The sequence below is a fragment of the Tenrec ecaudatus genome, chromosome 9, assembly GCF_050624435.1.
Source record: "Tenrec ecaudatus isolate mTenEca1 chromosome 9, mTenEca1.hap1, whole genome shotgun sequence".
NCBI classification, from domain to species: domain Eukaryota; kingdom Metazoa; phylum Chordata; class Mammalia; order Afrosoricida; family Tenrecidae; genus Tenrec; species Tenrec ecaudatus.
This window is the reverse complement of record NC_134538.1, coordinates 66,138,705-66,210,793: the sequence shown is the minus strand read 5'-3', so window position 1 is coordinate 66,210,793 and position 72,089 is coordinate 66,138,705. Positions and strand designations below refer to the sequence as shown.

The window sequence follows — 72,089 nt, the reverse complement described above, 5'->3', positions numbered from 1 at the left end:
TTACCCTGCACCCTGACTGGCTCATCTCCCCACAATCTTTCAGTAAGGGGTGTCCAGTTGGCTACAAATGGGCTTTGAGTCTCTACTCTGTACTTGCCTACATTTTCAATGATATGATTTTTGTTCCTTGATGCCTGATATCTGATCCCTTTAATAGCACATGGTCACACAGGCTGGGGTATTTCTTCTATGTGGGCTTTGTTGCTTCTGAACTAGATGGCCACTTGTTTATCTTCAAGCCTTTAAGATCCCAGATGCTGTATCTTTTGATAGCTGGGCACCATCAGCTTTCTTCACCACATTTGCTTATGCACATGTTTGTCTTCCTTCATTGATCATGTCAGGGAGGTGCCCACCCACTGATATGATTTTTAGTTTTTTGATGTCTGATAACTGGTCTCTTCTGCACCTTGTGGTCAGACAGGCTGGTGTACTTCTTCCATGTGGACTTTTATGCTTCTCAGCTAGATGGCCGCTTGTTTATCTTCAAGCCTTTAAGAACCCAGACACTATATCTTTTGATAGCCAGCCACCATTCGCTTTCTTCACCACATTTGCTTATGCAGACGTTTGTCTTCAGTGATCGTATCAGGAAGGTGGGCACCCACTGATATTATTTTTAGTTTTTTGATGTCTGATAACTGGTCCCTTCTATACCTCATGGTCAGCCAAGCTGGTGTGCTTCTTCCATGTGGGCTTTGATGTTTCTCAGCTAGATGGCTACTTGTTTATCTTCAAGCCTTTAACACCCAGACACTATATCTTTTGATAGCCACGCCCCATCAGCTTTCTTCACAACATTTGCTTATGCACACATGCTTTTTCATCAATCATTTCAGGAAGGTGTGCATCCTAGAATGCCAATTTAATAGAACAAAGTGTTCTTGCATTAAGTAAGTGCTTGAGTGGAGGCCGCATGTCCATCTGCTGCCTTAGTACTAAACCTATAAATATATGCACATAGATATGTTTCCCTACACTCATATAAATATATTTACATATGTACATTCCAGCCTTGGACCTCTATAAATACTCTTTGTCACCTAGTTCTTTCCTCTATTTCCTTTTACTTTCCTCTTGTCCCACTATCATGCATAGCCTTCATTTGGGTTTCAGTAATTTCTCTAAGTTACCTTGCCTTTGCTGAATCCCTACCAGGCCATTCACACCCTCCTTGCTACTGATTTTGGATCACTTATTGCTCCTCTGTCCCTGGGTTGGTCAGCACCACCTTCTTGTCCCCTCTTTCCAACCTCTCCCATGTCCCCCCAGAACCATTGGTCCCTTTGCCCCCCCCCCCTGACTATTCATCCAGTATATCTTATCTAGATAGATCTGTAGAGATAATAATATGTACCAAAAATCAAGTCATAGCAAGATAGGCAATGAGTGAGAGCACAGCTATGACAACAAAAAAGGAAACCAATTACCCATAGAAGAATTAAGTAATTAAAGAAAAATTTTAAAAAAGAAACAAAAACCTGTAAATATATCAAGGCAAGGTCTGATTTTTAATTTCTAGGCACGTCCTTCAGTCAGGTCCAATGGGGTACCATGCTTTGGCCCCAGAGTCTGTCCTTTGTACTCCCTCTGTGGCTCCCTGCTCTGCTCCCACGGTTGCTCTGTCGCACGCTTTTAGTGGTTTGCCTCAGTGTCACAGGGTCAGTCTGGGCCAGGCCCGGCCCTGAGTCACCAGTGTTGTCTCCCTTAGGGCCCTGGGCCATCAAGGGATGGTCTGTCTCGTAGTGGGATCAACCATATTGTCCACTCTTTCCAGTGACTGTTCAGAGCAGGGATATTGTCCTCCAGGCCTGATGGGCCAGAATGTACTCCACTCTCTCTTCCTCCCCCTTCTTTGCTCCCATTTGCTCTGATCGAACATGCCTCTCTGCCCTAGCTGCAGCTTCAGTGCCCTCCTCTCAAGTAAATTCTTCTGGAGGAAGGAGTGGTTGTCCATGTAGCTGGTCTGGGGGTCGAGCCCTAAGGCCCCTCCACTGGCTCCCCACTCCTTGCTGGCACATTGCATTCGTCTGGCACTGGCTTTATATCTGGTTCCTCTTTTCCTGTGGAGACATAAACAATACCCTCCCCTTGGGTGGGTCAGTGCCCTATTCCCCCATCACACACCTTTTTTTTCTTTCCCCTTTCCTCCCTCCACGCCTATTTTAGTTGGCTACTATATGTACCACTGAATTTGTTCTGGTCCCTGTCATACTACCTGGACCTCACCCCTGGAGTGTTTGTATACAGTAACTTTTTCCCTGTGCCCCTTTTTCACTTACCTTTCTGTTCTCTCTTTTATATACCTCAGCAGACTCATGTTATACTTGTCCTTTTGTGCTTGGCTTACTTCACCTAGCATAATTTCCTCCAGTTCTTCCCATTCAGTGATATGCTTCATGTGTTCATCACTGCTTTTTAGCAATGCATAGTACTCCATTGTATGTATGTACCACAGTTTTTTAATCCATTCATCTGTTGATCCAATATGGGTTGTTTCCAACTCCTTGCGTATGTGAATTGTGCCAATGAACATTGGAGCATGAATGTCTGACCATGGTTTTCTTCTTGCCTCTTCTGGGTATATGCCCAGTAAGGGGATTGCTGGGTCGTATGGTAACTCCATTTCCATCTGTTTGAGAAATCGCTAAATCAATTTCCATGGTGGCTGTACATACCTACACGTAGATGAGAGTTCCTATCAGTGGATGAGAGTTCCTATCTCACCACAGCCCCTCCAACATTTGTTGCTTTCAGGTTTTTTGAATTGGGCTATCTTTGAGGGTGTTAGGTAGTATCTCATAGTTGTTTTAAATTGCATTTTTCTTATGGCTAATGATTAGGAACATTTTCTCATATGTTTATTGACCTTTCAGATTTCAGACTCTGTGAAACTTCTGTTCAGGTCCTTTGCCCACCTCCTCAGTGGGCAATTAGTTTTTTTCTCTTATTGAAAGCTTGCAAAGTACTGTAGATTTTAGTAATAAGGTCTTTGTCTGATGTGTCATTGCTAAAGACGTTTTCCCAGTCTGTGGACTCTCTTATTACTCTCTTGGGGAATGCTTTCGATGTACACAAGTGTCTTATCTTTAGTATAGCCCACTTGTCTATTTGTGTCTCCACTGTGTTTGTATCCTTCCCTATTTCTGATAGCCTATGTAATCCCTGTGCCAAGGTTCTCAGATTTGTCCCAATTCCCTCATTGATTGGGGTTTTGTTTGGGGTTTTATCTCAAGGTCTGTGATCCACCTTGAGTTTATTCTTGTGCATGGAGTGAGGTAAGGGTCTTGTTTCATTTTTCTGCAGGTAGATAACCATTTTTTCCAGCACCATTTATTGAAGATTGCATCTGCTTCCCATTTAATATATTTTGGGCCCTTATCAAATATCAGTTGCCTGTATGCTGATATTTTTATTTCTGAGTCTTCATCTCTTTTCCATTGATCTGAGCATCTGTCATTATGCCAGTACCACACTGTTTTGACTACTGTGGTTGTAAAGTACGTGCTAAAATCAGGTAGAGCAAACCCTCCCACTTTGTCTTTCTTCTTAAGAAGTTCTCTGCTAATTCTGGGCTTCTTCCCTCTCCATATGAAGTTGGTAATCTGTTTTTTCAATTCTTATAACAAGGATGGTGGTATTTATATTTGGATAGCATTGAACTTATATAGTGCTTTGGGCAGAACTGACATCTTTACTATATTAAGTCTGCCAATCCACGAGCATGGGATATTCTTCCATTTGTTGAGGTCACTCTTGATTTCTTGAAGTAGTGTTTTATAATTTTCCTCATACAAATCTTTCATTATTTTAGTCAGTTATATCCCTAGGTATTTCAGTTTGTGCTTGGCAATTGCAAAGAGTACTACCTTTTAATTGACTCTTCTGTGGTCTTGTCTGATGTATAGAGCAGTCCAATAGACTTCTGTTTGTTGATTTTGTATCCTGCCACTCTGCCATTTTCTTCTATTGCTTCCAACACTCCGCTTGTGGAGTTTAAGGGATCTTCAATCTATAGAATCATATTATCTGTGAATAATGATCATTTCACCTCTTCCTTCCCCAGCTGAATAACTTTAATATCTTTCCTTTGTCTTATGTTGTTAGCTAGGACCTCCAGTACGATGTTTCATATGAGTGGGGACAAGGGGCATCCTTGTCTGGTCCCCTTTTTCAGTGGAATTGTTTTTGTCTTTTCTCTGTGAACTACCACATTATCTGTTGATTTTTCATATATGGCTTGAATAATATTGCGGAATTTTCCTTCTATTCCTATCTTCTTAAGTGTCTTAAACAGGAATGCACGTTGGATGTTGTTGAATGCTTTTTCCGTGTCTACTGATATTATCATGAGGTTTTTTAAAATCATTTTTCCTGGCAATGTGTTGAATAATGCTGGTGGTCTTTCATATCTTGAACCATCCCTGCATTCCTGGTATGAATCCCACTTGGTCATGGTGAATTATTTTTTTGTTATGCCATGGTGAATTATTTTAATATGCTTTTGTATTCTATTGGCCAGTATTTTGTTAAGGATTTTTTGCATCGATGTTCATTATGGATATTGTTCTATAGTCCTCAATTCTTGTGGCATCTTTGCCCACTTTAGGTATCAAAGTTATACTAGCTTCATAGAAAGATTTTGGGAATTTTCCGTCTTTTTCTATGTTCTGGAAGAGTTTGTATAGGATTCGTGTCAGTTCTTCCCTGAATGCTTGGTAGAATGCTTCTGTGAAGCCATCTGGCCCAGGGGATTTTTTTGTTGGAAATCCCTTGATTACCTTGTCTATTTCTTCCTTTGCTATGGGTCTGTTGAGGTTGTTGAAATCCATCTGGGATAGTTTAGGGAGCGATTGTGTTTCCAAATTTTTTTCCAAGTCTTCCACATTGTTGAATTCATTAGAATATACACCTTCATACTACTGTGTATTTCTCCTTTTGATTTCATTAGGTTCCATTGTAATGTCCCCTGTTTCATCCCACATCCTTGCAAATGTCGTTTGTTTCTTCCTTTCTTTGGTTAGGTTTGCCAGAGGTCTATCAATTCTGTTAATTCTTTCAAAGAACCAACTTTTAGTGGTATTAATTTTTTTCAGTTTTCTTGTTTTCCCTCTCCTGTATCTCTGCTCTGATTTTTATTATATCTATCATCTTGCTATTAGTAGGGTTGTTTTGTTGACTCTGCTCTAATTGATGTAAGTTTTGTGTCAGCATATCATCCACGAGTCGCTCTTCTTTTTTAATGTGTGCATTTATTGCGATCAGCCTTCCTCTGAGAAATGCCTTTGCTGTATCCCATAGGTTTGGGTACGTTGTATTTTCATTTTCATTGGTTTCTAGAAACTTCTTGATATGATCTCTGATCTGGGTCAATACCCACTCCTTTTGCAACAGGAAATTATTCATCCTTCAATTGTTTGCCCTTGTTTCCTTCACTGTCCTTCTGTTAAGTTCCAGCTTTATGGCACAGTTATTGGAGGGAGGTGTCTATATAATCTCTATGTGCTTGAATGTACTCAAGTTTGACTTGTGTCCCAGCACGTGATCTATTTTCGATTATGTGCCATGTGATCTTGAAAAGAATGTGAATCTTTTTAATGTGGGTGGAAAGCTCTGAAAATATCTATCAAGTCAAGTTATCCAATTGTGCTATTTAGATGTATAGCCTCCTTGTTGAGTTTCTTTCCCAATGATCTGTCTTTATCAGAGTGGTGTATTGAAATCACCAACTATAATTGTTGAGCCTGTGATTGCTTTTTTCATCTTTTGGAGTGTTTGATTTACGAATTTCAGAGGTCTCTTGTTAAGTGCACATATGTTTATTATGCTCACTGGTTCTTGGTCTATTATTCCCTTGAGTGCCCCTTCTTGTCTCTTGTTATGGCCAGTATCTTGAGGTCAATTTGGTCATATATTAAGATCGCTACCCCTGCTTGTTTTGCATTACCATTTTCTTGGCATGTTTTTCTCCAGCCTTTCATTCTCAACCTGTTTTTGTCTGTAAGCTTGAGATGAGTCTCCTGGAGGTAGCAGATTGATGGGTTATGTTTCCTGAGCCAGTCTGTTAGCTTCTGGCTTTTAATGCCAGAGTGCAGGCCATTGATATTCTGTGTTATTATATCTATCTTTGGACTCTGTGATGTCATATTTTACCATATGTGATGGATATTTTCCCATCTAACTATCTTATCCGCTTGTTTTGTGTGAGTGCTTTACGTTTGCCTTCTTTCCACTATTGAGCTGATGCTATCCTGGGGGCTGTTTCCTCTTTGCCGCCCTATGGGTGGAGTTGTTGTATGTGATGTTCTCTTATTTGTCCTCCATGAGTGTTGATCTTCTGCCCATCCTGGAATGACAAGGATCTTTAGTAAGGCTGGTTTTCTTTTTATGTGTTCTTTGAGGTTGTCCCTGTCTGGGGAAGACACTTACTTATCCATTTATGGTATCTTAATAGATAATTTGGCTGGGTAAAGTATTCTTGGGTTTGTGTTGTTTTCTCTTCAATTTTTGGAATATGTTACTCCATTCCCTCCTCTTCTTCACTGTTACCACTGATAGATCTGAACAGACTCTTATTTTGGGGTACCTTTATACTTGACTGTTTGCTTTTCTCTAGCTACTTTTATGATCTCCTTTTGGTCATAGTTGGATAGTTTGACAATTATGAGTATTGGTGACTTCTTGGGATTCAGTCTGGCTGGTGTTCTTTCAGCCTCTTGTATGGTTGTTTGATTTTCATTTTTGAAGCTCGGGAAGTTTTTCTCTAAGAATTCCCTTTCGGATCTGGAAACACAGGGAATCTAGGACAGATAAACCCCTCAGGATCAGCGGTGAGGGTGGCGACACCGGGAGGGAAGGGGGTGTAGAAAGGGGGAACTGATCATGGAGGTCTACATGTAACCTCCTCTCTGGGGGATTGGCAGCAGGAAGGTGGGTGAGGGGAGATGCTGGGCAGTGTAAGATAAGATTAAATAATAATTTATAAATTATTAAGGGTTCATGACGGAGGGGGAGCGGGGAGGAAGGGAAAGGGAATGAAGGAAAATGAGCTGATTCCAAGAACCCAAGTGGAAGGTGAATTTTGAGAATGATGAGGGCAATGAATGTATAAGGGTGCTTTACTCAATTGATGTATGTATGGACTATGTTAAGAGTTGTATGAGCCGCAATAAAATGATTTATTTTTTTAAAAAAGAATTCCTTTCTATTTTTGCTGTTGTCTTCTTCGTTGTGTCTTGTTCCGGTAATCTATTTATTCTACTATTGTTTCTTTTCATAGAATCTGACATGGCTCTTAAGTTTTCTTCAGCTTTTGTGATTGTCTTATTTGACTGTTTTTCCCATTTGCTGAGGTCTGATTTGTTGTCCTCTAGGTCACTGGTGTGATTCTCTGCCCCCTCAAGGCTTTTTTCAAGGTTTGTCAATTTGTCACTGGATTCTGTTATTTCATCCCTTAACTCTTGTATTTCCCTTTGGTGTGTTTCCTTTATCTCCTCTATCATTTCATCCTTTTTTTCTGTATTGCTTCCCTCATATCCTTTATGAGTTTTAGCAACATTTTTAAAATTTCTTTTTGTGGCAAGTCAATAACTGCTTCTTCTATGCATATTGTTAGTTTCATTGAAGCTGTTAGAACTGGTTGCTGTTTACATGTTGTTTTAGAGGAACCTGGAGCCATCTTCCTGAGTCAAAGATCCCTGGGCTCTCTCTTGGGGGATTTGTATGAGTGCTTCTATGAACTAACTGCCGGTAGCTATTCTGAGGGGTCAGGCTATCGCTATATCTGTCTGTGGCTTCACTCTTATCCTAGCCATCCAGAATTCCATTACTTGGAATGTGTGTTGGATAGTTCTCTCATGTGACACTCATCGGGTTGTTGTGAGCCCACGATGGCATCACTTCCCTGGCCTATCTCTAAGTAGGCTTCAAAGTTATTGGAGCACCTCAGCTGTCCTGTGGTGTTTTTCTCTGCAACTGTAGTGCTTAGGAGGGCGTGTGTGTATACCCTCCTTGTTGTAGAGTTCTGTAGCTGGCAGGGGAATTACCGTAGACAGGGAGATTGCTTTGGAGGTTGGGTGGAAGTTCCAGCAGTAGCGTGGAGCCCCACAAGTGGTGGTCAGGTGTTTCCCCCAGTCACTTGTAGGGCCTCAGAATTTAGGCTGGGATGGCCCACTTTTTGTAGGGGAGAACCCCCTGCTGCTTGGTGTATGGGAAAGGACTGTCAAGAATTCCCAGCTGCTTGCCAAGCCAATAATTGTGGGTGGAAGCTCCTCAAGTTGGGCCTTCAGAGTTTCTCTAGGCAGAGGGGAGTGGCTTGGAGACCACTAGTGTCTTTTAACAGGAAAGAGAGTGAAAGGAGAGGAAAAAGGGACAAAAAGGAAGACACAGACTAAAGAAATAATGCCAAGCAAATTGACTCCCACTCACCCACACACAAATAAAATGCACAGAGTAAGCAAAGGTGAAAAAAGTAAAAAAAAAAAAAAAAAAGAAAGAAAGAAAGAAAAGAAAACAACTGAAAAGGATAACTAAATTTGTTGAGGCTGTGGTAGGAAATAGAGAAGAGCTTGAAGGAGAGGATAAAAGAAGAAAACCTGTAAGAAGAGTACAATTAAAGAAAAAAGAAGAGAAAAGGAAGGAGGAGGAGAGAGAATTTTAAAGATAGTTAAAGAAATAGCTGACCCAGTGCTGTGCTGTGTGTAGCACTGACTCGTCCGGTGTGCAGCACTGTCTTAGGGGTCAGGCTGCCCACTGGGAGGACAGGGTTGCCCTAGGCAGAGTGTAGGGGTCTGGGAACCAGCAGTGGCATGTGAAAGGGATGAAAGGGACCAGCAATAATCATACAAGCAGAGAGAGAGGCGAAGAGAGCAAAGACAGAAAGAGAAAAGAAAGAAAAACAGAATAAAGAGAGAGAAGGAAATAAACCCAACTGAGTTCACTAAGATTGGCTGTGATAGTAAAGAGGGAGGAGAGAGAGAAGGAGGAAGTAAAGAATAAAGAGATAGCTGATCCCTGATTGCTTGAATGTGGAGCCAGAGGGGTTTAGACCCTGCCTCAAAATGCCAGGTTGGTGTGCCCTTTTAATGCCAGGACCCAGTGGTGCTGGGCAGAATTGCCCTAGTTGATGAAATCTCCTTAGAGGCCTGATGGAGGTTTTCTCAGCAGCACGGCACAGTGTAGGTGTTTGTCCCAGCTGCCTTGTGTGGTACGCAGCACTCCCACGGAGGGCAGGCTGGAGTTCCTCCTGCTATTTGGGTTGATTTGCCCTAAGTGGAGGGTAGTGACCTGGAAGCCACTAGTGGCATATGATAGGAGAGAGTATGAGAGAAGACAAGAAAGAGGGGGAATAAAGGGGAAAAAGAGGGATAAAGAAGAAAGAGAGAAAATAAAACCCCAACACAAACCAGAGCTCGTTAAGACTGAGCGCGTTGGGGAAGGTAGACGGGCTAGTGAATAAAGAGAGAAGAAATAGAGGAGTAGGTAAGGAGATAACTGAGACTTGATCACCTGTCTGTGAGGCTGGATGAGTTCCAACTCTTCCTCAAGGTAACGAGGTGGTGTACCCATTTGATGTAGGGTTCCACAGATGCTCTGCGGGATTACTTCAAAGGCAAGATCGCGCCCCTGGCCAGGGGTCACTTGGGTGCTGGAGTTCGCTGGTGTACCTGCCTTGTGTTGTATATAGCATTGCAGCAGGGCCTGGGGGTGGGGACTGGGGTGTTTCCTCAGCCCCATCTAGGGCCCCAGGATAGGCAGGGCCTCCCCAGCTATGTGTAGAATCACTGAGCGGGAAGCTGGGCTTATTTGTCCTATCTAGTCTGCTGGTGCTTATTAGATCAGAGGATTTGGGTTTTTTATCCCCCCTGGCCAGCTAGAATAAAATCAAATGAAATTGTCTCTCCCAGTCACTGGGCTGCAGCTCCTTGCTGTCTAAAGCTGACACTTGCTACAGTGGGTCTTTGTTATGCCAAAAGCTGCCAGGGCCTGTAACTGAGTTCTGGCATTCCCTAGCTAGGTTTCTTCTTATGCTGATTTATGTTAAGGGCCTCTGCCTAAGTACTCCTTGGAGCTGAGCAACCAGACTTGGGTTTGAGTTTTAAGCCAATAAAATATATTTCACCTTTTTAAAATTATGCTTACAATGTGCTCCGATTTGGGGGCTGTCATGCTGACCCCCGGAGGGGGAGATCCAGCTTATCAGGGGGATTGTTTCCTTCTTGGACAATTGGAACTAATTTGCCCTCTGGACTCCCGACTTTCTATTTTCTCCCACACCGCGATTTTCCTAAGGTAATAATATATTTTTTCTTCTACTCTAAATTATGGCCAGCCCGCTGGCCATGGGCTCAAGGCAGCCAACCGCACGGAGAGCTCCGGAGTGGGGTTCCCCTCGTGTATGGGATTCTGTCCCCTCTCGGGTATCTGCCTGAAGAAATCACTGCTCCTGGCAAGGGCACAGCTGGCGCCTGCAGGCTTGCCAAAACTAGAGAGCTGTAAAGCGTTCTTGGTTTGCTTTGTGAGTGGAAATCCCACTCTAACAGGGGTTCAGGAGAAACCCCGATGTCCTAGTTCTAATTTCAGGATTCCACGCTCCGTTTCCTTTGCCTTACCTCCCAATTTTCTGGTCTGGCACAGGAGCTCCGGATGGATGAGTCCTCTCTGGTCGCCATTTTCTCCCTTCCTTGATCTTTTCATTCTTAAAGAAATAACTTCTCCTTACCAATTAGTTTACTAACCCCAAACCATTATTAATAATTTCTTCAATAGGGGTGCTACATCAAAGTGTGGTGAAGAAAGTACATGGTGCCAGGCAACCAATCATTAGAGTGACTGCTGTCTTAAAGTAACATGCCCAGATTTTAACATTGGTAAAACGGGACCCCATTGACGGGGGGTTGGGGGGTGGGGTTCTTGAGTAAAAATTTGGTCTATATGGAGCAACAAAATTTTTCATAGAACGCAAAAATAGTATTGTAATATATATTTTTAAATTTCAACATAAGTACAATTTACAAATATAATACATTAAAAATTATGTATAGTATTTGATTCTTTGGCATATTTCTCATTTGAGTAAATTTTTTAGTAGATTGCTGACGTGGTTTCAAAGGTCATGAAATTTTTTACAAGAATTTGCTAAATTATATTTCACACATAAAATAGCTTTCAAAGTCTCAACACTTAATAGTGATTTTTCGGATGCCCTCACTTTATTTGCCATACAAAAAAACGCATTCAGTCACAGCATTAGTTCCTGGTAATGGCAGCACGTACTCCACAATTTTTAGTGCATTACTGTATGGAACATGGTTTGTTTCAAGATGATGAAATATTTCTAACCATTTGTTCTCTATTGTGAATTTTGCTGATGCCCAAGAGTCAACCTTTTCCTCATCCATATATATATTTTAAATGATACCACATTAAAGAGATCATTTTCAGAAATATTACTATAGGAGAAATTTTGAGTAATATGATCAAATGATTTTTGCACATCATTCCAATTAAGTTCTTGTTTCAATGTAACCCAATGAAAATGTTCAATAGTATTGTAAGGTACTGCCCACTCTTCTAAATAATCTATGCCGTTACAATAGAATTTTTTAATGTGATTCATGATATCTGCATGATTTATTTCACCTTCTTCTTCTACCTGGCTTATTCTACTATGGGTAGTTACATGAAGAAAATTATTTTCTAACCGTTCTTGACACTGAAACTTTTAAATTATTAACTCCATTTGCTACTTTGATTACCAAAATTTTGTCACCTTCAATAAGTTTTATAGCATTTTGAAAAAAGAGCTCCTTGATTGTGTACAAACTCTAGCCAAATTTTTGAAGATTCTTTTTCAAAAAACTCTTTTAAAATTCTAGGACATTTATCCTGTTGATAGAAAATAGGATTTCAAAGGATCGTATATTTTCAAAATTCTTTCAACAGCTGGCAAAAGAGCTAACCAGCACATTTTACTGTATCCAAGTATTTTCTGATATTCGACTTCCGTAGTTTCACAAAATTCTTTAAGCATTTCAACGTGCACCGTGTATATATAGAAATAAGAATATATTTTAATAAAAATATTTTCCACATCTACAGGAAACAAATCAGCAACTATTTGAATGACATTATATATTATGTGGACTGCAAAACCAATACTAATAATGTTTTGATTAAGGTTTTTGTTTAATTTATAAAAAATATTATTTGTATCTCTTCTCACTTTTCCTCCAAAATTTGCATTCATGTTGTCTGTACAATATGCAATCATTTTATGTTTTAAATTGTTGGTTTATTTCCAAAATATTAATAATGGAAGTGCCGGGCACAGAAACGAAATCTAAAATTCTAATTTTTATTCCAGTTACCGAATCAAAAAATCTAATAATGGTTGGAAACAACTTTTATCCTTAAGATTAGAAGAGTCAGAATATATGGATAAAAAATTAATTTTTTCTAGATTTTTGTTTAATTCCGAAAATGCATATGGGGAAAGCACATTACACACAATTGCCTCGGATTTTGTTCTAGCACAGGCAAATTTTTTGTTGATTAACTTTTTGACAACTTGTGATGTAGATCTGAAGGAATTATTGTGATTAATAGCATGAAAAGACATAAGTCCTTCTGCTAATGCTAATTTCTTTTCTTCATCTCCATAAGTTGTTTTCCAAAAAAAAATTCCTGTATTTTGAGGAAGATGCAGCAGTATTTAAATATCTTTTATGTTTCTGTGTCTCCAAGTGCTTTGAAATATCATTCTTCCCACCGTGCAAAATAGAAAATTCACCATTACATTTCTCACATTTTACCATGTAATCGCTTTTGGTTTTTTTAATAAAAGGAAATTCACTTCTTAGATCATTGTTGAATTTGCATACTCTTTTCTTACTTGTTATGTTAAAAATCTTAAAAATTAAAAAAATTATATTATAAATTATTGTATACATATTGCTTAAAAACACAGCAAGTAGGTACATAATTACATGAACATATTTTATTGTTAGTTTATAAATTAAATTAATTTGATTGTTATAAAGTAACTATATTTTAAACATTTTAATTTTAATCCTATATTTCTTTCTGAATAATAACAATACTAACTTGTATTAATTCTTCTCTGAATTTGCCGTAATGTAAGTTGTAAGTGTCACTTTCAAGGCCGGCGCTAAACTTCCTGGCACAACTATAAAATATAAATAATACAAGTACTGTCTGCTAAATTCAAGAAAATTTATGTATTTATGAATTAAATAAATTACTTACCTAAATTATCTGAATAGCTGATTTGTTGACATCACTTGTTTAACTAGCACAAGCACGCAGTATGATGTGTATGGTCTGAGAGACAGTTACAAAAATGTTTTCATCTTTCTCAATGCCAAAAAATGCCTTTTGTTCATTAAGTCCAAACAATGGTGGTTGAATTCTAACAACTGATCAACAATGCGAACTTCGATAAGCTGTTCTCAATAATCAGTTCTCAACAATTATTTTTTATTACTAAAGTTTAACATAAAATTAATAAAAATAATATAAACCTTATATCCTGGCAAAATAGCCCCATAGCAGCTGAAAACTATATATTTCTTTCCTGTTCTCCTGCTGCTCCCTAGCTTGTCGTGCATTCTTTCCAAAAATCGGGACTTTTAAAAAATGCCATAGGAGGCGGGACAAATTGTTAAAAATCGGGACTGTCCCGCCAGAAGTGGGACGTCTGGTCACCTTACAAAGGCTTGTTTACAATAAAAGCATCCATCTAAGCAAGGGATCAACTAAGCCCACACAACAGAAGCACAGCAGCTTGCGTGATCCAAAGGTGACAATTATAAAATTTGAATATGGTGAAGAGAAAGGTAGCAAAGCTAAAATTATGAACACCCAATTTGGAGAAGGCTATGCAGGACAGTGGAAGCCCAAAACCCATCTGCAGAGTATCCAGCCAGACAGAGCCACTGGCAGATCCTTTTTAGCCAAAGGCAAGAGTCCCAAACAGCCTTATTTTCAGGCAGAGACCACTGTAACTTTGATTATGCTGCATCTAACTTGATACATTACCAGTTGTCTTTCCTAGACACAACCTAAATTTGTTCTGGGTGAAAGTATCTCTTAGGTGTTCCATCACAGAATTATTTTCCCTCTTGCCTTTTGAATGTTGATGGGGGTTTTCTCCTTCTTATGCATTTGCATTTTCATCTTTATAATAATATGATCTCATCCTTACCACCTTAAAATAATTATTTCCTCAAACCCCTCGGGACTAATAATGAGAGTAGCAATACCACGAGGGTTACGATGAGAGTAGCAATACCATGAGGGTAAGGTGAAGGTGGGGGAGAAATGGGGAACTGATCACAAAGATTTACATATAACCCCCCTCCCTGGGGGACAGATAACAGAAAAGTGGGTGAAGAGAGACATCGGTCAGTGTAAAACATGAAAAAAAAAAGATAAATGATCAACAGTTCATGAGGGAGAAAGGGGGAGGAAATGAGGAACTGATACCAAGGGCTCAAGTAGAAAGAAAATGTTTTGAAAAGGATGATGGCAACAAATGTACAAGTGTGCTTGACACAGTGGATGGATGTGTGATGATAGCTGTATGAGTCCCCAATAAAATGAATTAAAAAAATACTCAGAGTGAGGGTACACATTTAGCTACTATTCAAGGCTGCTAATTGTATCCATCTGATTGGTCAGTTTCTTGTAAAGCAGTCTCAACATTTTTTGATATTTAATGAAGTTTAGCTAAGATATGATTATTCTCTTAATCTGAACCTCATGAATCAGCCTAGAAAAACCATTAAGAGGTTACATTTTTACTACCACAATTAACTTTGTTAACAAGAGGAAACGGTATTTATTAAATGGGAATGATTCTTTGTATCCCTCAGTTTGAGTGTAAGCACAATCGTGTAATCCAGCCACTCCCTACATTGAACTCTTAAGAAATGCTCAAAATTATGGAGGTTTATTTGGGAAGCTCACAGGTTACCAAATGGTAATTCTGTCTACAACACCATGGTGGTAGGCGCGTCTCTCTGGTTTGCAGCCTCTCAGGCACACTGACCCTTGGCCTCAGCCCATCCTATCTCATGTCTCAGTGTGACTTCTCTGTTCTGCCTTATAGTCTGGGTATGGCTCTTCTGCCCTCTGTCATGGTCTCCGTGTAGCTCCTCTGCTCAGTCTCATGGTTTTGGAGTTGCAACCTCTGCTGCCTCCACCACTTAGGCAGAGGTCTGGCATGCTCATCTGGTAGCACTTCTTTCTTGGTAGTCATGGAACTCTCTCACTTCTACAACATCTAAGAAGGCTCACTTCTACCCAGAAGAATGGCAAACTGGACAAATCCCTTATATTAAAGTTTCACACACATGACTTGCATAGTCCCACTCAACCATGTGGTAAGAATTACAAAGGTTATGAGTGGAAAAGCTACTTAATGCAGATCATTTCCTGGCTCTTATTGTCTCTGTTGTAGGTGAAGAATGATCTTTCCCCTTCTTTCAGTTACGTCTTCTAAAATGACCATGTTTACAATCACAATTAACTCAGGGAACAATCGCTCACCCCTGAATCATTTCATCCTGTCGAGATCTCCCCCCACTACCTTGCCCAGACCCATCAGTAAAGATCATCTCTTCCCACACTCATTTTGAGACTGATCACACCCAGGAAAGAACTGAGGCAGCCACTTCTTTAAGTCAACCACTTCATTGCCTTCTCACTCCCTGTTTTAGTTACCCGATTTCTAAATTTTCTGAGCCCTCGTGCCATAGTGGTTATGTGTTGAGCTGTGATCCAAAAGACTGGCAGCTCAAAACCAGCACCACTCAATGGAAGAAGGACGGGGCTATCTAGCCTCGTAAACAGTTACTGTTGCAGAAATTCAACAGTTCTACCCTGTCCCATAGGGCCACTGTGAGTTGGCATCAACTTGAAGATGGTGAGTTTGTTTGTTTGCTTTTGTTTTATCAACCCAGTACTCTCAGGAGCAAGTATGTTCTTTGATGAGGACAATCGTCATTCCAGTTGGACTTTAAGCATCTACATTCATAATAGTAGTACAGTCCAGGGAAAGCCAGGAGAATTGTAGCACAGTAAACCAGCTCAAACCAGCAGATACCTTTCTGCCCACCTGATCTGTTTCTAGAAAGCTCGTTTTTTGCCATCCAAGCTAGGTTAAATGAATACCAGCAGAAATCTTTGGCACACGTATGCATATCTTTCTATACATTAGACCATCTGGCTACTTCCCCTACTCTCATCAACCTTAGCCTTTGTGGGCTAGGTCATGCTTATAGGCTCAGGAACCACATAATTAAAAAAGAAATTCAGACCAACTAGCCTTTCTTCTCTCTCGTCACTAGGCTCTGTGGAGCATGCCAATTGGGTGCTGAGAGAACATGTCCACACTTAGCACACGTGTTTTTCCCCACTTCTACTCAACAAGTGGAGCCGGGTAGTCCCACAGAAAACCGACCAGACTGCTTGCTGTCTCTCTGAAACGCTCGTTCCCAGAAGGAGGCTTGCTCAGATAGGCAGACTTTTTCCTTCCAAAGTGCATCCAAATGCAAACTGCTTTCTCAAAATGTAAAAAAAAATCCCTTTTTATTTCTTCAAGATTTTCCTTCAAAGATAAATTGTCTGTTCATTCAGCAGTTCTGGGTGGTTCTTCATGTCTTTTAAAATGGTTCTGAAGGCTCTACAGCAATGGTTCTCAACCTTGCTAATGCCAAGACCCTTTCATACAGTTCCTCATGTTGTGATGAACCCCAACCATAAAATTATTTTCGTTGCTACTTCATAACTGTAATCTTGCTACTGTTATGAATCATCATGTAAATATCTGATATGCAGGATGTACTTTCATTGTTACGAATTGAACATAATTAATGCATAGTGATTAATCACAAAACAATATGTAATAAATATTGTGCAATATTTATTTCTAATGACAAATAAATGAAATTTTTTCTTGAAGCATGGTGCAGCATGGGTAAAAGACTTCATGCCGGGTACTTGTAAATGGAGGTATCTGCATATGGGTGGACCCGTGTGCAGACGGATAGAGGAGCGGTGTCTCCGTTCCTAAGACCATGGTCTTAGGTGACTCCTGTGAAAGGGTTGCTCGACACCCCCAAAGGGGTTGTGATCCACAGGTTGAGAACCACTGTTCTACAGAAAGTTCCATACTCTACTTTGGCTTCAAATCTTTCTTTTTTTAAAAAAACATTTTATTAGGGGCTCATACAACACTTATCACAATCCATACATCAATTGTATAAAGCACATCTGTACATTCTTTGCCCTAATCATTTTCTTTTTTTTTTTCCTTTTTTACATTTTATTAGGGGCTCATACAACTCTTATCACAATCCATACATATACATACATCAATTGTATAAAGCACATCCGCACATTCCCTGCCCCAATCATTCTCAAAGCATTTGCTCTCCACTTAAGCCCTTTGCATCAGGTCCTCTTTTTTTTTCCCCTCCCTCCCCGCTCCCCCCTCCCTCATGTGCCCTGGGTAATCTATACATTGTTATTTTGTCATATCTTGCCCTATCCAGAGTCTCCCTCCTCCCCCCCCCCTTCTCTGCCGTCCATCTCCCAGGGAGGAGGTCACATGTGAATCCTTGTAATCAGTTCCCCATTTCCAACCCACTCACCCTCCACTCTCCCAGCATCGCTCCTCACACCCTTGGTCCTGAAGGTATCATCCACCCTGGATTCCCTGTGCCTCCAGCTCCCATGTGTACAACCTCTGCCCTATGCAGTCCTGCAAGGTAGAATTCGGATCATGGTAGTTGGGGGGAGGAAGCATCCAGGATCTGGGGGAAAGCTGTGTTCTTCATCGGAACTACCTCGCACCCTGACTGACCCATCTCCTCTCCTAAAGTCCTCTATGAGGGGATCTCCAGTGGCCGACACTTGAGCCTTGGGTCTCCACTCTGCTCTTCCCCCTTCATTCAATATGGTATACATACATACATATATACACACACACATACACATATACATATATCTTTTTTTTTTTTTGCATGATGCCTTATACCTGGTCCCTTTGCCACCTCATGATCGCACTGGCTGGTGTGCTTCTTCCATGTGGGCGTTTTTGCTTCTGAGCTAGATGGCCGCTTGTTCACCTTCAAGCCTTTAAGACCCCAGACACTATCTCTTTTGATAGCTGGGCACCATCAGCTTTCTTCACCACATAACTCTCTTTGCTGCAAATTTAACTAAGGCTGAAAAAGCCCATATAGGGTCTCTCTAATCATACTACCAAATATAAATTTATATCATACACTGTGAGGGATGCCAGTCCCCCGCAAATAATCACTGGTTTAGTAAGCGCAATTCTATGGTTATTATATATAAAGATTATAATAAAGTCGTAGAGTATAGGAGAGATAGGAGAGAGAGTAAAATGAAGGAGTCAGACACATTACATAGTAGCATGCTCACTTCCTGAGTGGTCATGATCTCACCATCCAGGTCCGAGCACAGCGCAGGCATAGAGGCCAAGACCATATACACTCAGGGGGCATGATTACAGGTAACCACCCACATCACAGGAAGGGAATATACAAGAGGCATAAGCGTGACCGGAAGGGGATGAGCTAGAGGTGAACAAGTAATAGGAAGGGAAGGGATTAGGGGTAAACGTGTGACAAGATGGGTGGACCTAGATTCATGATGGCAGCCTTACCTTGGTCACCCTTGATTGGGCTTGACCTCCCTGGGCTCTCCTTCAAGGAAACAATCTACTACTATCCTTATCAGAAGGGAGTGGACCCTAATTAGGGTGGGGCAGACTATAAAGTCTGATTGCTCTAGATGACTGAAAACCTCAGGGGGAATAACCTCTGACCAACTTTCCTTGACCTAGTGTACAGTCATTTACCATGTGTATAGCAAGCAGCAAGGTTTGGCATATAATTGGGGAAGACCACTTGGGAGAAATCTTTCTGTATCCCACAATACATTCATGTTTGTTTTGTACTATGTAGAAAAACCATAATATCCATAGTAGAATTAGCTAAACACCTGACCCCTTTTAATACATGCAAGTTCAATTTTTAATACTCCATCCAGTATTCTCCCATTTATATGTATACAGCCTGGCACTTCTGGTAAGGCTCATGCAGCCTGCCCTGGTCTTCTATCACTCATCATGTTTAATCAGCCTGATTTCCCCCCAGTCTACTCTGGGAGCAGCCAGTACTCCCTCAGATGCAGTCTAACATCTCATATTCCTTTCAGCCATTTCAGTTAGAGTAACCATGTACAAATCAAAAGTTTCATTTCCCGCTCACCTTCTTTCTTTTGCTTACAAAACCCCATGATTTCATGAATCTGAAGTCATTGCAATGAATTCCATTTGACACCAACTGAGGAAATGGCCTGGGGGCCACATCTGACTTCCACTTAGAGAAGGAGAATCCAGCTCCACACCAATGCAAAACTTATTGCACGATGTAGGGTCAGATACGCTTTCTGCTGCAATTCTCCATCCCATTTGACAGCAACCATCTCTCCTGTGTTACTGTACTGCTCTGCTCAGCTCCATAATTTATTGCAACAATCATGCAGAATTTACGGACAACACTCACCATTTTGGGGCCTTAGTAGGAAAACTAGCAAAGTACAAAAGGGTAAGGGCACAGTTTACCCACAAAGCCTCTTCTCAGCAGTCACATTTTTCTTTGGTTCATGGCCTCTGACCCTTGGGGTCTGCCCACTCTCTCATGGTCTTGGCACTTCTCTTCTGTTGTGTTGGATGGTCTCAGTGTTACAATCTCTGCCACCTCTGTTGCCTCCACCACTAGGCAGGGATCTTCCTGCTTGCTTACACTCTGAGGAATGGCAACATTTACTAATGCCCATCCTAGATTTTCACATGCCCTATTTGCATAGCCCCACCCAATCATTTGGTAGAAATTACAGTAATAGATCGAAGAGCCATACCAAATAATTTCACTTCACTGTGCCTCCTGACAATCATCTTGGTTAACCAGTCTGGCTTTTGTCCTAGCATTCTTCGGAGGTAAATTGTTTTCTCCCCTTAACGACAGCATAATATCTCTTACTTTCCTTTCCATTACAACAGATAGCAGCAGCCAAACTAACTAAGAATAAAAAGTTTTACTTCCAAAACCCTTTCCTTTTTTAAAAATTTCCCTTACAATATGTCAGTGTTCTTGATCCAGAAGCCATGGCAATGGATCCTGTTCCGGAGAGAAGCTTTCAAAATGCTGTGATGGACCATTTGTCACTTCTAATGTCATGAGGGGCGAGAGAGGCACCAATAACAACCCATTGCTCTGCCAGCGAGAGCAGATCTACTTCTCCTTCAATGGCATTCTCTACTTGTTTGCAGGGCCCAATAATATGTTGCCACACAGAACTCACCGGTAATACTCACAAAGATGGGGTTCCTTAGGAAATAGGTTACAATTTGGGTTCCGGAAATGCACAGGATACAATCAGGACAGAATCTTTTTATCCACGCGCTTTGCCTGTCCTCTCTCTGTCCCTTGGCTTCTTGGCTCCTTAGGCCAGTCTCTATCCCACTGGACCAGGGTTAAAAAATTCTTTAGCTTCACTAAGAAATTCCCAAAGTTTTACTACCAGTAAGCCTGAAGGTTCAATGGTTTTCAACTCTATCAATGAGGGTTGCCATGCCTAGGTATGTGGACACATAGCCATCGACACACCACAGTGACAGCAAGCATCCTGACCTAAGGTCCTCAGCTTGTTTGCTCCATAGACTGGAAAATCCATTGCACCATCTGCTGCCAGTTTACTGTTTCTGCTGCCTCTGGTGCTTCTGCTGATCTGCTGATGCTTTTGCTATCCCTTGCCATCTTTAATGTTACAGCTTGGTCCCCTGGGGCTAGGAGGTTCTCAGCAAAGGGACTTTAGGTCTGAAGAATGCAGTCCTCCCATGTTTGCCTTTTGGTCCTCACTTCTTCTCTGACATGACTCATCTGAAGCCTATCAAAATAGCAAAATTGATCAAATGGCTCATTAGGGTTTTATTCACCACATTTTTCATAGTCCCACCCTGATAAAAATTCCATACTCATTATTTCATAAGCAGCAAGTTGTTCAACCCCCTTGGTGAAATCAGCTCTTCCTCAATCACAATTTGGGTGCCCTCGGATCTTTCATTTTCTTACACCCACCAACTAAGCTACTCTCTTCGTATACTTTATTCCACCTATACTTTAGCTATCACAGTTTTCTTGCTATTAAAGGACCAATTAACTTTAAAATAAATTTCAATGAAATAAAACAGGCTTTTATATTTTGCTGACAAATTTATAATGTTCAGTGTCTTCATTTTTTGTGTGTATATCCAGACTTCTGTTTGGTATTGTTTCTCCTCTATCTGAAAGATTTTCTTTCATATTTATAAATATATGTCAGGTCTTTAGGTGATGTGCTTTTTAACTTTCATCTATTCTTTAAACGTCTCTATGTTGCATTCACTTCAGAAAAAAAATACGTTTTTATTTGTTATCAGATTTCTTTTAATATTTAAAAGATTTGCTCCCTTCTATTTTAGCTTGCATTTTTGCAACCAAACATCTACTGGTAATGTTTGCTCTTTTGTATGTTACTTATTGGTCTGATTTGGGTTTTTTTTTTACTGTAGTTTTTAAGTAAATTGATAATTCTGTGCATTTGGTATGGTTTTCTTAATGCTTCTGTTTTTATAAATGTGAAAAACATTGGTAATTATTTTATCAAACTTTTTCAGTCTTCCTATTTTTCTTTTTCAGGGACAATTACATGTATTTTTCACCCTTGATGTTTTTGTACAGAACATTGATATCTTTCAGGTTTTTTTTTTTACCTTCTGTGTTCTATTTTTTATGGTTTATATTGGTATGCCTTCAAGTTCTCTTGTTATTTTTTTAAAATGCATTGTCTAATTTGCTGTTAATCTTATCCAGTATACTATCACCCCAGATGGGATAGTTTTTAATTTCCAGAAATTCCATTTTATTAACTCTTCTCTCCATACAGCTACTTAACATGTGAAATCTTGTCTTTAACTTGTTGAATATATGGAGTACTGTTGGAATTGATATTATGTATTTATTTACTAATTCTATCTTGTGTAAAACTTCTTTATAAGTCATCTTTTTATTTTTAAATAATGGTCATTTTTTAATTTCATGCGTGATGTGTTGAATTGTATCTTTTTAGTTCCTGGATAATTATATATTCCTATAAACATCTATCTGCTTTTGCTTTTTTTCTGGGAAACAGTAAAATTACTTGGAAGCAAAGTAGTCCTCTTAAGAGTTCTTTGTAAGATTTAGGGGTCAGGTGGCAGATTAACTTTTAGCCTAGTGCTAATTTTTTCTACATCGCTGAGGCCACACACCCTAAGTATTCCTTATGAATTTCCCTACTCTGGGTTGTAAGAACATGGCGCTCATGGCAAAGTCCCCAGGTGGCACAAATGGACAAATGGATAGTCCTTGACTCCTGACTAATATGTTGACAGTGTGAAGTCACCTAGGGGTTATTGGGAATGAAAATTTTGCACTCTGCTTGTGAAAGCTCACAATCCTGAGTCTCCCACGAGACAGTTTCACTCGGCAATGCATATGGTCCCCAGGAGCTAGAATTGACCTAATGACAACTCGTTTAGTTTTGTTTTGATAACCTCCAGGGATTCCTCTTTCTGTTTATTTCAATTACCTAAAAACTTGTTTTCCAATGTTCTTCATGTGAAAGATTTGTTTTAATTTTTCAGGTCTTACGTAAACTAGTACCTCTTCAGAGAATCTTCCATGCACATCCTATTCTTCTGGCACATATTAAAATCTTACATTCATCTTCTTACTGATGCTTCTTACTGATCTCACAACCTACAATGTAACCTCCCTGACTATGCACTTCAGGAACTTGGGTTTTTCTGACCCATGGATCTTGAGCTAAATGCCTCCTGGCAGTGGCTTAAAGCAAAGCAGTACCTTCTTTAGGTGTTTGTTTATCAGCATATCTCAATGAACTGAGTAGCCTGTCCTGACCCCACTCGACCCTGAGCACTTCTCACTGAAATCACAACTTGTTAACTTTCTTTAATAAACTCTGTAATCATGAATTCTATCTAGGAGTTTCTCTGTAGTCATTGCAATGTACATTAGAAACAAGAAAGGTAGAACAGTGGACATTAAGACATTACACAGGAAGAAGAGACAAAATGACATAATTTTGAGATATATTTTGAAGTGAGAAATTTTAAGTTGGGTTGATGGATTGAATGTAGTTAAAGTAAATAGAAGAATCAAGAAAGATTCCAAGTTTAGCTAGGAATTTGGCAGTATGTTTATTGAAAAGTAGAAAAGGGAAGAAACAGGTTGGGAAATGGATAGAAGAGAAATAAAGAAATACATTTTTAAAATACTGAATTTGATATGCACATTAGACTCACAAATGGCAAGTTATGCATAAAACTATATATATAACTGAAGCTCAAGGAACCAATCTAGATATCGACTTAAAAGAAATCAGTATATAAATTGTACTTAAAGTAATGGAACTAGATAAAATCATTAAGAGAAAAATATGACTAGACAATAGGGCCCAGCTTTAAGTCCAAAAGACTCAAATTAGGTAGATAAGAAACTAACAATAGACTGAGAAAGAGAAGTTGGCCAAGTAAAACCAATGGGCAGACAAGGTGCTAAAGAAGCCAAGAGTGGTGTTGAATGCTATTGATAGGTTAGAGAAGGATGAAAATAGGAGGTGGCAGGGATTAAATGAATTCAAAAAAAAAAAAAAACGATCAAGAGAGAGATGTTCCTTTGACCCAAATCAGAAATACCTGCGAAGCAAGAATTGATTATTGGAAAATGAGCAAAATACAATATGCAAGGGAAGGAGACATGAAGATTTTGATGGGTTTTCTAAGAATGGCATCCCCTTTAGAGCTTCGTTTACACTGTGTTTTTGGAATCCTGATGTGAGGTGGAGCGCAGGAGCCAAGGTGGTGTAGTGGACACGTGTTGGGCCGCTAACCACGGGTCAACCATTAGAAACCACCATCTGCACGGTGGGAGAAAGACAAGACGTTCTATGTCTGGAATGCGTTGCAATTTTGGAAACTCGCGGGAGCAGTTCCACGCTGTCCTGCAGGGTCCCTCCGAGTCAGCATCGGCGTAATGGTAGTGAGTCTCTTGAGTGAGCAAAAGCGGAAACATTTAGAGAAGGATCTTTACATTGCATATGATGCTATATATGGGACATGTTGTTGCCTTTGGAGAAGGTAAATTTTCGGTCAACTTCTTCTAAATATAAATATGGAAGGCAAATTCTAGGAGGAATAAGAACATTTTAAAATGGGGTTTCTCCTAATGCTTTGACCTAACTAAAGTTATTTGTAGTAAGGTGATGAGTGTAGAGAATTAGGTCCCCACAGAGAAGAGCAGTAATAGAATCAAGGATAATGTGAAAATACCAATGGAAACATACCCTGATAGCTGACTGAGGAAATTCCACAAGAAGAAATGTCAAATAGTGAAAACAATTTGTTTTCATAGTTACTGAAGAAAAGGGACTATATAAAGCCTAGAGGCTTTATATATTAGAACGTTCTGACAGACAGGAAAAGTAAATTCCCAACTCTCTGGAGAAGATTGAGAATAAACATCTTAAAGAAAAAAAAATTAAAAAGCTGGGAACCCAAAAGAGAGTCAGAATGAATGGAAATAAAAGGAAATTGTCACAGATTTTTTTTTCTTTTTTTTTTATTTTTGTCACAGATTTTTATAATCTTTTTTTTTTGCCTTTTTAAATCATTTTATTGGGGGCTCATACAACTCTTATCACAATCCATACGTACTGAGACTATATGTAAACTGTGGTTAGGAATTCTTGTCACATTATAATAAAAATTATGTAGATATGAAAAAGGATGAAAAAAGAACCTGAAGAATGATGTACAAGTGTACTCCAGATTCGGGAGGAGTTCTGTTTCAACACCTGTCTTCTAAATGCAATTTATACGTAAATCAGATCAGTGGGGCTTGTGCCGACTGCCATTAATCAAATGCCATGTTTTATAATATTTAATGTACATATTTATGCATAAGAATATTAAAGAAGCACTCTAGGTCTACTAAGATATCTTTAACATAATAATGCAGTAATGATACCATTTTGAATCTTTTCTCCAAATAGCACCTATTTGTATGTGCCTTGAAGTTTTCAGCTAATAGGCTCCAGATGGTGTGGTAGTTGCATACTTTCATGTCAACCTGAAGCTGTATAAAAGTGTAGGGATGGTATTCTAGATGTTCTTCCTGTCAATCAGTTCACAGCCTGATGGTGCCCTTTTTTGGGTGTGGTCGCCTCATAAGGAGGGTCCTGCAACTCCCCCCCTCTCTCTGCCTTCACCTTCCTGCCGGCTGACCCTGGTTGCTGCCAGAGCCCTGCGATGCTTCTACCGCCATTGGAGACACAAGACTCTTCACCTACAGATCTGGGATTTTCATGCATGCTGCATCACTGCATGTGGCTGTGTGTTTGAAAATGGAATTATTTACTAATATCGGAGTTATGGATTTGAGTTGGGCTGGGATGTTTTCTTGGTATATAATTACTTCTTGATATAAAGGCAGTTTGTTACACAGATAGAAGGGTCACTGGATTTGTTTCTCTAGACAACCCATCAACACAGATGGCTCATAATTTGGCATTGCACACAAGTTGGACACTTCATAACCCACGAACTGCCTGTGTTCAGGTGTGCCAGCTACAGCACTGCATCCTCATGACCAGGTGGGTGAGGTTTCCTAGTGGTGGACCTCCTGGGATGCAGTGAGCGCTGGCAAATGGTGATGCCACCCATTGTTAAGGGAAACAAAGTTCTAAATTGAGAGGAGGAAGGGATTCACTAAGTATAAGGCCAGGTGTTTAGTTTAAATAGTAACTGCTTGTCCATTTAAGAATGTTTGTGGCACTTGTTATCCTCCTTATCACCCCACCCAATTTGAGAATTTAGCATGGAGCATCTCACTTCATTACTCTGCTGCCCATGCTGTATTTGCCCATCTCTACATTAAATTCCCTGAAGACTGGAGGTTTGCTATTAGTCATCTTGGTCTCCATGAAAGTTAGGCATCAGGATCTAAAACACAGAAGAAAATTAGCAGAACGTTTAAGCTTATTCTTCACCAAAATGTGTGTGACTTCTCATGGGCGAGGCTTTCCATGGTCTATAAGAAGTTATTTGAGGTTTGGGATGTGCTGAGTAAACATTTTTTATACACCATAAAAAGTACAAGGTCAGTCTATTTTAGTTGCTACTTAAGATGTAGTCATTATTATGAGATGTGTGTTTAAAAAGTTTTTTTTTTAAGTTTCTCTTGACTGTCCAGAGGTATGTGTCATCATGGCTAACCATCATTAGTATGACTGATGACACTGTTCTTCTGGTTATGTGTGTCCTTATATGGCTGTGCAGAGGAGACCGTGGACTGGTTAATTAATACATTGAAAAAGAAACTTCTCTAAAAACAATGAGTTGCTTAAGTTAAAAAGAAATAATTTTCAAATACAGATATCAGCATTTCTTTTTCTTCTTTTTAAAAAACCATTTCACTGGGGGCTCATACAACTCTTCCCACAATCCGTACATCCATCCATTATGTCAAGCACATTTGTACACTTGTTGCCATTATCATTCTCCAAACAATTTCTTTCTACTTGAGCCCTTGCTATCAGCTTCTCATTTCCCCGCCTCCCTCTTACCCTTTCTCCCTCAAAAACCCTTGATAATTTATAAATTATTGTTATTTTTTCATGTCTTACACTGATTGATGTCTTCCTTCACCCACTTTTCTGTTGTCCATCTCCCACGGAGGGGGTTACATGTAGATCCTTGTGATCGGTTCTTTTTCAAGTCCACTTTGAAAGTGCGATTATCGCACTGAGCCTTGTAGAGTGTCACTCACTGTACTTTCTAGCGTCAGTTACCTGAGTGACTGTTACTTATTTTATCCCTTTTAAACCTCAAAGACTCTCAAGTCATAATCCCTGTTCGACAAATGAAGGGGATGAAGGCTCAAAGATGCTAAGTATCTTTCTTGGAATAGTTCTGTGAGTCAGGTGAGGATCTGGTATTACATACCCTTGCTCGTGCTCCGAACTATATACATTTCCCTTGTAGTAAAAGTGGTTGCTCACTGAATTGAACTCAGCAATTCAAACCCAAAATTAGCACTTGAAAAGTCACAGTCATCAATGTAACCAAAATATACTCCAAATGCAACATTGTTGCTTTGTGTCTCCCAGCTCCTTTCATAAAGTGTGCAGTGGAAAGGTCAGGGTATTTTCTTTCTTGACCACAAAGAATTTCCAAACAAGTGGCTCCAAAACAGGAACATCCGCAACAACAAACTGCCACTGGGTCAACTCTGATTCAGGCTGACCTCTGGTTGTTAGACCAGAACGATGGTCTACGGGGTTTTCAATGATCGAATTTCGCTAGTTTACAAGATCACATTTCCAAAGTACCACCGATGTTTCTGTTGGTTGACCAGTTCCTCTTTACATCATACAAAGGCTCCTCTTAGTTCACACCCAAAATAATACAAAACTAAACCAAAAATTGCTTTCATTTAGTTGAGTCAGAGGCACAACAGGGCAGAGATCTTTAAGGGAGCAGACAACTTCTTCCTTCCCTTGTGGAGCAGCTGGCGGCTTCAAACCATCACCTTGTGCTCAGCAGCCTAACTTGTCACTCCCTACACCGCCAGAGCTCCTGCCTCATAAGCCATGGAAAGCACTAACATCACTTGGAATCTCACTCGCAATCAGGGTTCAGAATTCGGAAGCCCAGATTAAAATAATAATAATAATAATAATGCTCTCAGTTTCCATTCCTAGGTTAGACTCCCCCATATTGTCTTCAGGCTAAGGCTTATATTTGGAAATCACCTAACAGCTAGGAAGAGGTCAGGCTGAAAGGTCAGGAGCTGCCGCGTCTCTTTCTCCCAATGCTTTGCATCAGCGACTGCAGTCAGCAGTCACTCAGCTCCTGGTTCTCAGATCCTTCTTCTGACTCGCATCCTCCCAGGGAGTATTTACAAGAGCTCCAGACCCTCTCCATCTTCAATGTGGTTCATGGTAAAAAACCACACACGTTTTACCTTACCAACAATGAAAGATTAATTATTTCCCAAATGCAGCGCTCTCTTCTCTCAGTGCCCTGCCACAGACTACTTTAAACCTCTTAGGAAAGAGTTATGCTGACAACCAAGAAATAAGTGGAGATGAAGGGCAAATGTCACCATTTTTCTAGCATTGCACAGCACTGGGATTAGTGTAAAACATGGATAAAATATAATTAAATCTCTATATAATCAAATATTTCATGTTACAATTTTATATCATTTCATAAATCTGATTTTCTGTGCAGCTAGAGTTAGACAAATCTTTGCTTTTTTGTACATCAGAAGACGAGAGAAATCCAGTTGTCAATGCAATTTTATATTTCCATATTCCCTCCCTGACAGAAGAGTGGCAAGCTCCTTATTGTCCGTATTGTAAAATCAGCACTTGTATTTTACGTTAACATTTCTTTGTGAATATAATAGCTCAAGAAACAAACCAAACTCACTGCCATCAGTCAGTGCTGACTCACAGTGAGCCCCTGTGGGTTTCTGAGACTGTTTACTGCAGCAGGAAGTCCGGTTTTTCTTCCACCGAGAAGCTGGTGCTTTCGAACTGCTGACCATGTGGATTGCAGACCAACTCATGACTACACCATCAGGGGTCTTAACACAATAGTTAGTGAACGCATAATAGCCTGCTGAAATTGTCTGTATTTTCTTCTACACGAATTGACCATCTCAAATACCATTTATTGCCAGCTTTCCCATGCAATTTTACTGTAATGAATGTCCTCAATAGTCAAGTTTTGGTCTACACTTCCTATTCTCCCAAAAGATTTATTTTCAAAATGATAGAGAAAAAGGCTGACTCAACATACCAAAGTAGTAATGAGTTGAGACAATCTGGTAGAAGGGAGTAGCAGATGAAAGAAGGAGGGCTGGTAGCAAGCTGTGGTTGAGAAGCCCAGGGCTTCCTAAGGGACCACCTTTCCCACCAAATATCTAGGGATGCTCTTCTCCCACCTCAGCAGATAATGAGAGATTTCATCTGGGGAGACTGTAAAACAGGGGTTTGGACCTAAGGTCTCAGCTGGCACCATTGACTGCATACAGTTTGATGAATTGACAAATTACACATTGAACAGTAAATCTCTGTGGACTTTCCACGTGCTAACTTAATACCCAGAATTCTGACCTTTAGAACTTTATCCTTATGTGTCAGTCTACATGGTTATTCTTTGATGAAATATATTCTCTGGATTATCTGACTAACCCTTCCTCTCCTAAAAAGATTGTAGAGAGATGAACAATTATTTTGATAAATCATAATTAATTGATAATGGGTTTGTTGGGTTTTCTCCACAAAGTGATGCTTCAAGTGGACCTATCTTCATACACTTTGATCATATAATCATTTTTTAAATGTCCATTTTAATCATAACCAAAATGGCAAACAGTCAAATAGCTGTCTCAAAGCACTTAGTATCACAGAAATAAAAGCAACTCTGAAGAAACAAAATATGCAGAGAGAAAATTATGCACACAAGCAAATACAGAGTTGAGGAATGTTTGAAGAGCACAAAATGAGAACGGTATTAGAGGGAGTCCTGACTTCTGATGTAGTTCCATTCTAAAAGTCTGCTGTAAGTCAGTGCTGACTTAAGGTTTTTGTTCTGTTTTCAGTTTTCCTTAAAATTTCCTGTTATTATAAACATCTTTATAAATAAGGCAGTGTATGGAACAGTAAATCATAAAATTGAGTATCTTCAAGTAAATACATGAGTGTAAGAAGATCAGTAAATTGTGTGCTACAGCATATCAGTAATAATAAGATTTAAAAAATGGATGCTCCCAGGTGCACTCTATGGTGAGTAAATCAAAGGTGATGTAAGTGAGAACCGCACACACACCCAAACACACAAACAAGGATGTCTAGAGAATCATCCTTCTTGGAAATTATATTATAAATGATAGAAACAGAACTCGATATTGAATCAGAAGGTAGTTGAGTAAATCTTTCAGAAAAAAAAGAAATAGAGATAAAATCAGAGAAAAAACATTAAGAAAGCGAAAGACAAGATCTGCAGAAAGATTATGATCTGTATAATTTTTCCACTCCAGGAAGAACACCAAAAAAAAAACCAAAACCATGGATTAAAGAAAAATCATCAATTTTTTTTCAAATGAGAAAAAGCTACAGTGTTTGGCACAATTCCTATCAAGAGATATCTTCTAGGATTTCAGAATTCTGGAGAAAAAATAAAATAAAAAATAAACCCTCTGGAAACAAAGAAAAGAGCGCTTGAAAAGGTGGAAAATAATGGAATATGACCCAAAGCAAGGAAGGTGATGCCTTTTAAGTTTTGAAGGAAGACTTACTTTCTGCTCTATGGAGATAGACTGTCACTTCACTGTGTGGCTAAAAATAAATCATTTTCAATCATGCCATGTCTCAGATATTTTGCCTGGCCTATGTCTTTTCAAAGGAAGCTACTAGAAAGTGCTCTCCACCACAGGACGTTGTAACCAAGAAAATGAAATCACAGTGTTCAGAAAATATGAGCCAATACAGAAGAGAAACAAGGAAATATTCAGGAGGGTAAAAACGGGAGATTCCTGGATGACAATAGTGACCCAGGGGTTGAGGGAAATTAGCCTAGATTGTAATAGTATGATTCAAAAGACAAACATGTTGAGGAATTTTATCACCAAGCCCTCTGTTCTCATGGTATATTTTTAAACTGATAGAATGGATAAAGGAATTTCTTTTCCAAAACAACGGCATTATGTCATTGAAGAAGAAGTCGCGACAAACAGGGAACCCATAAAAGGAGAATGGTAAAGGAATTCCAAGGGTGATAGGCAGGGGGAAGTGTGGGATGAAAGCTATGTAATAGTCTAGCATTGTCTCAAAAACAGAGAGAGAGAGAGAGAGAGAGAGAGAGAGAGAGAGAGAGAGAGAGAGAGAGAGAAGACATGAACATCAAAGAAACAGGGTAACCATGTTTAATGAGATGTTACTTATTTTGTGAAAAATTAGCCCAACACGATTTGGGAAGGTTTTCAAACAATTAACAAATACACAAATACAAAGCAAAAACACAATAAAATGTTTTAAAAAGCAAAACAAGCAAACAACAACACCCAGAGGGACTATTAACTTTAGAAAAACAAAAGGAATAATGGTCGATGTGCTAGTCTGGGTCGACTAGAGAAACAAATTCACAGACACTCTTATGTATATAACAAACAGGTTTCTATAGAGGAGCAATTAAATATCGAGGAAACGTCCCAACCCAGTCCAGATCAAGTCCATAAGTCCAATATTAGTCCATATGTTCAATACTAATCTATAAAGTTTTCTTCAGACTCACAAAATACATGCAATGATGCCAAATGTAGGAGGATCACAGAAGTCTGGATCCAGTGGCGTTGTAAACATCTCAGTGTTGGCAGGGTCTCTACATGGCTTCTCTGGCTCCAAAGGTCTGGTTGCATCAGGGTCGGTCCACGTGGCTTCTCCAGCTCCCAGGTCATAGTACCATGTGTCTTGTCAGTAGAGCATCCCTCAGGGAGGGAGCAGAGAGAGAGTCTGTCTTCTGCCTCCAAGGAGGAAATACAAGAGTTCCCAGAATTCTCAGGAGAAGGCTATGCCCACACTGAGGCTTCATTGGCTATGACCCAATTGACAGACTAGACTCCACCCCTTCACTCTTAATCCTCTCAGGTCCCAAATTGACACCAGATTTCGTAACTACCACAGTCAACTATGAGCAAAAGGTTTATAGGTATACAAATACTAATTATTGATTCTACCCACAAACAATGCAACTCTGTTATGAGTTTGCGCAAATGTGGGGATAGCAATACAGGGAGACAACAGAGAATGTCTAAAGAAGATAGACATTTGATATTAGTTTAAAAACATGAGAAGAACAAGTGCCCCAAGTAATAGCTGAAAGAGTCAAGGGTGGTTGCTGTAGGCTTCCCTCCTACAGCAAGTGACGTGGAGGGCCAAGGACCGCGATCTGTTTTAATTAGACTCAAGATGATTTGGCATTAAATCTAGAATGCTTACTTAGTATTAGACAAACTTAACACTTGACTTAAAATATTACACCAATTCACACTCATGCAAGCAAAGAAATCATTAAAATGGACTCTCCATAAAAGTGTCATGGAGGCCTGGCTTGCCACAATCATCCCATCCTGCAATTTTGACCAAATGGGTTGCTTATTCTCGATACTTCAGTGTGTTTGTACGAAGAGCATGAAAGGAGGGCTTTCTGGAGCTGGCCTCAGCCACCCAGCCCTCCCTGTATTCTGGCTAGGGATGCTTTCCATTTCACAAAGAATCATGTCCAGGATTGGGCTGCAATCAGGTGACCTTCCATTTAATTCAATTCCTTATGTGAAATTGGTACTAAAATCTATTTATGGGTTTCTCCTTACTTTACTTTCTTCCAGGAACATTATCTGGCATTCTAAACTTCTCAAAGGAACCTCTCACTCTTGGCAGGAAATATAAGTTTTTAGGACTCTCATAAGTAAGACCGAAGCGTGGGATGTGTCAGGATTGACCTTCTAGAACATCTTTTCCAAACCCTTATTTTACATGTCATAAGAAACTCCAGCCCCAAAGTGCTAAGTGATTTATTCAAGGTTGTACAACTTGTTAATGGCACAGAAAAAACTTAGAACCTAGGTTTCCTGACTTCCAGTCAATAGTTTTTCACTCAGCAGCGCACTTTATTAAACCTTACTATACCCAGCTTCACAGGATAAAGGTCAGACTTCTCCTGTAAAGAGTTACAATCTTCAAATCCACAGGGGCAGTTCTACCCTGTTGTATAAGACCATGGGGAGTTGGGATCAACTTGATAGCAGTGCATTTGGTCATTAAATGACACACTATACTACATTATACTACTCTATACCACACTACACTACTCTTCACTAGACAACACTGTTCTGCACCCGGTATCATAACACAGAAACACACAGCGGCTATCAGATGCTGTACGAGGAGCCCTGATGACACGGTGGGTCAGTACTCTGCTGGCAAAGGTCAAGGGTTTGAATGCACCAGCAGTTTTGCGCGAGAAAACACCCGGCGATCTGCTCTAGAAACATTTGCAGCCTAGAAAACCCACAGCGGGCAGGTCAACACTGTCCTCTGGGGGCGTTAGGAGTTGGAATTGACTTAACAGCACGTGACAATAGGACACCAAACTCTCCTGGAATATATTACTCTTTACTATAAACCCTGTGCCACACTATGCTGTCCCACACAATGCTACACTACGCTGTACTCTAGTATCTCACACGCCAGTACAATACGCTACGACAATCTGCTATCCTACACCACATCATACTAAACAATTCAACACTGTCAACGTAATAACTTAGAATGGATTTTAACCTTTGTGTTCTGGATTTAAGCCACACGATGTTTGAATCATTTAAATAACCTAATGCAATCAGTTCAAATTTTGATGTTTTAGACTGTTATGCAGTTTAAGACTGCAGTTGACTGATTTTGCACAAATAGACAATTTCCAAACAATTAAGTAATATTATCTAAGAATAAAACCTTAGAAAAAGCATTTTATTTTTTAATCGTTTTATTAGGGGCTCATACAACTCTTATCACAACCCATACATACATCAATTGTGTAAAGCTCATTTGTAAATTCATTGCCCTCATCATTCTCAAAACATTTGCTCTCCATGTAAGCCCCTGGCATCAGCTCCTCATTTTTCTCCTCCCTTCCTGCTCCCCCCTCATGAACCCTTGATGATTTATATACTATTATTTTGTCATATCTTTCCCTGTCCAACGTCTCCCTTCACCCCCTTTTCTGCTGTCTGTCCGCCCGAGAGGAGGTCACATGTAGATCCTTGTAATTGGTTCACCGTTTCCAATCCTCCCTCCACCTTCGCTACTCACACCACTGGTCTGAAGGGATCATCCACCCTGGATTCCCTGTGTTTCCAGTTGCTATCTGTACCAGTGCACATGCTCTGGTCTAGCCGGATTTGTAAGGTAGAAATGGGATCATGATGGGGGGGGAGGAGGAAGCATTAAGGAACCAAAGGAAAGTTGTATGACACAAAGCTGCTTTTCCAAGTTAATCATTCTACTGCTAGTTCCATCATCTTGTACCTCATTTTTAGACACACTGTCTCACTAGAGCTCCCCAGAAGTCTGTTAATATTCCTAATCCATAAATTTAGTCTGGTCCCATTTTTGTACGGTGCTTTGTCTTCATTCTCAATGACTTCCATGCAGTAGGCTACCAGTCTTTCTTGAACAGTTTGTATTCTACTGTCTTGGAAACTCATCCAGGGCAGCTGCCGCAGGACTGACCACTGGACTTCTCTATTACTATCTACCCACCTGCACAATAGTCTATTCTGAGTCTAGGGGTTGGGGATAAACCATTACAGTGGCCTTCCATGAGAAAGGCAATTTTAGTGCCCTTTAAGCAAACTAACAGGTCCCCCAACTCTCCTGTTGCACCAAGAATACCATACCTTTGCCCTCAGGATTGGGACCATCTACTACAGTATTTGTCTAGCAGAATCCTCTGAAACCTCAATTTCAGTAGCAGACTTCTACTCTCAGGGAAAAGCCAAGTTTCTGGCAGAGTTTGCATTTGGGTAAAACCTTGGCCCTTGGAATAAAACCGGATGCACTACTACTTAGTGTTTGTGTCCTAAACACTAGTTTCTTCATATATGAAACAGAGACAATCATGACCCCATCTCACAAAACAGTTGTTAGGATTAAATGTAATGATGCTAAGCAGTATTTTAGCACAAAATTTAGCATGTAACAAGTTGCCCTTGACTCAGGTCCAAGACAGCACAATCCCATGTGTGTCAGACTAGAATTGTGCTCCATAGGGTTCTAGTGCCCAGTTTTTCAGAAGCAGGGCTTTCTTCTGGAACTTCTGAGTGGACTTGAACATCCAGTACTTTAGTTAACAGTTGGAGACATTAATTTTTTATTCCACCCAAAGAATATCCAGCATATTTTAAGTACCGAGTAAGTGTTAGACATTGTAATTCTATTTAATCCTTAACAATAAAAAAACCACATACACACACACACACACACACACACACAAAACCCTAAATGACAATTTAGTAACACAACCTAAAATTGAGGCTCAGAGAGGTCTAGTAAATTGCCCACAATTACACAGGACCATTTTCTAACACTTTCCATATTCTTTTTCTTTGATAATTAAGTCCCGGGCCAATCTAAAGTTCTGAGCAATGCTCTGCCCACCTGTTGGGCAGCTCAAGCTTGGATCCTCCCCTGGTGCCAGGCGTCTGCCTGAATCGTGACAAGAACATGTTGATCCCTGTTGGACCCATGCCTAGCCCACCCAGCAGAAACTTCCCCACCAGCCTCTGCAGCAAATAAAGCTCTCTCTGCTCTGTGTCCAACCTACAGAGCAGAACTGCTGCCAGCTCTGCTCCTGCCCTGCGTCTGTCTGGCTGGAGGGAGGCTGTACTGACTCACCAAAGTGTCCTGAGCTCTGACGAATGCTCAGTCTAATGTCTTTTCCAGGGTCAATGCTATCGCCACACAAAGCAAGGGAGCAGAGAAGGAAGGAGAGAGAGAAAAAAGAATGTTTGTGAATTAAACAGGAAATGGCTCAGAGTGGATCAACCAGCTTACTATCGGGAGTAAAAAGGAATGAGCAGCTCTTCCTGAGTGACTAAAGGGTTAATCACGACCTGGTCAAGAATCTATCACCCAGAGCTCCGCACTTGAATTTCAGACACATCCTTTTGCTTTATTTCAGCACATTCACTCCAGAGCTCGTGCCTCTTGTAACGGCCTGTAATGCAATTCCCTGTACTTATTATTCTCTTTCACTGTGGGATTTTTCGACCCTCAGGGCGAATTTATGCTTCTAGCTGAATGATTACGCCGTGAGTCTCCGCCAAGGGATGCTGTGTTCCAAGAATGACACATCTCTTTGGGGATGACTCTCTACTTAACAGGATGGGTGGGAAGTCAGGGGAAGCCCCTACCCAGCAGAAAATACGTTCTTTGTGTGCCTGAAGAAAAACACTCAGCTGATGAACAGCCTGATTTGGGGGCTGTGAGTGGGTGCACCACTCCAGTGAAGCCGTGCTCACCACTCCCTCATAAGGAGAGTTTATGAATTTAATGAGCAGCAGAATTCTGACAACCTTAAAGCCAGAGACAATTAGCAAAGGGCAAATGACTTAAGTTCTTTATCATTATGAAATCATTTCATCCTATGGAAATATCCATGTGCATCTCTTTATACTACCTTTCATGTGGATACCTCCGTCACAGAAAGGACTCGGTTGTATTCTTTTATTTGCACATATCACTATGTCCCAACAGGGGCTCACCAATACCCTCGTCCAAGGTCCTACGTGGGAGAAACAGCCCTGGTCTAATCTAATTGCCAAAGGTGTGGGCTAGATGCCGCACCACCCCATTACTACATACAAAAGACATGGCATAGCAAAAGGTGTGAGAAATCCTACAGAACCTTGTTTCATTTTACTGAGCCCAGCAGTAGCAATCTGGATATGTTCAAACATGAAATCCATTTCTCCATTTTGATCCATCTTGGAGGAGTCTACGCTTCCAGCCGTCCATTTTGAGAAATGTTGAACTATGACGGCTAAACTTCTTTGATGATGCAATATTCCAGACATCCCTGCTACTCATGTTTTACAACTGTTTTAAGATAGGATCGGGTGCTCGTTAGAACATTTTAAACGCTGATGACACGGTTCTTTGAGGCGGTTTGATTTGTTTACAAAGTACCGTCACTCGGGCCTATGCCACTTAACAATGAGGTTGGTGACGGTTTAACTCAGGCATTGTAAGTCAACATCAGAAAATATTTTGGGGTAGCTGAAAAACTACCCTTTCAGACATGGATCACTTCACAGCATGACGCGCTCTACTGACGCAGTGGCTGCATTCGTCCTCTCTGTCCCCTCTTGACTTTACTCCAGATCAGACGTTTCCGATTGAATGAGAAGCTGTCACTATTTGGTCAGATTTCCGTGGTCCCCATGTCAAGGGCCTTCTGTATTGTCTGGCTTTAAAGATCTTCTAGAATACCCAACCAAATAACCCAATTTTCGCCATTCCCCTACTACCTGACATGGCAAATAGTACCCTTACTATCCCAGATGTCTCTGAACTCTCCCGGTATTATCTCAGTTGCCCATATTCTTCAGCTTTCTCTTGTGCTCATTTCAGAAATCCTTAAGATCAACATTGTCTTTCATTTATATTCATTATTGAAAGTGTTCACTAGCTGTCTTTCAGATTTCTAGGTGATATCAATGATGATTATGTTTTCTAAGATAAAAATTAGTATGGTAGAGATGATCAATGGGGGTCCTTTATTTATCAAAACCATTTTATTGGGAATTAATGTAGAGACCATACCATTCCATAGTTCAATCCTATCAAGCAGTGCTGGACAATTGCTACCACAATCAGTGTCAGAATATTCTTTTCCTGGTCAGCTCCCTTTCACACACCCTTCTCCCCCCCCTCCCCCCACTGCACACCCCTCATATGAGTATATAGAGAGGAGCCCTGGTGTCATCGTGGATTACATGGTGTGCTGCTAACTACAAGGTCAGCAGTTCTAGTCCACTAAGTATTCCACGGGAGAAAGATGAGACTTTCTGCTCTCAAATGGACTCTGTGGATGTGAGTGAGTATAATGCATCATTGATGCTCAAAAGCATCAGTAGATGCCAAAGGGTCATGGTTTGTTTTTTAATCTTTCTGACACTTGGCACATGTGCAAATTTCTCCATATAAGTAAGAGAATAAATAAATTTTAAGCACTTTGTAAACATATATTGATTATTTTATATTTCAGAGCTGCAGTGGGAACAATAGAGCTAAGCAGTTTCTGCGTGGGTTACTGTTTTGTAAATTTCCCAATTTCCACATTCTATCTTACAACAGAACCTCCTGCACCCACCATCCCATTTATAGATGCTATCAATTAAGGAAAGACACAGAGTGTCTTGTGCAATTCAGGAATCCACCTAAATGCTACTTAAAAAAAAAAAAAGATAAATCAGGATGACCTAAAGACATAAGAATGTGTAGCCCCAATCTCTGTCTGTTTCCATTCCGGCTCTCTCCTCTCTATACATCCAGCATATAGTTCTGAGGGAATGAGCCATGAGTCCTCTCTGGAAAACTCAGGATTATGTAATACATGATTGAGCCCCTGGGAAACACCAAGAGTTAATGTAAAATGTGTAACATCAGTGGTTTACTAGAAATTACAACATGATGCATATTGCGTTCTGTCTGTATTTCCATTGTTACCTTGTTCACAGTAATTATTAGAGAACTCTGGTGGATTGACATAACAGAAACCCTCAGGTTCTGCTTACTTGACTTACACATTCAGAAACCTTTCAAAATTGGGATACTTGTCTGATAATTTCTTTTTGTAAATTCCCACATTTCCCATCCCAGTCCAAAAGTTAAAGAATTTGCTTAGCTTTGGCAGGACAAACGGAAGCCTGGGGTATCTGACGGACCCAAACATAGGAAGGTGCTAAGATAAGATATTAATTACACATTTATTTAAGGAATGAGCACTTTAGACTCACTGATTACAGCTTCAAGCTGAGTAATGTTTATTATTATCATGATTATTATTAGGATGTCCTACAGTCTCATAATGGTCTGTGAGTGACCAATACAATTTTTCATACTGGAAAATGCCTTCTTCCACATGTCCACTTGGCTTTAGAGATGCCCATATAATTTAAAGTGTCATCTGTTTTTAATCCATATGTATATCACCAATTTCATTACTAAAGAAAATATGAAGCCACAAGGAAAATAAAATGCTATGTATGTGTCTTCTCGACAGAGGATCTTTATACTTAAGGTCTTTTTATTTTCAACTGGAAGACATTTCAAGAGGAAAGGGAACATTGTTAATATTTATGTTGGAATAATGGACAATAATCAGGATGCTTCATCATAAATCATGATTTAAAATGTATTCTGAAGAATGCAAGGGATGCCTAAAAGAAAGTGCAACATGTAAGAGAAGATGGAAACCAATGAAAACGACTAGATCACCAAAGAGTGCATGTTGGTCTCCAAGGTTTAGCCCTTATCCCTTCTCTTTGAACTCCACACTCAGGATTTAAGAAACACTTGTGATCTTATGAAGGGCTGACTCAAGAGAAATGCAGGGTGTGCAGTTTCAGCTACAGAAGTTCTCACAAGTGGTGGAGAGGAAGACCTTGACTTTGATTCCCCCGGGGCCTGCTTTTCCTACTCATTGGTGATTACTCACACCGTGTTTAAAACTGAAACATTCATTTTAAATACTACAAAAATGTGGCACAGAGCGCAGGCAAGGCATCTGTTCCCACAAAATGTGATGTTTTGATCATTTTCAAAAATGATTTTTCTGTTTTTAAAGAAAGTGTGTGGACATGGAGATGAGTCAGTCACTCCGAGGGGTACTGTATGCTGGGTTATTTTGAAAGCTGTAAAATTTAAAAATACATGGAAAGAAAATAATTTTCCTTAAATATTATTTCAATTTTATTCTTTGACTTAGTAGTTTTCTTCTTTTTTAATCTTTCCATATCATCAGATTCATTGCCAGAGGAAAATACTGCCCTGACAGCATCTATGGAATCGTCACCGTGGGGAATTCTAGATAGAAGTTGACAAAAATGGTTTTACTTATAGCTACACATCAAGTCCATTTTTGGGGGAAAGATTGGTAGATCATATGCAAAGGTCGGTTAATTGGCAGATGTCAGAGTTGTACATTTTCTAATTAGTTACATGTACCCCCAAACAATCTAGTCCATGACCAGAGGTTAAACCACTCTAGTATTATGTCTACTCATCAAGTCCAATTGCACAAAAAGCATGTTTTTATGAGTCTCTATATTTTCTATATATTATCTAGATTTAGATTTGTTTAATGAACTGGAACACATTGAGATTATCAACATTGACTTGTAGCCTAAACCATTCGGAGCAATTGTCTGGAATTAGAATATTTGGACATTTTTATATGGTATACAATAAACCAACATTTCAAAAATGTGCCTCTTTCTTTCTTTCCTATATTAATATTTCAGGATTGTTTTTCCCATAGATCTCATGGACAGGCTGGAATGCTCTTGGGGCATACTGCCGTGCCATTTGGTCTCATTTGCCAGCTTCATATCTCACTGAAGGAGGAGCCCAGCTTCTAAAAGAGAATGAACACTCTGTTTTCCAAAACAAGCATGCTACTTCCAGTGCCTGTTTCTGTATTGGGAGAAAGGGAGAAAACAGAACGATAATCTTCTAGCTGCTGAATGATTGCTAAATCCTGAGATGTCAAAAATCATTTGCAATTGTAAAACACTAGACTTGAAAATACCACCATATTGGTTGAAGGAAATCAGAACAGCTAACCTCACCTACTATTTTTATCTTTATTTCTTCGTTTTGACCATCTAAAAGAACCCAATCAATTGGATCAACCATTCCGAGATACAAATTGGCTGGTAAGGAAAGCCAAAAACACCAGATTGGCTGCTTTTTTTAATTGATGTTTTTCACGATATGAAAATATTGGGGGAAATGGAAAAACTGAGTCAAAGATCCAGATGTTGAATCTTCACGTTGCCAAATAGCCACGCATTTTGAGTATTCAGATTTGCAATTGAATTTCTCAGTTTTCACCAGAAAGCCTGTCATCATATAGATATAGCTTCAGAGATGCTGTAAACATGGAACTGAAACGGTCCCAAGAAAAGCCTCTCTTCCACCCAGGTTAGCAGTGGCTTGTGCTTTTGCGGTTTTCTTCTCACGAGGCAGCTTCCTGGACAGAAAGAAGGCAGGGTTCATTGTTCAAAACCCTAGACTGTATCTCCGCCCTGGCCTAAGGGGCATGGTGACTCAGGGGTAGAAGTCTCACTTCTCACACAGGAGAGAGTTTCCATTCTTGGCCAATACACCAACACACCGATTCTTAGCAACCACCACTATCTGTCAGGAGAGGCTTGCATCTACTTGCTGACCAGGTTTTAGGAGACCTTCCAGACTAGGACAGACTAGGAAGAAATGTTTGGTGAACTACTTCTGAAAGTCAGCCAATAAAAATCCAGTCTGCATAACTGAAGCTTAATGTGCAACAAATCATGTACCGGCACAGGCCCAGACAGCCTTTCATTCTGTTGTGCACTGGGTTGCCGTGAACTGGGAACAGACCCAACAGCAGTTCTTCACACCAATGGCTGCTTAGAAAGAAGATCTTGATAAGCGGATTAACTACTGTGACCTGGGAAGTTTTTCTCCTGAATTGGTCTACTTAGGCATTCAGATTGAGATGTAAGATCTGTAAGATCTGTAAGATCTGGTCTCTCTTCAGAGTATGTCAAAAGGACACGCGGTGAAGTTGGACAGCACATGGCCTCGGCCCATGTTGCCTCATTACATGCTGACCAGGGCTTCTCTTAACCATCAAAATGGTATGCATCCCTTTATTCTATATATCTTTAATCCACTCAGCTAACAACACTGACACAGTTCAAATGAGTTTAGCAAAAAATAAATACTATCCTTAAGTGTGTGTCCGGGGGTGGGGGAGTAGGTGGCGGGGGAGAAAAGTTTGAGTTGAAAGGATTGCCTTTTTACCTATTTTTTGATGCCTGACATTTGTTTGCATTGCCTCTTCTGCACCCAGGCACATATTAATGCAAAACCACAACCGCAGTATGTATTATCTGTAATTTTTCTTTTCTCCTCCTTGGATTCACTCCTCTTGAAATATCACATTTTAATTATGTGCATAGCAATGACTTCATTGCTTCTTAACTCAGCAGCAGCCAACTCATTTTCCCCCGATTGTGTGATGACCTGTCCTTGTGGGAGAAACCCATCTGTTTATATTCTTTAAGCTGTATCTACACAAGGAACAGGTTTTGTATGTTTTGAAATCATCTTTCCTCATTTCACTACTGACTGCTAGCCTGGAAAGGAGAAACCAAGAAACCAAGAGAAAATCACTGCAGCCAATAAGCATTTCTAGAAAATCCAATATGCAATGAAGGTAATTGGAATACATTTTTTTTTGGAATACATTTTTAAGGGACCTAAATTTACAACCTATGCATTTGATATCAGTGTCAAATTCATTCATAAATCAGCTACCATGGCCCTTTGTAAATGGTATAACAAATTGTAGCTATATTTTCATTAAGATTATCTGTGTGGGATATAAAATATTTCTCTGGTTTTGGTGTGTGAATGTTATCAAATATTCTTTTTGCTGACCTAAGTTGTCTATCTGGTAATATTACTAGATTTAGACAGTAAATGCCTTCCTTATAAATCATGGCTTCCTACGGTGAATCCTTGGCATATCAGTAAACCTTGAGTTGTCTTTAGTAGTTCACCTAGTACCATCGGTCAATTTCAACTCATCAGGGTCATGTAGAACAGGGGAGAAGAGCCCACCATGGGCTTCTGAAACTGTAGTTCTTTTTTTTTTTTTTTGAAAGTCCACTTGTTTAATATTGTCCAAAATGTTTAAGTAGAACTCAAAGTAAATGAAGCATTATCACGTGTTGACACCACTATCTAGTTATTCATAGTAACCTTACTACCCGAACAATAGAAAACAGGGAGCAATTGAGGGACTGGGGAAGGGAGAAAACCAAAAGCTGGTCTACCATGTTTATTTTTCTACATTGTGGATCGCTGTGCTCACAGAGACGGCTTCTTTGACTTCTCCACTGCGCAGGAAATCAGTTGTATATAAAATTGAACCTGCTCAAGAGCGGAGGGAGACTAGAAATGATGGGTCCGTACCCCGGTGCGTTGTCATACAACTCAAACAGTGGTGCAGCTACCAGCCTGTAATTTTGGGGGGGCTGCAAACAAGGCTTTCTCTTGAAGTTGAACCAGAAATAACTTCTTGTGTTCCTTGGACTTTGTGATATGTGCAGGAATATATGGATACTGAGGAGGCTCAAAATTCGGGCTCCACCAGTTTCCAATGCAGTCATCAGTGACCCAGTCTTGCAGGACCCCGTCTTGACGACCTAGGATCTCTGTTATTAAGCATTTTAGTCCTTCAACTTCATCTTCTCCTGGATTAAATTCACCACCAGGTAATTTGAAGAAAGTTGTTCCGAGCTGCAGCAATAGCACATGGGGTAGCCGGTGTTCGTGCACAATCAGAACTCCTTCCGCAGTTCTTCTCATTCCAATTTTATCGCACTCCTCCCTCATGCGTTGAAATCGGGCAGCCACAGAGCTGTCCTTCTCATAGAGGGGCTCCTTTGTACCAAAAGTGTAATTGGTAAGCGGATACAGGTTGATGGTGCGCTCCAGCGTGAGGGATTTGGTCTGCTGGATGTACTTGTTGCCGAACTGGTCGATTGGGCGGCACCACAGACATGCTGGCGAGCTCGAGTCCTAGAGGGTAGCGGCGATGGAGGCGGGGAAAAATCCTCCCCGTGTGGGCAATGGTTTTTTGTGTCCCCTCAGAGGCCGCCACCGCCCGCCATTAACATGAAAGCGCAAGAGGAGCGAAACGGTAGTTCTTTTGTGGCAGCAGAAAGCCTCATTTTTCTCCCTCAGAGTTTCTGGTTGTTTTGAACTGCTGACCTTGCAGTTAACATTCCAATACATAACCCAGTGCTTGGGAAAGGACTTTCAAAAGAAATAGCCCTCGCAAATTACTTCCCCCACACTTATTGTTTATATTGTTAGGGGTCATCCCTTCTATGCAACTCATAGCGACCCTATGTACCACAGACGAAACACTGCCCAGGCCTGTGCCACTTTCACAAGTGTTATGTTTGAACCCATTGCTACAGCCACCATGTAATCCAGCTCATCGAGGGTCTTCCTCTTCCTTGCTGCTCCTCCATCTTACCACGCATGATGTCCTTCTCCAGGGACTGGTGGCTCCTGGTACTGTGTCCAAAGTCCTTCAGAAGAAGTCTTGCCATCCTTTCCTGCAAGGAACATTCTGCCTGTATTTCTTCCGGACAGCTCTGCTTGTCCTTTTGAAAGTACATGGCACTTTGAATATTCTTTGCCAACATCATCATTTCAATGCACTGATTTTTCTCCAGTCTTCCTTGTTCAATTTCCAACTTCCACACACATACGAGGCTATGGGAATCCCATGGCTAGGGCGAGGCACGCCTTGGTCCTCACAGTGATGTCTGCTTTACAACACTCTTGAGAAGTCTTGCGGAACAGGTTTGCCCAATACAATGTGTTGTTTGCTCTCCTGACTGCTGCTTCTGTAAACCTTGATGTGGATCCAAGCAAGATGAAATCCTTGACAACTTCAGTATAGCTTTATCCACTTTTTTCACCCCCCCCCCCCCGAGTTTGCTTATGCGTTGGTGTGGATGATATACACACAGCAGCATATGTAGCAATCTAGCAAGTAACATTTGGCCACATTTATTTTACCGTCTTTGCGTTGGGCAGCCACTCTCACCCTGCTTTTCCGAGTTGTTCCTGCACAGTTAATATATACTCACTGCCCCCTACGGTTTCTGTCCAATCCTTTCAGCTTCTGCTGCCAATTTTATCACACAGAGATAGTGCTAAAGGGAGCGTGATGCTCACGGCATACAAATTAAGCTAAACTATCGCTCAGTTTTAAGATAATCGGGGGATATTTGTGGTTATTTTTGGTTATCTCCAGGAAATGGTTGAAGGGATTCATCCGCCTTCCATGGCTCTTGAAAGTCTAGATTCATGAGAATTTGAGATGTGATGGTGCTTTTACTCCCTTTTAGCTAGAATTCCTCTATAGAATCTTTACACAAAGTATATAGTAATGGTAGCTGGACACCATCAAGTTCTTTTGATCGCAGGGCCAAGTGGATAGTTTCTTATAACCATCAGCCTACATTGATGAGTAATTGGTGAAGATTGCCACCCCAGCCACAAGAATTGTTTTCCTAGGAGAAGTTTAGTCAAGGAAGAAAGCAGTGTTCATTTTGAGAAACTCTTGCTTATCATTTTAAGGTCTAGGGTAGTTAGGATTTGGTCATTCTACCTGAATACAACATCTTTTACTAATGGCTCCCCATTATTAATTGTAGAAATTAACTATACAACTATACAATGAGATAATATCTCAGATTTTTTTTTTACCCAAGACAAACTTTAGGTTCTATATTTAGACTGGGCTCATAAAATACTGGAAAAAGTCTCCTCATTTCTTAAAGACTGCACATTTTCATAGAGAAAAATGAATATATTATTCAATATGCCATTGTTCTGATAAAGATCTAGGGTAAAGATCCAGAGGATATAAATCATGGTCTAACATGCTGGGACACAAGTCAAACTTAAGTAAATCCAACCATGTAGAAGTCACACAGGCTTCCTTCTTTGACCACTGTGCCATAAAGCACGAAGTAACAAAAGAAAGAACAATTAACAAGGGAAAATACATGGAAGCAAAATAGGTTGCTGCTTAGCAAGGAGTGGATATTGGCCCAAATTAGAGATGAAATTAGGAAGTTTCTAGAAACAAATTAGAATGAAAATACAATATACCTAAACCTATGGGCTACAGATAAGACATTTATCAGATAGTGTTTGGTAGTGATAAATGTATATATAAAGGAGGAAAGACTTGTTATCACAAAACCTACAGCAGCTGGAAGAGAGTCAACAGAGTAACGCTAATAATAGCAAAAGAAAAGAAATTATAGAAACCAGGATGGAGATAAATCAGTGGGAAAACAACAAACAAACAACGACAAAAAACCCCAAAAAACATTGGGAAAAATCAACTCAGTAAAAGGCTGGCTCCTTGAAAGGATGAACAGAATTGACAAACTGCTAACAAACCTAACAAAATATAGGAAGAATGAGGGATGAAACAGGAATTTACAATGACCCCAATGAAATTTTAAAAATTATCTGTGCACTGGAACAGATAGGAACTGGAAACACAGGGAATCTAGGGTGGATGATCCCTTCAGGACCAGTGGTGTGAGTGGTGATACTGGGAGGGTAGAGGGAGGGCAGGTTTTAAAGGGGGAACCGATTACAAAGATCTACATGTGACCTCCTCCCTGGGGAATGGACAACAGAAAAGGGGGTGAAGGGAGAGGTCGGACAGGGCAAGATATGATAAAATAATAATTTCTAAATTATCAAGGATTTATGGGGGGGTGGGGAGAGAGGGGGAAAAATGAGGACCTGATGCCAGGGTCTTAAGTGAAGAGAAAATGTTTTGAGCATGATGAGGGCAATGAATGTACAAAGCTGCTTTACACAATTGATGTACGTGTGGATTGTGATAAGAGTTGTATGAGCCCCTAATAAAATGATTAAAATAAATACATAAATAAAAAGAAATAAAAAAATTAATTTCACAGTACTATGGAGGACGCTGCTCCAATGAATTCAACAGGTTGGAGGACATGGGTAGATACCTGGAAAAACAGACTCTCCCCAAATTATCTTATATGGATGTCAAGAATTTGATCAGACCCATAGCAAAAGAAGAAATAGATAAAGTGAACAAGAGACTCCCAACTAAAAAAAGCCCAGCCCAGATGGCTTCACAGGAGATTTCTACCAAGCCTTCTGAGAAGAGCTGACACCAATCCTACACAAGCTCTTTCAGAACATAGAAAAAGATGGTAAACTGCCAAACCCATTCAATGAAGTTAGGATAACACTAGCTGGGTAAGGTTCCCACAAGTAGAGAAATACTTGTCTATGTCTCTAGTGAGCATAGATGCAAAGATCTTGGCCCAAAGAATACAGAAGTATATATATATATATATATATATATATATATATATATATATATATATATATATATATATATATATGATTCATCCTCTGATCTAGCCAGATTTGTAAGGTAGAATTGGGACCATAAGAGTGGGAGTAGTGGGGAGAAGCATTTAGGAACTAGAGGAAAGTTGTATGATTCATCTTTGCTACACTGTACCCTGACTGGCTTGTCTACTCCCCATGACTCTTCTGTAAGGGGATGTCCAATTGCCTACAGATGGGCTTTGGGTCTCCATTCCATACCCCCTTCCCATTTACTATGATATGATTTTTGTTCTGATGATGCGTGATACCTGATCCCTTCAACATCTTATGATTACACAGGCTGGTGTGCTTCTTCTAGGTGGGCTTTGTTGCTTCTGAACTAGATGGCCACTTATTTACCTTCAAGCCTTTAAGACCCCAGATGCTATATCTTTTGATAGCCAGGCACCATCAGCTTTCTTCACCACATTTGCTTATGCACCCATTTGTCTTCAGCAATCATATAGTGGAGGTGAGCACACAATGACATGATTTTTTGATGTCTGATAACTGATCCCTTTGGCACCTTGTAATCACGCAGACTTGTGTGCTTTTTCCATGTGGGCTTTGTTGCTTCTCAGCTAGATGGCTGCTTGTTTACCTTCAAGCCTTTAAGAACCCAGCCACTATATCTTTTGATAGCTGGGCACCATCAACTTTCTTCACAATATTTGCTTATGCATCTGCTTTGTCTTCAGTAATTACGTTGGGAAGGTGAGCATCATGAAATGTAAGTTTAATAGAACAAAGTATTCTTACATTGAGGAAGTATTTGAGTGGAGGCCCAATGTCCTTCTGCTATCTTAATATTAAACCTATACATATATGCACATAGATCTATTTCCATATCCTCATATATAAATATATTTAAATATGTACATGCCTTTATTTAGACCTCTATAAATGCCCTTTGCCTCTTACCTCTTTTCTCTATTTCCGTTTACTTTCCTCTTGTCCCACTATCATGTTCAGCTTTCATTTAGGTTTCAGTAATTCCTCTCAGTTACATTATCCTTGTCCATGCCCTACCAGGCCTCCTACACTCCCCTTACCACCAGTTTGGATCACATGTTATTCCCTTGTCCCGGGGTTTGTTAACACCACTTCCCTTCCCCCCACCTCCCTCTCTCCTATGTCCCCGCGGAACTGTTAGTCCCGGTGGTTTTCTCCTCCAGATTGTTCCTCCAGTCTATCTTATTTAGACAGACCTGCAGACATAATGACATGCATAAAAACAAGACAGAGCAAAACCAAGCAACAAAATAAAACAAAACAACAGCAATACCAACAAGCCAATGACAAAACACAGAACAAAACACAAACAAGAAAGAAAAGCTTGTAGTTAGTTCAAGGACTGTTTGTTGGTCTTTTGGAGTGTTTTCCGGTGGAGTCTGATGAGGCATCAAGCTCTAGCCCCAACGTCTATTTTTGGTATTCCCTGGGTACTTCGTTGCTCTGTTCCCCTTGCTGTTCTGATCCACCCCCTTAGTGTTTTGCCTTGGTGTGTTGGGATCAGATCAGGCACAATTCCCACACTGTGTCTCCAGTATTGTCTCCTGTAGGGCTATGGGTCAGTGAGGGAAAGTAATAATTATTAAGAGTAGCCTACAATTAATTTTATATACAACTTAGGAACTTGTTTATGTATTATCTAAGATGATACTCATCTCTTTATATTGCATAGTAGCCATGCTCGACTTCTAACCAGAGTGTTGGTGGCTTGAATCTACCCAGAGGCATCTCAGAAGATAGCTGTGGCAATCGACTTGCAAAAAAACTCAGTCATTGAAATCCTGCTGAGTGCAGTTCCCTCCTGACCCTCGTGGTGCCCCCAGGAGTTGAAGGTGTCTCAGCAGGAGCAGTGGTTATGGAGCATTCCCTAGAAACCAGCAGAGTACTTATGATTAGTCCTTTCTCGTAGAAGGGCACAACCTTGGGCCTTCAACGAGCTTTCCAAGCAACCTCATGTGGCGGGCTTTTCTCTAGAAGAGGGGAAATAATGTTTTTTTTTTTAACATAAACATACTTTTTACCCTCTCACCCCAATCCTAGTGAAACTTATCTTTATTGTTATTATTATTGTTGTTGTTGTTAGATGTCATCGAGTTGGCTCCAACCCATTGAGACCCTGTGCACAACAGAACGAAACCCTGCACAGTCCTCTGCTTGCCTTACAATGGTTTCTATGCCTAAGTCCCTTGCTGCAGCCACTGTGTCAATCCATCGCCTTGAAAGCCTTCCTCTTTTTTGGCCACCCTTTCACTTTACAAAACATGTCTTCTCCAGGAACTGGTTTCTCCGGACAATATGTCCAAAGTCTATAAGACAAAGTCTTGCCATCCTTGCCTCCAAGGAACATCCCAGCTTTGACTTCTAAGACAGACAAGTTTTCCATTTGAGCTGTCCTGGCACTTTCCATGTTCTTCTCCAGCACCACCGTTCAAATGCATCCATTCTTCTCAGTCTTCCTTAGTCAATGTCCAACGTGCACATACATATGATACAATGGGGAATACCTTGGTTTGGATCAGGTGAACCTTACTCCTCAAAGTAACATCCTTGCTCCTCAGTACTCTAAAGAGGTTATGCATAACAGATTTACTTAATGCAATGCATCTTTTGATCCCTTGACAGCTGCTTCCATGAGCACTGATTGTGGATCCAAGCAAGACAAAATCCTTGATAAATACAACCTCTTATCATGATGTTACCGATTGATCTAATTATGAGGATTTTGGTTTTCCTTACATTGAGTCGTAATCTATACTGAAGGCTGAAATCCTGGATCTTCGTCAACAAGTGCTTCAAGTCCTCCTCACTTTCAGATAGCAAGGTTGTATCATCTGCATATCACAGGTTGTTGATAAACCTTCCTCCAAGCCCAATGCCACGTTCTTCATATAATTCAGTTTCTCTGATGATTTTCTCAGCATGGACCAAGTGTGGTGAGAGCATACAATCCTGTCACACAACACTCCTGACTTTAAAGCATGCAGTTTTTCCTTGTTCAATTCACAGAAGTGCCTCTTGATCCATGTACAAGTTCCAAATGAGCACAATGAAGTTCTGGAATCTCCATTCTTCTCAAGGTCATCCTTGTTTGTTGTTAGGATCCACACCGCCAGACACCTTTGCATAGTCAATGCAAAGATCTTTCTGGTATTCCGTTTTGAGTCAAGATCCATCTGACATCAGCAGTGATATTCCTTATTCCACATCCTCTTCTGAATCTAGCATGAAACACAAATATTTTTCTGGCATTCTCTGTTTTGAATCAAGATCCATCTGACATCAGCAATGATATCCCTTATTCCACATCCTCTTCTGAATCCAGCATGAACTTCTAGCAGCTCCCTGTCAATGGATCTTAAGGAACATTGTCTTTATAGGTGATCTGACTGTTATGCTGTTGTCCCTTACTCTTCCATGATGACATTTGTTGTGCTGAAGTCGGGACTCTGCGAAGCACAGTTCTGCTTTGGAAGGGGACTCCGTATCAGGCACTGTCAAGAGAAGGTATAAGAAGGGGGTTGTGGTTTGCTTTTCCCTATTGCTTTCCTTGAAGTGTCACCCAGCAGTGTTCTTTGCTCCAGCAAGGGCAGGACCTTCTTGTAGCAGCAGCTAAATCTCCTTTGAAATTTTTCAGGCCACCACACCAGAAAAACATCTGTTGCCACTAAGTCAACTGACTTAGTGCATCCTCATGTATAAGAAAATCATAGGGTTTCAATGACTGTGTCTGTTTCTGGAAGGAAGATGAATAGAACTTTCCTCCAAGGTGTGTCTGGGTAGACTCAAAGTTCTGAATGTTAGGGTAGCAGCTGAGGACACTAACTTTTGGCAACACCCACAAACCCTGAAAGAGCCCGTCAGTCCCCTGCAGTGTTCTGAGAGCCATCAGCACTGCCTTCTCACATACCTGGGCTCCTGTCCCATAAGGTGTTTCCTCCAAGCTTTTAGTGTCAATTATCCCAACCTCTCAACTTAGTTTCCCCAGCCCTACTGGTGGGAACTCTTTGTGAAGTTACTATTTCCATGATACCTTGTAATTTCCCTGTTACGCTTCAGTTCTTACAAACAAAATGAACAATCATCTACAAACAGGGATCTCTGTTCTAATGAGTGGTATAGTTTCTATCTTTTGACTAACCCTTGACTGGATCACATGTGAAGAATTGACACCTGAAATTAATTATTTTGTTGAAAACCTCATAACTAACTTGTAATTGTGACAGAATAGATCTGGCCAGTGTGTTTGCTTAAATTCTTTACTCTTTGAGTTCTCACCAGGATCGCCTCTAGCTAGACACCTGCAGAGTCTAAGTATTGCTTTTGTTGTTGTTATTGTTTTTCCTAGCTTATTACAACCCACTTGAATTAGTCAAGCCTTTTATGGCCTCAGGCACAGAAATCCAAACAACTCGAGTGGGCTCGAGGATGAATTGCTTGAGTCACATAGAATACACTGAGGGCCACAGGGGATCTAGCAGCCACTAGCTGTACAGCTGGGCCAAAGTAGTTCTTTTACGATTTCTGTCCCACAGTGTAACACACATATAGACACACAGTGACATAAACACACACACACACACACACACACACACACCTCTGCTCCCTGTGTCTTACTGTCAAATGTCAAGAAACCTGCCTATTGATTTAAATATCACAAATTCACCACCAGAGAGAGCCAACATGTGCTTTATTTCTCTTGGCTCCAAATTTTAAAATCCCAACAAAAGAATTAATTGGCATAATTTTGAACAGGGCTCCCTGTTTATTTAAAACCCTGCTGATCAGTTGTAACGAAGGACTGGAGGTTGCTCTGAATATTGCTCCACCTTGAGTGCATACCCTCCACTGCTCCAGAACATTTTAACTCCAGAGTTTCAATTTAAACCTGAAGTCAGCATTTAGGAATCATTTCCCAGCAGAAGTGTGTGTATTGAGGCATGTGAAACAAGAGATGCCCACTATCCCACTCTTCAAGGAACTCTGATGGCATAGTGGGTTAGACGTTGGGCTGCTAAGCAGAGGTCAGCAGTTTGAGCCCCGCCAGGTGCTCCACGGGAGAAAGATGAAGCACACTACTCATGTAAACAGCTACAGTCTTGGAAATCCCCAGAAGCAGGTCTACTGTGTCTGACAGGGACATTATGAATCAGAATCAACTTGAGAGCAATGAAGTTTGATCCCACACTTCAAGTAGTCTTCGTGACATGGGGTTGGGTTGATAACTGCAAGGTCAGTAGTTTAAATCCACCAGCTGCTCCAAAGGAGAAAGAGGAGGCTTTCTGCTCCCATAAAGATTTGCAGCCTCAGAAATCCAAGTGGGTCTTGGACTCTGCCTTACAAGGTAACCATGAGCCCGTCTGGACTCAGGGGCAGTGAATATGAGTGAGTCCACCCTACATCGCTTGTTTGTCTGTTGTACTGTGGTGACTTCTGTGTTACCAATGCTGGAAGATTTTTCATCAATATTTCCAAGTCAGCCAGGGCCACCCATGGTGGAGAGGGTTCAGCAGAGGTTTCAGACTAAGACAAATTAGGAACAAGGTGGATCACATCCGTGGCTTATTATGCTGGAAATGAAACATTCAAGAAGAACAATGCCATATTTATAGTCAAAAAGAACATTTCAAGACCCACCTTGTATGGTGTTGTCTGTGAAAGGTCAATATGGAGTGCCCTATAAGGAAGACTAATTTATATGACTATTATTCAAATTTATGCACCAATCAGTAAAACTGATGATGAAGAAAATAAAGAATTTTTCTACATCTGTAGATTAGAAGTGATCCAGGATGTGATCAAGATCCATTGATAATTATTGGTGAATGCAATTAGGAAAAAAGTGGAAGGATCAGTAGTTGAAAAATATGGTGGTGTTATATCAATATGAAGGAGGAAGGGAAATATGGTATTGTGTTGCTATGAAAGGGGGGGGCAAATATGGTGTTTTATATAGCTATGAAAGAGGGGGTTGGAGTGGAGACCCAAAGCCCATCTGCATACACTTGGATGTCCCCCCACAGAAGGGTCGCAAGAAAGGGATGATTCAACCAGCGTGCAGTATAGCACCGATGAAGTACACATTATTCCTCTAGTTCCTGAATGCTCTCTCACCCCCTCTACCATGACCCAGCTCTATCATACAAATCTGACTAGATTGGAGTACACATATGGGTACAGATGAGAGTTCTTGACACATGGAATTCATGACAAATAAAACTCTCAGGAACAGTAGTGGGAATAGCAATATCTTGAGGGTAGGGGGATCGTGGGGGTGGGGGAAGGTGAGGGAAGGGGGAAACCATCACAAAGTTGGATATTTAGCCCCCCCCCCCGAGGGAAGAATAAAAAAAAATGTGGGTGAAGGGAGACAATAGATCGTATAAGACATGAAATAACAACAAAAATATAGAGTTGATCAAGGATTCACAAGGTGGAAAGGTGGGGGAGGGAGGAGATAAAAAGAAGAGCTGATACCAAGGGTTCAAGTGGAAAAAAATGTTTTGGAAATGTTTATGGCAACTCAGGGTCAACAAGAGAAACAAATTCATAGATACTAATATGTATATAGGAAAGAAGAAGAGAAAAAAAAAATCAAGCCTCAAGTTGAAATACCGAAGGATGCTATGGGCAAATATTGAATTATTCAGGAAGCATAAAACAATGGAAGTCATAATTAGCCACTGCACCAAAAAAAAAAAAAAGACTGGTCCGTGTTCAACCATTTCATCAGCATCTGATCAAGAACCGATGCCATTAAAGGAAGAAGCCCAGGCTGTATTGAAGGCATTGGTGAAAAACAAGGTTCAGACATGGACAAAACAGCAATTAAACTGTTTCAACAAATGCTGCCATGTGCAGATGCTCACTCATCTCTGTCCAGGAGCGTGAGAGACAGCTACCTGGCCAGTGGGCTGGAAAAGTCCCACATTTGTACCCACTCCAAAGAAGAAGAACCAAACAGAATGTGGAAACTACTGAACAACATCATTCATATAACATGACAGTAACATTTTAAAAAACTGTCGCAGTAGTATATTGATAGGGAACTTTTAGAAATTCAAGTGGGATTCAGAGGAGATGCAGAAATAAGGATGTCACTGATGTCATCTGCATCTTGACTAAAAGCAAACACCATCAGAAAGATGTTTGCTGATGTTTATCGACCCTGTGAAGACACTCAACTGGGTGACTCATAACAATCCATGGATGCCATTGCCAAAACTGCTGGGAATTCACGAAAACAGAATGGTCTAGGATAAAGCCAAGGTCAGCAGTTGGGCTAGTGGTTTTAGAGGCTAATGAGTCCAAGGTTGAGGTGCTGATACGGAAGCTAAGGGATCCAAGCTGAGATGGCAAGCTGCGGACCACTCCCTAGATCGGAAGGCAGCACTGCAGGCCATTCCCTCAAGCCCGTGGAACTAGTGGCTAATCAGCAAGCTATAGGTCCAGACCCAGAAGAAAAATATAAACAAAAATAAAAGCAAGCTTTTCACAGGATCCACTTATATTGTAATCGGGAAACACACACATATCCACACACATACCCCAGAGGCAATTAATTACATCAGGAAACACACACACACACACACACACCAGAGGCAATTAATTACGTCACGATAGTGACCTGAGTAAGCAAAGTGTATTCTACCCTGATCTTATCCCATTATGGAGGCTTGCAGCAGATTAGCTGTGATTACACAGTGCTAAATTGAATCATAGGGGATTACTAGGTGTAAACGGTCAAGCAACTGCAAATTCTAGCCCAGCTAACTTGATGCAGCACCTTAACTATCACAGGATAAACAAATCCATGCTGGACAACGTGTAGGCAGATGCTTATAAGTAAGGATGGTAAGACTTGGTCTCTTGTAGTTTGGACGTGTTACCAGGAGGAAGCAATTTCTGGAAAAGCAGAGGTTCGGTGAAAAAGGGGAATGTCCTGAACAGGAAGAATTGATAAAGTGGCTGTAAAAATTGGCTCAAACAGGAATGGTTGTTGGTTGTGAGGATGGCTCAGGACAAAGTTGTGTTTTTTTTCCTGTTGAACCCAGTGTTGCTATGAGTTAGAAGCAACTAAAACCCTTCCCACTCTTTTGTTTTCCTCCAGCAGTTTTATTGGCATATAATTCCCATATCATAAAATTCAGTGCATCACTCACATCGATGAGTTAGTCAAGGTGCAATGCAGCAACGATGAAAAGTGCAACTTTCTTCTTGTTCCTAAACACTACCCACTCTTAAGACACTCCCTTCCCTCATCCTCTATGTGTCTACAGTACATAAGGGTTCTAGCTCCTTGTTTTGTAGAAACAACTATCAATCATTATTCATAAATTTTGTGGATGTGTTGGTACATGGTTATTTCTGTAAGTACTAGATTTTGAAATGTCTTTCTTATTTTAAAATGTTAGTATAAATCTCATAATCGTATAAATGTGTCAAAGAGTCAATTTATTGTCAAAAGTATCAATCTAATTTCAGTCCATGTTTCTGGGCTGACCCTGACATTCTTTAGGAAGAAAAGAATCTATGCTAATTAAGATCACATTCTAAACACTGGCTTAGAGGTTTTAACAAAAATTCTTTTTAACCCTAATAACTATCTTATGAAGTGAGTATTCGCTCCCTTTTTTCTTCAGAAGAATAAATTACAACTTGGTGTCATGAACTTATTTATACAAACTTATAAAATTATAGATGAAGGCCATGAATTTATTATCAATCCATGAGTTATCTTTATTAAAATTACTTTCCTATCTCATAGCTATAAAAATGAAAGGTTATCTAAAATCTCACCTAAAGTACATACCTTTAATGCCTAACTGATATATAATTTTCCATCCCATTCAATGAACTACTTCATTTATTTAGCTTGCTATAGTTTTTGTTGTGTCATTTTTGTCTTTTATAAATAATGCTTTCTTGAAACACAGCCACACTCGGTCTTTTATCTATTAACTGTTTTCATGTCACTACAACTGAGATGAAGAGTGACTGACACAAACCATTTGACCGGCAAAGCCTAAATTAGATATCCACTATATGAATGATCCTTTACAGGAACATGTTGCAAAGTCCCCATCTGGAGCAAAAACGAAAAAGGCCAACTCACTGCCCTCAAGTTGACTCTGGCCCTTCAGACAGACAGACATGCCCGACTGGGTCTTTGGGCCTGCAAACATGTTCTCCCGTGGAGCGCCTGGTGGAGCTGCGTGGCTAATCTCATACCTGGCAGCCCAATTTGTAATTGACTGCAGCACCTGGCCTCAATTATAGGCAAAAGGTGACATTAGTATTGTCTTATCTCTTAACTAGGACCTCTGGTGGCATGGCGGGGTGATGGAAGTGAGCTGCCATCCACAAAGTCAACTGTTTGAGCTCGCCATGGTAGGGAGAGAAGGCTTTTGGATTCCATAAAAATTTGCAGTCCCAGAAACCCAGACAGGAAGCTCCATTCTCTCTATCAGGTCACTGTGAGTCAGAATTGACCCGATTGCCGAAAGGTATTTATTTTTATTTTTTAATACCTTCTACTGCTAACCCTTTACCACTGGGAGAGCCTATAAAGTTACACATCATGATGGCTCCTGAAAGCATATGATGAGTCTGAAGTACTAAAAAGATACAGTGATGGAGATATGGGCCGAGAAATGAATCTCCAAAGAAAGCATAGATTATGTAGACTTTGCTGTTTTTAGGAAAAATATTTATAATGTTAGGAGATGGGTTCATTTTACAAAAGCTTTATCAGTTTTATTAACATATTCATATATCATACAATTTAATAGTTTAAAATTTTTAAAGAGATTTGAGCAATCATCACCACCATGCATTTTAGACATTTTCTTCTTTCTTGTACTCATTATTAGCTCACCTGTGCCCCCCATCCTCCCCTGCCTTACTCCTAAGAAACTAATTAAAGGAGCTATTAATCTAGTTTCTTTCTCAGTAGATTTACCTATCCTAGACTTCATATCAAGAAAAACATCTAAAAGCAAAAATCAAGAACCCTCCCCACAAAAGGACCCCCAACAATAACAAAATAAAAGAAAAACTTCAATTAAAAGGAAAGCAGAATATAATAAAAAGTTCTAACCAACTTTAAATGAGTCAACAGGAAGGGAAAAAAATAAGGTGTTAAAGTTTAACTTCTCTTTCTTTCTTTTTTTGAATTTTAAAAACTTTATTAAAAGGACCAAAGATCAGGAAATACCCTGAAGAAAACGGACAATTTTCTGAAGGAAAATTTGAGATACATTTGGCAGGTAAAATTGATGTCCTGGATAAGTCGTTATCATCGAACCAGTACTGATGCATCACGACCCTGTGGGGCAGGGCAGAACGGTTTCTGGGTTTCTGAGAATGTAACTGTTATGGGAACAGAAAGCACTGACTTTCTCCCACAGAGCAGCTGATGATTTCAAACTGCCCACCTTGAGGATCGCAGCCCAAAGCGTAACCATTATGCCACCAGCTCCAGATGTGCTAGATAGGAAATATCAAATTGAAATCTTAAAAGTGGCACAATCTGTATTCCCTCCAAAAGTAGAAAAGAAGTCATGAGCAAATAAAATGTTGATTAAAAAATTCCTAAAGGGTTCAATCTGAGCTTTAAAAATTGTAGCCCCCACCTCCAAAAAATTATAGCCAACTTTAAGCATTTAAAATATAATAAAAGAACATGGTAAATGTATGCCTAGAAGAAAGCACCTTGCCTACGAACCAAAAACAAACAAACAAAAAACTTGTTGTTGAGTTGATTCTAGTGCATTGCAACCCTACCAGACAGAATAGAATTGTTTTTACGGCTGTAGATCTTTGAAGCCAACTGCCTTCACCTTTCTATCTCTGCTCTGGTTCACTTTTCAATTTACTCTTACCTGATAGCAAGCTTATTGACATCTCTGGGGACAGAGGGGATTCTCCACTAGCCTAATCCACATGGGGACCATGCAAATTGATTTTGGGATTTTTCTGTCACCCATAGCCTTCTGCAAACTAGGTGCTTAGAATTTAAGTTCCAATACTGTTCCCTCCTCTGGTCTTGGATTTTATTATTTACACTCCTCAGATCACACAGGCTGGTGTGCTTCTTCTATGTGTACCTAGCTGACAATTCACTTATTTTTAGACAAGTCTTTAAGGCTCCATCCAGTATTTTTTTGATACTCAGGGATCATACTTTGCTACAGCACCCACATCTGCAGTGATCTCTTCATGAAGGCAAATATCTGGAAGGGCAGCATTCTAAGAACTAATTGTTCTTATGTTAGGACTATGATTAAGTTCAAACTCAGAATCCATTCGTTTATCTGTGGTTTATGTCTTTGGTCCACTTTAAATACATCACTATCCTTTTAATTAGGAACACAATAAATCATCCCCATGGGGCATATGGTAATTCAATTAATAGTATTAATTTCACCAATGGTTTTATATTTAAAATACTGTTGAGAAAAGGAAGTTATACATGTATAGGAAAATTTTTAGACTAAAATACATGAATTGCTGACTTAAAAATTTAAGTGACTGGACACTATTAATATAAAATATGAGGGTTGGGAATGGGATAAAACTTAATGCTCATTCACCAAGGCAGAACTCTGTCTGCTGGAGTAAGATGTAGCATTACAAAGCAGACAGAGTATGAAAATAGCACATATGCGGTAGTCTGGAGTTGCCACTTATCGGCTATTCTCAAAGCAAGAGATTTGAACCAAAGTACAGTGACATCCAAATCAATAACCCTGGGGTAGTAGTCATGGTTCTTCTCTCCCTAGGACATTTTAGCCTTAAATCCAAGGGAGATATTTCAGTTCCTTTAATCTGCTATAGCTGTGTTTTAGGTAAACCCAATTCACGTAGTGAGTTTCTAAAATTGGACACTTCTGATATGGCTGATGAAGGACATTGTGCACCTTGAAAGGACAAAGTTGAAAGTTCAGGTTGTCTTTATCATGCAGCTATAGGTCTAGGTCACCAAGAATTGACTAGAAACTGGGTCAAAGGTTCATCTTGGTATTATTCTTAAGAGTGCATAAATAAGGCCCTTGTCAGTGCTCCATGTATTTGTAAAAGATTGTTCTGTGGCTGAGGTGAACAATCTATTTATTTGCATTAAAATTCTACAAGCTCTGAATTATGTTAATCATATAAAATAAAGAGGAAACGGAAAATCAGAGTTTTATCTTATAAATGTTAATAAGAAATCTAAAATCTTAATAAGAATATGTTTTATACTTCCAATAACCTATTTTTGCCTCCCTTCACAGCTCAGGTAAGATAGCATTTTATTTATTATGCGTCCTTGATAAGTGATTCAATTTTTCAGTGAGAGATGCCACCAGCATTTGTAAATCAAATTTGTAAATCAAGGATAATAGTATTTTGAATATGATACTATTGGTGAAATTAATACTATTAATTGAATTACCATATGCCCCATGGGAATGATTTGTGCACCATTTTAATGAACAATAAACTATAGGAGGGCAAGGGTATAAGCAAGGTGGTATATCCAGTAGTCCAGAAATCTAGAAATCATTCTTGACATTTCCTCCCTGTTCATGATCCACATTACACTAATTAACAAGTCTTGACAATTTTACTTTAAAATATAGATATTATATCAATCTAGGGCCTATGCACTAGATCCATTCTTCATGTTTTACTTGTTGTTCTTAAATTAAAACAAGCAGACATACAAACATACTTCTATCTCCCCTATACTGTTCCTGTGGGTTTTTGAGACCGTAACTCTGTATTGGAGTAGAAATCCTTATCTTCCTTTCAAGGAGCACCTGGTGGCTTTGAATCGCTGATCTTGTGGTTAAGAGAACAACTTGCTAACTACTGTATCACCTAGAGTCTTTCTTTGTTCTACATTACATAAAATTTCTCAAGCTGAACTGAAACCAAAATTCAAGCCTCAAGTTGCAATATTAGAAGATTTATGTGCAAAATATTGATGCTGAGCTATAAGCATCAAAATATTGAAGGTATACTAAAAGTCACGATAGCAAAAAATAATTAGTTCAATCATTTGAAGACATAGCATATGCTCAAAATGGAAATAGGAGTTTAAAGTGCACTAAGGCTTGTAGAAAAGCCAGTCTCCAGGAATTAACAGACTACTAGTAAAAATCTTTCAACAAATGGACATCATTCTGAAAGCAGGCCCTTATCTATGTTTTTTTTTTTAAAAAAAGGACAGCTACCTGGCCAGCTTAATGAACGAGTCCATATTTGTGTTCATTCCAAAGAAAAGCAATCCAACAGAATGCAGAAATTATATAACAATGGAATTACAAAAGTAAACTTTTCTTAAAGAGAAATCAAAATATTTGTAGCAATATATCATTGGGGAACTTCCAAACCTTCAAGCCATATTGTTGGTTGTACAAAATGGAAGAACAGCATTTACCAGTGTTTTATTAAATATGCAAAGACATTCGACTATTCATAGCATAGCAAATCAAGGATAATTGTAAAGACTGTGAATTCCAGAAGATTCATTTATGCTTATGTGGAACCTACAAATAGACCAAGAGGCAATCGTGTAAAGAGAAAGACTTTTGTCATTAAAAAACAAAAAAAGACAGCTCACATAAAGAGAAAACTATACAAACCAGTGATAGTTACAATATAAAAGAATGACAGTACGGGCCTTTATTAATATCTCCAGGTGGACATACAATTTTATGATATTAATGATAGTATCTGGTGAAATGGATACAAGTGAGACTAGACTATACAAACCTGGATGACCGAGCAATTAATACTCAAGTCAAATTCAAGCACGGATGAGGACTTTTCTGAACACCATAGGCCTTTGGAAGTCTATTCACTTAAAACAACAGGCAAGCCAGGCATTGAAACTAGAAGAGCAATTGGCAGCTGCACTACCTCCAAGGCTCTGTCCACCTTGTGCTGATCTTTGTCTCCAACACACCTCCTTTGAAAGGACGGGAGCTGAACTCCTCAATGCATCTGTTGCCTTGAGACCTAGGCACCTGTCGACATACATAGTGCCTACCCTTCCTTCAGAGCGCCAATGAAACGATCCAAATTTGCTTATCCTCCTACTTAAAATGAATTTGTACTTACTTTTGCAATAGTTTTTGTACTTTTTACTCAATCTTTCCAGGAAAACCTTGCAAATTATGACTGACTTAGTGTTTTACTCCCTCCAAAAACCCTGATATTCTGGAAGGGCACAATTGAGTGTTCATGAATCATCACTACATACATTGACTCCATTTAAGTGGTCTTGAAAAGTTGTTTGAATGGTTGTTATTGTTGTTAAATGCCATCACATCAGTTCAGACACATAGAGAATAGAACAAAACAATACCCAGTCCTGCACCATCCTCACAATTGTTCCTATGCTGTCCCATTATTGCAGCCACTGTGTGGATCGAGCTAGTTGAGGGCCCTCCTGTTTCTGCTACCCCTCCACTTTACCAAGCATGATGGGCATATCCAGGGACTGGTCTCTCCTGAAAATTTGTACAAAGTATGTAAGACAAAGTCTTGCCACCCTACCCTCTAGAAACACTCTGCCTTACTTCTTCCTAGAGTCTAGGACCTGGAGAGATTGGTTTGTTCTTCTGGAGGTCCATAGTACTTCAGTATTCTTCTCCAGCACCACAGTTCAAATGCATCAGTTCTTCTTCAGTCTTCCTTATTCAATGTCCAACTCTCACATGCATATAAGGGAACTATGGCTTGGGTCAGGCACACTTTAGTCCTCAGAGTGACAGTCTTGCTTTTCAATACTCTAAAAGGGTCTTATGCAGATCTACACAATGCAACTGTGTTTGATCTCTTGGTTGCTTCCATGAGCATTGGTTGTGCGTTCAAGCCAGAAAAGTCCTTGGCAATGTTAACGTCTTCATTTATCATGATGTTACCTATTGGTCCAGTTGTGAGGATTTTGGCCTTCATTGCCTTGAATTGTAGTCCTTACTGAAAGCTACAATCCATGATCTTATCAGCAAAAATCCTCACTTTCACCAAGCAAAGTTGTATCATCTGTATATCACAGGTTGTCAATAAGCCTTTCTCCAATTCAGACGCAACATTCTTCTTCATGTAATCTAGGGTCTCTGATGATTTGCTCAGCATACAGATTGAACAAGTATGTGAAAGGATAGACCTTTCCTGATTTTTAGCCATGCAGTATTCCCTTGTTCTGTTTACTCAACTACATCTTGATCCATGCACATGTTCCTTATAAGCACAACGGAGTGCTTTGAAATTCCCGTTCTTCTCAAAGTTATCCATAGTTTACTACGGTACACACAGTTGAGTATACTTGGAGAGTCAATACAACTTAGTAAGCATCTTTCTGGTATTCTCTGCTTTGACCCAAGATCCATCAGCGATGATATCCCTTGTTCCATATCATCTACTGAATTTAGTCTGAACTTCTGACAGTTCAATGTACTGCTGCAATAAAAAATTAATGATCTTATGCAAAATTTTACTTATGTGTGAGATCAGTGATGTTGTTCTATGGTTTGAGCATTCTGTTGAGTTGCCTTTCTCTGGAATGGGCACAATATGGATCTCTTCCTGTCAGTTGGGCAAGGAGCTGTCTTCCAAATTTCTTGGCATAAATGAGTGAATACTTCCAGGGCTTCATCAGCTTATTGAAACATTTCAATTGGCATTCCATCAATTCCTGGACTCTTGTTTATGGGTAACGCCTTTGGCGCCGCTTGACTATTCTCCTTCACCACCTTTGCTTCTTGCTCATATGAAATGGTGGATTGTCGACTAGTTATTTTGGGTACAGTGACTCTATGTCTTCTTTCCATCTTCTCTTGATGCTTTCTGCATCATCACACATTTTGTGCATACAATCTTTCACTGTTGAAATGTGAGGCATGGCTTTTTTTTTCTTTCTTGAGTTCTTTTAGTTTCATAGATGTGAGTGTGTTCTTTCCTTTCGGTGTTCTAATTCTAGGGCTAGAAACACTTCATTATAATACTTAACTTTGTCTTCTTGAGCTGCCCTTAGAAATTTTCTCTTCAGCTTTCCTATTCATTTCTTCCATTTGCTGTAGCTATTCCATGACTAAGACCAAGTTCCAGAGTCTCTTCTGACATTCACTTTAAGCTTTCTTTCCTGTCTTTGTTACTGACCTTTTTTCTTTCTTCGCGAATGATGGCCTTGATGTGCACCCATAGCTTATCGAGTTTTCTGTCATTAGCTTTCAGTGTATTAAATCTGCTCCTAAAATGGTCTCTAAGTTCAGGTGGGATAGACTCAAGGTCCTATTTTGGCTCTTGTGGACTTGTTTTCCTTTTTTTCAGTCTGACTGGAGAGTAACTTATGGTCTACAGCAGGGGTCTCCACCTTGCTAACGCCGTGACCCTTTCACACAGCTCCTCATGGGGTGCTGACCCCCCAACCATACAATGATTTTCATCGCTACTTCATAACTGTCATTTTGCTACTGTTGTGAATCAGGCGACCCTGCGAAAGGGTCATTCGACCTCTAAAGGGCTCATGACCCACAGGTTGAGAACTGCTGGTCTGTAGTGAGCCCATGGCCTGGTTTTAGTTGTTGTTACTAAGTCTGTGTACTGCTGAAAAAAAGGTATTTGTTATGAAAAAGTCTTTGGTTTTTCAAAATTCTATCATGTGATCTTGTTTCGTTGCTGTCATAAAGACCACATTTTCCAACTACTGTTCCTTCTATTTGTTTCCAACTTTTGCATTCCAATTGCCAATCATTATCAATGCAACTTGATGGCATGTTTGATCAATTTCCAACTAAAGTCATTGGTATAATTCTTCAGTTTCTCCATCACTAGCTTTTGTGGTTGATGCAAAATTTGAAAGACAGTTATCTTGATTGGATTTCTTAGAAGGCTGATAGATATAATCCTGTCACAGATAGCATTGTACTTCATCATGCAATGTCCTTTTTGAAAATGAATGTGACGACTTCCTCTTGATGTTTGTCATTCCAGCATTATAAATCATATGAGTTTCCCCATTTTATTCGGAGCTCTTACAGATATTGTAACAATCCATAGTTCAATTAGATCAAACATGATTGTGCAATTGTTGCCACCATCATTTTCTTTCTTCTTGCACTCTTTGATATCAGCTCCCCTCTAGACACACTTGTACCACTCTCCCACCCTACCCCCAGGAACCCTTATTGTATTAAATATGATTATTATTGTCATCTCCCCCTGCCCCCCAATGTATCTGTTCCTACACCATCCAACGCAGGCGTTCATCTGCCACTCTATTATTCTTTCCCCTCCAGTGGAGTTATAGAGTCCTCTTTGTTGTCACGTCCCCCACCCCACCCTCTCTTTCTGCACCCTCAGGGAATCATTACTCCTGTTACAATCCGTGAAGGGTTTATCTATCTTGGATTTCATGTATTGAGCAATCTTAATTTTATACCTGAACATATATAGGTCTAATGAGGTAAAACTAAAACCATAATAATAGGGGGAGGAAATAGTAAAGAACTAGAGGTTGTCTATGTGTTTCATCAGTGCTTTATTGAACCCTGGGTATATCATCCCTTCCATGAGGGACTGTCCAATTATCTTGCAGGTGGGATTTGGGTCTCCACTTTGTCTGTGCTCCTTCACTTCAATTTGGTTGCTTGTATTTGGATTTCTGATGCCTATCCCCATGGACACCTTATGATGACACAGGCTGGTGTACTTCTTCCAAATGGACTTTGTTGTTTCCCTGCTACGTGGCCACTTGTTTAATTTCAAACCTTTAAGACTCCAGACACAATATCTTTTACTAGGCAGGCAGCATCAGCTTTCTTCACCACAGTTGCTTATGCACACATTTTGTCTTCAGCAATTGTGTTGGGAAGGTGAGCATCACGCATCATCACATTATTAGAAAAAGCCATTCTTGTACTGAGGTAAGATTAAAGTAGAGGCCCAAAGTCCATCTGCTTCCTTGTTGTAGACAAATACACCTATCTTTATATATTTACATATATACATGTCAATATTTATACCTATTTATATATAATTTTTACTTTCTTGTTCTTTCCTCTATTTATTTTTTCTTTCCCCTGCTCCACTATTATATTTATCCATCATTTACCGCAGTAATTCCTTTCAGATACATTTCAATTGAATGTATCAAACACGACCAGGAAAGTTACCCATTCCTCGCCATCACTTTTAGATCCCTTGCTATTTCCCTGTCCCTGTCCTTATTGACTTACTGCTCCCCTCCCCTCCCCTTCTCCTCTCCCATCCCTCCCCCACACCCCACCACCCCCAGCTTTCAGTTCCATTGCTGTTTCCTTGGGATTGTTTATCCTTTATAGATAGACACCAAAAAAGAAAGAAAAGAAAGAAAGAAAGAAAGAGCCCATGCTAATAGTTCCATACCTAACTGCTGTCCTGGCCCAAAAGATGAGTATACCTCTTTTAAATAGCGAGCAGTCCCTGATAAAATCCATCAGTCCATTGCTCTTTCCTTCTGGGGCTCCATCTCCCTGGGCCCACTCACCCAACATCACTTATACCATAAGATCTTTCGTATGCAAAATGGTCAATACTCACCCATTTCAGCTCACTAATGTCTAGGATTTTGATCTTTATGTGTTCCATTTCATTTTTTACCATTTCTAATTTTCCTAGGTTTATACTTTCAACATTACAAATTGTAATCATTAGCAGTTTTTTTTTCCAGCTGTTTCTCCATACCCCATCAGTAAATGAAGGTCCAAAAGGCTCCACTCCCACACACTTTAGGAAACTCATGTCACCCTGGTCAAGTTCATTCTGAGCAATCAACTTCTCCTGAGACAAATTTTCCCTCCAATCAGAGGGGCCCATCCTGCAGCACTCCCTGCCAGTGTTCTGCTTCCATTCCTTAGCACTTCAGTTTCTGACAATATTTCAAAGCTATGCTTACAGTTTTCCAAAGTTAGTGCCAGTTCCTTCTTTGTCTGGAAGCTCTGCTGAAACTTGCTCACTTTCGGTGACCCTGTTGGCATTTCAAATACTGGTGAAATAGCTTCAAACATCACAGAAACGCACAAGCAACACACACGAGAAATTGACAGAAGAGTGGTGGATGATTTGTCATTTGTGGCTTAAAATCAGAAGGAAAAAAAGGTGTGTCAGCATTGGATCCTTACACAATTCTTTTTCAATCGTTTAGTGAGCAAATCAAGTGAGAAGCTGGACTCTGTGTAAAAGCATGTGGCATCAAGATTAGGGGAAAGTTTGTTAACACATAGACTGGCATAACTTTGCTTGCTAAAAGTGAGCGATACTTGAAGCACTTCCAGATGAAGATAAAGGACAACCTTCAGTAGTGATCGCACCTGAACATAAAGAAGACAAAAATCCTCATAAATGGAACAGTAACTAACATGATAAATGTAAATATATATTGAAGATATCGAGGATTTCATTTTACCTGGGTCTACATTCAATATCCATGGACCCAGCAGTTAAGAAATCAAACCACATATTGAACTGGGTAAATATTCTACAGAAGCCTCAGGAAGACCCAGCAACAGCCACCAAAGCTATGTCCTCATGCTTCCATGTCAACTGGCTTCTAGTGATGTTCTATCAATAGATGGCATTGGGGATTGAGGATAATGGATTGAGGATAACTGGAGAAAAAAATAGGACAGTTACTTTTAGAATGTTTTCACTATGACTACAGCTTCTAGACAGGTGACCTTGACCCAGAAACTTTAATAGTACCACCTTTGCCTCTCTTCCCTTACCATGAAAAATTAAGGCTTCTTGCTGTTTAATTTCTAGTTAAATTGACCTCCTCCTACTGTTTTCTCAGCTTTCCCATTGTCTACCAACCTCATAGATTATTATCTTTGTTTTTAATAGAGTACTACCAGTTTGTTTGTTTGTTTTTAATTCAATCCTCAGATATTTATCTATATTTTCTTTGTTCTTTTCAAGAACGACCATATTGTAAGCCGTCACCATTATGTCTCTGAATGCAACTTCCTAGCAGGGCTTACAGGGAACACTGCTAACCTTTTCAGTGATTAAGGAAGACCTCAGAAAAATATATTCATTTTCATTGTGGTGCTGGCAAAGAATATTGAAAGTGCCATGGACTAAACAAATAAATCTGTCTTGGAAGTACAGGCAGAATATTTTTTAGGAAAAAGGATGGTAAGGCTTCATTGTACATACTTTGGACATGCTATCAGGAGAATCCAGTCCCTGGAAAAGGACATCATGCTTGGAAAAATAGAGGGACACAAGCAAGAAAAAGACCCTTGACAAGATGGGGTGACACAGTGGCTGCAACAGTGGGCTCCAACATAGAAACAATTGTGAGAACGGCGCAGTGTTTTGTTCTGTGGTGCGTAGGGTTGCCATGGGTCATAACTCAGTCAAAGGCAGCTAACTGAAACACCAGCTTTCCCATCAGTTCATCAACTTACCCATTTACTAATTGTCTAGAGTGGGCTTTCAAAAATTAAACAAGTACCAGAATGTCTTGATTACTATGGCTGTAATGTAGGTTTTGAGATTAGGAATTTATATTCCTCGTGTTCTTTTTCTTTAGCAGTGCTTTGCATATTCTGGTTGTCTTTCCTTTCCATATAAATTGATGATGATTATTTTTAAGTCTTTTAAAAAATGATGCTGGAATTAAGAATTTAGAAACAAATCCATCGACGTAAAATCTGTTTATTTTCAAAATGGGGACTAAACATAATAAATGGGGAAAAGGCTGTGTCTTTAACAAATGGTGCTAGCAAAACTTGGTATCAATTTGCATAAAAATTAAGCAGAATCCATGCCTCACACCATATACAAAAATTAATTCAAGATGGATTAAAGACATGTTGTGTTAGTCTAGGTAGACTAGAAAAACAAATCCATGGAGACACATACGTGCATAAGAAAGAGATTTATGTACAAGAGCAATTGAATATTGAGAAAGCATCTCGGCCCAGTCCAGATCAAGTCCATAAATCTGATATTAGTCCATATTTCTGAAACCACTCTATAAAGTCCTCTTCAGACTTAGGAAACACATGAAATGACACCAAATGCAGAAGATCACAGGCCAGTGGGTAGAAAGTCTTTGGACTTTCCAGTGGCATTGGAAACATCTCAGTGTTAGCAGGAGTCTCTGCATGGCTTCCTCCAGCACCCTGCTAAGCATCAGTGTGGGTCCATGTGTCTTGTCAGATGCTATGCCTGCCAGGGTATGAGCAGAAAGTCTCCCACCTCCAAGGAGGAAATACCAGAATTCCTCAGGGGAAGGCTATGCCCACACAAATGCCTCATTGGCTATGGCCTGATGGTCAGGCTAGACTCCACCCCTTCACACTTAATCCTTAAATCTACAATTATATAACTACCACGTATGTGTAAAACTTGTTGTCAGATGCCTTTGAATCAGTTCTGATTTATAGTTACTCTGTGTAAAATTTAGAACTTTAAAAATTTCTACTTCTTTTACAACAGTGATCTCATAAAATATTTACAATTTTGTAATTGTATAATTTCAATTAGCATAAAGTCATACAGGTTCATCATTGTTATAAGCTATTTCACAGATTCTTTTTTATTATCCACTGTTCCCTAATATTCCTTTATGTTGTATGTCCCTTATTTTGTTTATCAGTTTTTCCGTTGATGAGCATTTAGGCTGTTTCCATTGTATTTCCTATTGAGAAAAGGATTTTGATGACCATGCAATGTATATATCTATTTATATAGGCTTTATACCAAGCATAGCAGTTGCTGGAACATATGCCTAACTTTTTGAGGAAGTACCATACTACAAGCTACAGTATTTGCACCACTATTGTGGTCCCACCAGCAATGCATGATGGTGCCAGGCTCTGGCCAGCATTGCTTCTTTTCTTTTCTTTCTTAACTTCACAATTAAAGCTAGAGGAAGGCGATATTTAATTTTTGCTCTGATTTGTATCCCATTATTTTTCAATTGCCGTCAAAGTCTTTGAAAGTTGGACACTGAATAAAGAAGACAAAAGAAGAATCAATGCGTGTGAATGATGGTGCTGGCAAAGAATATTGAAAGTATCCCGGACTGCCGAAAGAACAGTTAGATTTCTCTTGGAAGAAGTACAGAGAGAAGGTTCCTTGGAAATGCAGATATCTAGAGTTTGTCTCACACACTCTGGACATGCTATCAGCAGAGACCAGTCCCTGTAAAGAGACATCATGCTTGGCAAAGTAGAGGGACAGCAAAAAAAAAAAAAGAGGAAGACCTATAAGATGCATAGACATAGTCATTGCAACAATGGGCTCATGCACAGGAACAACCGTGAGGATGGCACAGGATAGGGCCGTGTTTCTTCTGTTGTACACGGAGTTTCTATGAGTCAAGAAATGTCAGGATGGCAGCTAACAGCAATGACTAATGACCATGAGCATTTCTGCATGTTTGTGGTTGGCCTGAATGTCTTCTCTGGGAAAGTGTCTGTTCATGTCGTCTGCTCATCTTTTAATAGATTTATCTTTCTTTTTTTTAAGAGTTGTTTTCCACAAATGTTAGAGATTAGTCCGTTGCCTTATAGGTCATTGCCAATGTTTTTTTCCCCCATCTGTGAGTTACCTTTTCACTCTTTGCATGAAATCTTTTGATGTACACAAGTGTCTAGTTTTCAGGAGGTACTGGGCATCTTTTTTATCTATTGTTCGTTTGTTTTCATTATAGTCAATAGCATATTTATTCCGTGTATTGGGGCCTTTAAGCTTGTTTTTTCTATTAAAGGAAATATTCTGTCATGGTTTCCAGAGGCCAAAGGGAAAGGGAGTCAGAGGGAGTTTCTGGCTAGAAGGAAGACAAGTGTCAACTCGGATGAAGAGGAAGGCAATAGAAACAAGAGTGACTTTGGCTAAAATTTACAGGGACAGGGAAAGACACTGGTAGGTTTGCAAGAGTTAAAGGCAACATTGGTAAATGATGTTAGGCACACAATCCTACAATAACTCTGAGATCTTTGATCTGATGCTTGGATAGACACACAGCCTAAACAAGTATGGGCAGGAAAATGGGACCACAGCTACAGATAGGTTTGACAGAGAATATTTGTATAAGTGGATTTACCTTTGCTGCAACTCTATCTGTGAATATGTTGAAGCATACAAGGGTAACATTATGAAATCTTCTGAGACCAAACCAAACACATTGAGGGAATGAGTCTGCAGGCATGCAAGGTCAGGAACACAGTCTAGGGCATAGATTCCCAATCTTCAGTAAAAAAGGAAAAAATAAAATTACTCAGTACCCTCTGGAAACTAATAAATGTTATACTCTAGCCCAGTATCCAGGATAAAGTGTAGGCATGTGCTTTGTAGCCCCTTCTGGCTCACTCAAGCAGATCCACCTTGGGAAATATTGATCTAGATGGTTACCAGGATCAATTAGCTTAATACAGATCACAAAGATAAGGTTCTATACCCTACTTTGGTGAGTAGAGACTGGTGTCTTCAAGCTCATGAACATCCATCTCAGGTGAAAATATTGGTCTCTAATAGTCTGGAGGAAATGACAGTGAGGCAAAGCCAAAGACACACGGGAACAATTAGTGCAGTGAACTAATAGCTCACACGAACACAGTCAGAATGACTAGCTAGTGCCTTACTACCATGATCAGTTGTGCTGAAAGGATCATGTTAAAAGATCCTGAATAAAGTGGGAGAAAAATGTGGAAAGGCACTCAAAAGCACAAAAGAGCCCATGCTTAAGGGTCAGATAAATACTGATGGAACGTTCCATCTGAAGTCACTCCTTCAGCTCTGCATCGGAAGTCAACTTCCTTGTGTCTGAATAGTTGCCCATTTAAGACCACAGGGGAGCATCCACCTAAGGAAACAGTTCAGAAGTGTCGAAAAGAAGAAGGAACAAAGACAGAAAACACAAGGGAGAAGTGGGATAACTGATGACACATAGCAGTGAACTCACTGGATGGGTTGGAACAAAATGTGGACCAATTATTGAATGTGACACTGAAGATCTGCTCTTTGCACTTTCACCCAGTCCACAGAAAGTTAAAAACAAGACATGTTCTCCTCGTCAATGGCTTGCAGTGCAGCGTGTGGCTGTGAAATTCTGTTTCCTGTTTGGGAACAATGCTGTTGTGCTGTTGAACACAGCTTACAAGGACAGCACTATGGGAAAAACTCAAGTGTCTGAGTGGTTTTCTCCTTTGCAAAATGGTGAATTGTTGATTGATGACAAACCTCATTCTGGACGGCCATCAACTCCCTGAACAGATGAAAATATTGACTCGTAGTGCATTCGGAGTTCATTCTGCCAGGTTAGACTGCTAATCAAATGTGAGTCAAGAAAAGGCCTGATTTGTGGCAGATGAGAGACTGGTTTTGTGACCATGACATTGTATCAGCTCACACAGCCATCTTATTGTTCCAGTTTTTGACAAAAACAGCATGTCTCTCTTGCCCCAAGCACTTGCTCACCTGACCTTGCTCTGCGAGACTTCCTTTTGTTTCCATGAATGAAGAGGGACATGAAAGGACAGTGATTTGACAATGAAGAAGAGGTGAAGAAGAAAATGATGGAGGTGCTGTCAGCCATCCAAACAGATGCATTTTAAAAACGTCTCCAAGAATGGAATCACGGATTTGACAAAAAGTATTAAGTGTAAGGGAGAGTCCTTCGAAGGTGAGAAGGTTGTTTTGTAAAAAAAAAAAAAATTAATACAAAGCTTTGGAAAAGAGATTCCACTATTTTGGGTTCCCCCTCGTACATCACCTTTCAGTGTCCCATTCTCAGAAATATGAGGGTAGGTCAAAAAGTGATTGCATAAGGCACCCTGTACTTACACGTATTGGTTTATTCCAAGAAAAAAATGTGTTTAAGCACAGTTTTGCTACTGCTGGACAATTGCAGACAAGTTTTCTCAGTTAGACACTTCTCCTAATCTCATTAGGGTGACTTCACCCACAACCACAACAACATTGTCTTAATCAAAACAGCGGCTGTCCATGGGCTCCCCTACACTGGGTTCAGCTCAGAAGGTTATGGTATCTGCGTT

General features: G+C 40.0%; 1 pseudogene; it reads right to left on the bottom strand.

Annotated features, from left to right (window-relative positions):
* Positions 1 to 42,904: 42,904 nt before the first annotated feature.
* Positions 42,905 to 65,895, bottom strand: LOC142455998 (cleavage and polyadenylation specificity factor subunit 5 pseudogene; annotated as a pseudogene).
* Positions 65,896 to 72,089: the final 6,194 nt, after the last annotated feature.